The sequence below is a fragment of the Myodes glareolus genome, chromosome 6 (assembly GCF_982192425.1).
Source record: "Myodes glareolus chromosome 6, mMyoGla1.1, whole genome shotgun sequence".
Lineage (NCBI taxonomy): Eukaryota > Metazoa > Chordata > Mammalia > Rodentia > Cricetidae > Myodes > Myodes glareolus.
The window spans coordinates 67,273,999-67,346,087 of NC_142031.1; positions in this window are offsets into that span (position 1 = coordinate 67,273,999).

Below are 72,089 nucleotides of genomic sequence, written 5' to 3' on the forward strand. Positions count from 1 at the left end.
CCCAAACCATAGAAAATTGTCACCCACTTTCAGAGGGGCTAGTTCAGACCTGTGCAGGTTCCCCAGCTGTCAGTTCAGAGTCAGTAAGCTCCTACTAACTTGCATCAGCTGTCTCTGTGGGTTGTGCCCTCATTGGTGTGGGAGAATTGTCTGTATTCTGTCAATTATGTTTTAAATAAATGCTGATTGGCCACGAAGGAAGTATAGGCGGGTCAATCAGACAGGAAACAGAGGTGGAGCCATGAGAACAGGAGAATTCTAGGAAGGAGGAAGCCCACTTCTCCCAAGTCCTGCCCAGATCACTGAAGAAGCAGGATGTGACCTGTCTTGCTGAAAAACGTACCTAGCCATGTGGCTGACATAAATATGAATGGGCTAATATAAGTTACAAGAATTAATAAGAAGCCTGAGCAAATGAGACAAACAGTTTATAATTAATCCAGACTCTCTGTATAATTATTTCGGGGCCAAGCTAGCCAGGTGGCTGGGGCAACAAGCAGCCCAGCCCTCGTGTTATACATCATGATCTTGATCCCTTTGCTCATATTATCCCTCTTCCTTTTCTGACTGGACTTTAGGAGCTTGGCCCAGTGCTTAGCTGTGGATCTTTGCATCTGCTCCATTAGTTACTGACTGAAAATTCTATGATGACAATTGGGGTGGTCATCAATCTGATTACTGGAGAAGGCCAGTTCAATCACCCTCTCTACTATTGCTTGGTATCTTAGCTGGGGTCATCCTTGTGTATTTCTGGAAATATTCCTAGCACCAGGTTTCTCCCTAATTCCATAGTAGCTGTCTCTATCAAGATATCTCTTTCTTTGCTCTCCCTATCTGTTCCTCCCCCAACTAAGCCATTCTATTTCCTCATGTTATGCTCCCCCTCCATTTCACCACTCCTTCCCCTTCCACCCCAATTTACTCAGGAGATTTTATTTATTTCCCCTTCCCAAAGGCATCCATGACTGTCTCTCTTAGGGCCCTCATTGTTACCTAGCTTCTCAAGGGTTGTTTCTCTAAGGCAAAAGACATGGTAATAAGACAAAATGGCAGCCTACAGAATAGGAAAAGATCGTCATAAGCCCCAAATATGACACAGGGCTGATCTCCAAAATATATAAAGAACTCGAGAAACTAGACATCAAACTACCAAATAATCCAATTAAAGATGGGATATAAATTTAAACAGAAAATTTTCAACAGAAGAATCTCAAATGGCTGAAGTATACTTGAAGAATTGTTCAGCATCCTTAATCATCAGGGAAATGCAAATGAAGGCAATACTGAGATACCATCTTATACCTGTCAGAATTGCTGAGATCAAAAACACTGATGACAACTTATGCTGGAGAGGGCATGGAGTAGGGGGGAACACTCCTCCATTGCTGGTAGGACTGAAAACTTGTCCAATTACTGTTTAAATTCCTATGGCAGTTTCTCAGAAAATTGTGAATCAATTTATCTCAGCACTCAGCAGATTCACACTCATATCACAAGGACATTTGCTCATCTATACTTATACCAGCATTGTTTGTGATATCAAGAACTTGGAGATAATCTAGATGCTCCTCAGCCAAAGAATGCTTAAAGAAAATGTGCTACATTTACACAATGGAGTACTACTCAGCACTAAAAATCAGTGACATCTTGAAATTTGCAGGCAAATGGATGGAACTAGGAAATAGCCAACCTGAGCTAGGTAACCCAGACCCAAAAGGCAAACATGGTATGTACTTACTCAAAAGTGGATATTAGACATAAAGAAAGGAATAAAAGGCTACAATCCGCATACTCTCCTTTTAAACCAGCTATGTCCATTTAGTACTGCCAGTGTACATAAAGGTATAATACCATCACTGGAATATTTGAAGAATATAAGAAATCAGTACTCTATCCTGTATGATATGAGTCTCTTTCCCTGGCACACAGAAACTGTTTAACATGTATTTTTTACTTAATATAATTTTATTTGTTGATATTTCCTTATAATATTTTGTTATCATATTCAGACCCTCTTCTCTCCCTATCTCCTCCCAGAGCCACCTCGTATGATCTCAGTCCTATACAGACTTGAGTCTTTTTGTTTTGATAATCTGCCAAGTCAAAATTTTCGTGCACATGTACGCATATGTTTGAGTACATTCATAGGCACATAGTTATCTACCAAAGGTTACACCCTTGAAGAAAACTAATTTTCTTTCCCAAGAGGGCATCAACTATTGTTAGCACCTCAGTTAGAAGTGGAGGAGTCATGATTCCCTTCCCTTTTCCATGCTGGGATCATGTCTGCCTTGATCTTGTCTTGAACATTCACTTAAAATTCAGTGCTCTTTAAAGTTCCTTCCCTCAAATAACCAAAATCACCCCCATTTTTTTCATTCCTTATGAGTATTCACTACTAAATTTGAAAGAGAAGACACTATTTTATGGTCCAGAAAAAAACACATTTCACAATTCACAAGACCAAAGATACCGAGGCAAAGATTGCTCAGTTGGATTATACTTGACACAAAAAAAAGCTTTTTCATCGCGATAAAGTGTAATTATACCTCTATTGCTTTACTGCGATTAATGTTAACTGTGAATGTTTCACATAAGCTCGAGAAGCACTCCCCCCCTCCTGTCTTCAAGTACCTAACAATTGTGATAACAAGTGTTTACTGAACAACTTCAATGCTTCTAACTCTTGGCTATTTATTTGTTCACTTAATATTCTTAGAAACTTGCCAATTACTTTCATTCTAAAGGTGGGAAAACTGCAAAGCAATGGGAATAGGTGATCTACCTAAGGACAAAGTTAATGAGTGAACAAAGATTCAGAGTTAGGTAGTGTAAAATTATTGCCAAGGTCGATTAAAATAAAGGTCAAGAGATGACTTAGACTCATGATACTTGGTTAACTTTTCAGTTTCATAGCCTTTATTATCTACTAAGTAGAGAATTCCAGTCCTCCAACACTCTTTTTAACATGTATTTTTTTATTTAATGTAATTTTAATTTTTTGAGATTTCCTTATAATATTTTATAATTTTTTCCTCTATGTTAGTAGAAGTATTACTAAACTCTATGATGCCATGGATAAGTGCCTACTTCTAGCTTATTTCCAGTCATCCAGAAAGATACCTTCTAATAAATGAAAAACTATGTCTAGTTTTTGTAACAGTATTTGTAGATATTGTTGAGGAGTAGACAAGACAATTGGTCCAAGGTCACCATCCAAGTGATTACACAAACAAGAACCTTCTGAACAGTTATTGTGTAACCAGACTAGACCCATATTCCAGGTCGTCATGATAACTCGCAAGAAAGATATTCAGTCTGTATTTAAATTTAAGCTCTGATTCTGTTGCATCTTTCAGTGCATTTCTGAGCAGCTAATCTAAGCCACTGATGATGTAAATAAAACATTCAGTTTCCTTGCAGAAATGCTACCCCCCATCCTTCATGTAATAATGCAACGCTTTGTAACAAGCTTTATAATGAGGCTATGAATTAAAGTGATGCATTGCTTTTCAGGGGTACTATATGCATCACAACAGCCTATATTAACAATTTAAAACCATATAATGTGCTTTATAAGCTAATAAAGTATTTGCATCTAAATGATTTATCAAATATGAATAATGCATCCAGAAATAACTTACAAGAACAAGGCCAGCCTCCTCTGCTCCTTCACTGGCTGTTTTCTCCTGGAGTTGAAACTGAACATGCGTGGACTCGGAGTTCTGAGCTCTAGACACCAGACTCTGCTCTGTGGCAGTATGCCAGGGTTTTCTCCAGGGTTTCTGCCTACTTTCCCATTCCCTATGTATCAACCACACTTTCTTCCCTTCTGCTTCTGTCTCTAGCCTATTATCTTCCTCTCTGGACTTCTCTTCCTTTTAAGATGTTTATCATTCAGTTATTATTTTTCTGAGACTTAATTCACAAACACAGTGTTAATAGAATTCCCCTCCCTCTCCTCTCTTCCGTTCCTCATATCCCCATCTCCTCCAAAATTCATGTCCTCTTCTTGTTTAATTATTACTGTTATAAACACGCACACACACAATGTTGTGATTATTTCTTGTTATTTGCATGCACATGTGTTTAGAGCTGACAACCTGGGATTAGATCACCTATCAGAGGCTCCTGATTGTAGAAAGATTCTCCTTCTCTCAGCAGTCATTAAGTCCACCTAGGGATGGGGCCCCATGAGATTTCCCCTACCATGTTTGCATGTGAATTGATATTGGTATTTCTCAGGTTTTGTTTAGATACCCATGCTGTTGTGATCTCATGAGTACCATTTTCCTGACATATATTATTTATATATATTATTGCATTATATAGAATTATTATAATTGTTCTTTGCATCTTGAATGATTGTAAATTTCTGTAATGGTCTCTATCTGCTGTATAAAGAAGCATCTTTGGTAAAAGGTGACATCTATACCAGGAAACTCAATAGAGACTGTGATGGGGTCCTCTAGAGAGGAGACTAGAAAAGCACAGGTGCTGCTGGAGGGATATGAGAAAACGAGGGAGAGTTTAACAGGGCATGGGAGAGAGGGTGATACAGAAGAGAAATAAACAGGAGGGAGGAGAAATAAATACCACTAAGGGTGCTTGAAAAAGCCATACAGACTATCATTTTATGCTAACTTAAAATTACTACACACACACATTGTGCCACTTGAGGTGATAATGCTCCCACTACAAAAGCACACAGAGTAACAAATACCTATGATATTCATGGGAAACCTCCTCTCGAATTGTTGGCTAAAAGAATCTAAGATTATCCCAAAACATTATGTCTATTGTCATGCTCTTGGTGCCTCCAAGAACTTAAATGTTAAGACCCTATTGCTGAAGACACCACACACTTCAGTTCTAGAACTTGGAAGAAATAAAGTGGATCTGAAATGGGAGCCTACTCCTTAACAAGTAGTTCTGAAAACAAGAAGGAGCTATGGCAAGCTTCCAAAGGGAAATAGTAATAAATTATATGACCCAACTGCAACACCTACAAACCACAACATTGTCTAGAATGGCAAGATATCCTGAAAAGTGAGGTAGTGGCAGCCTGTGGACTGCCAACAGACCATCTAACTCGAGTTAAGACCCACTTAATACAGGAGAAATCATCCTGATTGTTTAATTTAGTCTACTACCAAAGGCTGAGAATGTATTACTGTCATTTCCCCAAACCGGTATAGTTTCCAGTTGCATTCTAAATGTTTATCCTTATGTCCATAGACAAGTGCAGCTCTCATGTAACATATGTTATAGACATCATGGGGGAATTATAGACTATTTCCATGTAAGAGGAGATAAAAGGAGATATATGTAGTTGATAAAACAGTCAGAAAATACATGTGACAGATGTGAGGACTCAGAAAGAGAGCAGATCTAATGCTTTGCAGACTTTCAGACATATTCACATTTGAGGATAAACTTTGGTCTCATCTGTAATACAAACAAACTTTCATACTAAGATTTTAGTCTGAAGAATTGTCTTTGTGAATTCTAACATGAATTTCTGGAACTTCGAAGCAAGGTATTCCTTAGCCTGGGTTTCATGACAAAACTTGTCTTAGAAGGGACATATGACTGATAGACTCTAGACCAACAGTTCAGAAGCCTCCATGGGACTCAACTAGTCCCTCTGCATGTGGGCCACAGTTATATAGCCTAGTCTGTTTGTGAGACCCCCAGCAGTGGGACCAGGATCTATCCCTGGTACACAGGCTGACTTTTAAGAGCCCATTCCCTGTGGTGGGATTCCTTGCTCAGGCTTGATGTAGGGACACGGGGGCTTGGTCCAGCCTCAACTGAGTATGCCAGACTTTGTTGACTCCCCAGGGGAGGCCTTACCCTTTCTGAGGAGTGGCTGGGAGAGGGTGGATTGAGGGGAGATATTGGGGGGAGCTTGAGGTGGGGAGGAAGGGGGAACTGTAGCTGGTATGTAAAATAAATAAAAAAATATTTAAAGCATAAAAAAAGAAATGACCATATATGTGTAATAAATAGAAGCTCAGTGGAAAAATTTGCAAGAGTTCATGTCTCTGTTTAAGAGGAAACCAGCTAACTCATTAGAACACCATCAAACAGTCCAAACTAACTGAATCTCCAAAGACTAGGGGCTCCTGTGAGAAGATAAAGGACTACCAGAAAATAACTACAAGAATACACTCATTGGAGGCCAAAGCTTTTAAGAACAAACTCTCTATGGGTGTGTAGAATATGTGCGGGAGCCGAAAAGGGATCAGAATCTGGGAGAAGCCCAAGCTACAGTCTGATGCTGCAACATAAAATCTAACTCTCGTATAGGAGACTAAATAGGATAAAGACCCCTAGAACATTAGCAACTGTACGAATGAGAAGCAAAGCATAAAAATTTCTCAACAGATTCTCCAAAACTCCATCTATAAATTAAGACACCAGCATTCCAAAAAATAGCAATTCACTTCTGAGGCATAAATGATCTCCTAATTATCTCTATGGTTTAATTTTCAAGATTCAAAGGTAAAGTTCAAATATGGCTGCCAAGAATTGAAAGTGGAGTTCAACTAAATCAATTAAACTCAGGAGAACTTCCCAACCAATTTATCTGAAAGACTAAATTCAGTCAAACTCATTCTCCCAAAGTTTTCCTAAGAAAAAAGTCAATGGAATCCAGAAACAATTCCATGGAATAAAACAGGTAAATCATTATTCAGAATATCCCCAATCAAATAGACATGGTAACACATACATGCACACATGCACACACACATATGTGTACATGCGCACACACTTGTGTGTGCTCAAGTACATGCACAAACACATACACGCATGTTTACAAGCACACAATAAGCGCACATACACACACAGGCAAATACAAACACATACTCCTAATATGCAACTTGAGAATGGGGACTTTACTATCAATGCAAAAGTTGAAGAAATATTATGAACAATTATGCAAAAGTAAATTAGACAACATAAAAGAAAGTAGCAAATTATAGGAAACAGAGATTATCAGGCATGAATCAAAAAAGAAAACAAATTCTAATGAGTTTGTGTCTGTAATCACTAATATCTAACACAAAATTTTACATGATTCCTTCCAAAAATCTTCTAAATAGTAGAAATAGGAGAACCTTTCAGAAATCATATAACAGGACAGGCATCAGATTGTACAAAGCCAGAGAAAGCTTCGAGGAAACAATTTGACAGTCAGTATACCACTAACCATGATGAACAAAGTGCCAACAAATCAAATTCATTAACATACTTAATATTTTACATACTATGACAAAGTGAGATTCATCCAAAGAGTGCTGGTATGACTGTTGTTTGGTAAGGAATCAATCACTGTGATACATCCATCAGCTGTTTACAATATGGTAATCTTATTTGATGGAAACGTGTATCAGGTAAACCAAAAACCTTTCCAACATAATGCTGAGTAAATGGGAGAGAAGGAAAAGAAGAAAAATCCTTAAACTTGAGATGGGGGATTTATAAAGAAGTCACGATAAGTCATTGGGCAGTGCAAGTGTGATGTCTTTCCCTACAGAAATCAACTCCATTCCCAATCTCACCAGAAAGAATAAACATAAACAAGGAGGTGGAAGAATTTTAAAAGGAAATTACAAAACATCGGTGAAGATATATAAAAGAAAAAAAAAAGAAGCATTCCAAAACCATCCTACTGTCCATTACTGTTAAAATGTCAATGCTATCCAAGGTCATTGGCAGATTCAATGAAAATTCCCAGTATCAAAAAACCCAGTTTTTTTTGTTTGTTTGTTTTGTTTTGTTTTGTTTTTGAGAAATGGAAAAGATAATTTTCAAAAGGACTTGAATGGTCAAATTATACAAGTAAGAACAGTACTGAAGGGCTCCTACTTCTCAGTTCTGATACATACTCAACAATTGCTGGGATGGAAATATGCTGGTTCTAGCACAAGGATGCACAGGGAGATCAGAGACCAGCAGAGGGGAGCTATGAAATCACTGATAAGTCTCTATGTCTGATCTCCAGTTTTCTTTGATGTGGGATTCCCCTCTGTATGCTGTAAAGACCATTGGTTAATAAAGAAACTGTCTTAGGCCTGTGATAGAGTAAAGTAGAGTTAGGTGGGGCAAACTAAACTGGGAGAAAGGAAGCAGAGTCAGGGAAGCCATGAAGTCACCACCAGAGAGACACACTGAAACCTTGCTGGTAGGCCACGAGCCTTGTGGTAAAATATAAAATAATGGAGATGGGTTAATTCTACATGTAAGAGCTAGCTAGCAATATGCTTAAGTAATTGGCCAAACAGTGATTTAATTAATACAGTTTCTGTATGATTATTTCGGGTGTCTGGGCAGCTGAGAAACAAACATGTGGCCTTGTTACTACATTTCTCTTGTTGTTGTTATTCTTACCAGCATGTAGAATAAAATCTTCATCATTATTATTAATTTTAGCTATTTGTGTGAACTCAACTTTGTCTACTTTTTGGGAGGGGGTATGCTATACATAATGATTCGTCAATTTTATTCTAAAGAGTCATAATTTAATCTTTGGGATTCTTATCTTCTCTCAGGAAAATATTGGAAAAAGGAGTTTGACTGAGCTTGTTTGTTATAAAGCTGAATAGGGGATTCTTGTAAGTTGAATTTTTTTGTGGGGGGAGATTATTCAATGGAGGAAGGAAGAGTCTTAGCAGGTATTGAGGCCATAGTGTATTTACATACAAGAGAACAGAGTTACACTCTCAACCCCAAGAAATATGCGTAAATTAACTATAAACAAACTAATGACTGAAATAAGGAGGTTTAAATAATGAAACTGATGGAAGAAAACTAATGGAAGAAATCCTCATGGCCTTAGATTTATCAACAGATTCCTAAGTATGGAACACATTGCAAGGCAACATAAAAGCAAATAGAAATTAATAAACATAAAAATGCTTGTACTTTAAAAGGCATTGTTAAAGAAGTGAAAGGAAGCATGTTTAATAGAGATTTTATAGTATCTACATATAAAAGAATTCTGAAAATAAATTACAGATGCTAAACCATTTACTTTTAAAAGTTCTTATGAATTTAGGGAGACATTTTGTTTTTCCAAAAGTTCTATTGAAAGACTCATGAAATACATGAGAATATACAACGTTATTAAGGAAAGCAGAAATTAAAATTACTATATTATACCACCCCATGCATACAGGGAAGGGCTATTGTGAAAAGTGGGCAATAACAAGTTTTGGCTAGGAAATAGCAAAATCAGACTCTTCATATTATGGGTGAAATTGCAATATGGTCTGCGAAATATGTAGAAAAATTAGTGGTTTTTAAAAAATAGAATAGAATTGTCATATAAATATAAATTTAGCCATTTATTTAAAGTAGTTAAATAATAAATGCTCATATAAATATGTGTGCATTTACAGCAGTGTATCCACAGAAGTAAATAAACACACACACAAGCAATCCAAAGACATGATCTCTGTGTGTGTCTGTCTGTCTCTATCTCTTTGTCTCTTTCTCCTCTCTCCGCTCTCTGTATGCAACATTCTCTATCTCCCATTAAAAACATAGAAGGCAGCCAAACACAGACCCATAGTACATCATGGAATATATGTCTGCAAAATATGCTTATCAAGAAAAAATAAAACATATTATATATGACATTTCTCTTTCTTTGAAATCATAAGAAAATTGCAACATTTCCCACTTTCCTCCCTCCAAACCTCCATATGTTCCTCCCTACTCTCCTTCAAATACATAGCGTCTCTTTTTTTTTACCTTGTTGTTGCACACATGCATGTATATGTGTATGCATGTACTGAAATAGAATCTGTTCAGTAGGTACAGCCTTTCTTGAACGCATGTTTTCAGGGTTGTTCATTTGGAAATGCACCTCAAACTGTGGATTAAAGCAAAACAAAAAGTGTTCTCAAATTTGATGTATGTTATCTATAAGAGATATACTTGGCATCATATTTACTGTTACTAAATATTTGGATGTGTTTCCACTAAGTTTGAGAAAATTTCTCTTATTCATTTCTACTAAGAATCGTACTCTGTGTGCTGTGAATTTTAATAAAAGCAAGAAGAACAGGTGGTACAAAAGAGCTAAAGAAGAAATAACCATTATTTTTCAATGATGGTTTACTTTATATGCACAAAATACAAAATATACAGAAATATTCTAGATTGAATAATTGAATTTAACAAAGTAGGATACATGGTCAGTGCACAAGAAATTAATTATAGTTCTTTGAATAAACAATCCCTGACTTATTAATTTTATAACATGGCAGTGATGTCAAAACTATAAGCAATAAAAAATGCACTCAGTAAAAAAGGGAAGTTGTTTTCTAGCCTAGCAATGTGCTAGAAGATGCTCTCCGAATACTGCCCATTCATTGTAAGTCATGGACTACCAGTTAGCTCACAGTATGTGTGTGTGTGTGTGTCTGTGTGTATAAACCATCCATTCTCTCTGATGTTCTGTTGCTAAGTTGAAATGCTTGGTAAATAAAGTGCATTTTAAATGTATGACATTTTCTGCAAACCTGGGACTGATTGGGATATTAATGCATCCCAAGTCTCAAACATCTGTAAAACCACCAACTATTTATTAGTTGTATTGAGGTTTGTATATTAATACTTCCTAAAACACTTACAAGCCCAATAATTAATTAAATGAGAGATATGTAAGACCTCAGAATTGAAAACTACCTAATATTGACAGGGAAACCTAAAAATCTCAAAAGGGAGAAAGATATGTCATGTATATAGATTAGAAGATTGAGAATTGTTAAGATGTCAATTCTCAAGCAATTTTCTATAAATAAATCCCAATTGCAGTTAAGCTCCACTAGGCTTTTGTTGTTGTTCCTGAAGAAACCGTTAAGCTGATTATAAGCTTTATAGGGAAAAGCATATTATCTGAAGTACTCAAGAATAATTTGGGAAAAAAAAGGTTTAAATTGGAGGGCTTATATTACCTGATTTCAAACATTAATATCTAGTGACAATGACAGTGTAGTATTAAGGTAAGAATAATGGGAATTTTCAATCATCTATAAAAACTCACTTGAATTAATTTTTGCAAGTTTCAAACAGTTCAGCAGGGAAAGAAAAAAATTTAAAATTTTTGGTGCATGATGGAGCCTCCAGAATTGTTTGTAATAACTGACCACATATTCTCACTTGTAAATATCTTAACATAAACATTATAACGGTAGTTTCTTGAAAGAAATGGTCTAGGGGATGTGTTCATGACATTAGAATATTTAAAAAAAAACACTTAACCAAAATACATCAGAAAGCCAAAAAGCATTAAAAAAGAGAATAATGTCTTAAGTTTAAAATTCTCCTTTTCAAAAGGCAAATTTGAAAGTGGAAAATAATCCAAAGACTGAAATAAGTATTACTTATTATGTCATATATACATTTTTATAGGATAAATATTTAATATAAATGTTTAAAGAACTACAAAGCTGTAGGTGAAGGAAAGAAAAAGTTGATTTTCTTTTTCCAAAGGGAGAAGAAGAAGGAAGAAGGGGACAAAACAATCAATAGAAATGAAATAATAGGAATAAAAATGTTCAAGGTATAGGATATTATACTAGTAAGAACACGAAACTGCAGCAAATGTTTGTATAGATCAGTGGTTCTCAATCTGTGGATCGCAACCCCTTTGAGACTGAACTCTACTTTCACAGGGGTCGCATAAGACCATCAGAAAACATGGAAACTTACATGATGGTCCATAACTGTAGCAGAACTACAGTTTTGCTGTAGCAACAAAAGTAATTTTATGGTTGGGGCTCACCGAAACACAAGGACCTGCATCAGGAGGGTTGAGATCACTAGTATAGAGAATTAATTTTCAGGAAATGAAATTACAGCCATGGTGCTGGCAGTGTAGCTCAGCTGACAGAGCCCTTGCCTCAACTGCAGAAAATCCTGAGATTGACTTGAGGCTCACAGGGGATAGCCTGTGAGGATTCCAGGACCCAGAAAGTAGAAACAAGGAGATCAAGAATTCAAGGTCATTTTCAGCTACATAATGAGTCCCTGGTGAGTTGGGACTACATGAGATACTGTGTCAAACAAATTAAAAAAGATAATCACAACCACAGAGAAATACTCTTCACCATGTGTAGCTGAAGTACGAGAAACATGATGAACAAAATCAATTACTGACAAGCCCATAAAAACAAGTACCATCGCCTTGTTGATGAGAGGATGAAAATGGTACAGGCATGTTGAAGGACCATTAGCAGTTACTTGTAAATTCTCTTAGCTAGCTATCCTACTTCTATGCCTTTGTCCACAAGCACACATGCACACTTCTCACAAAATACTTTTTAGCATACTTATCGAAAATGTCACCAAGCTAAATAGAACCAAACTATTCTCAACAAGAGAATGCCTGAGCATGTGTAATGCATTAATATCGAGTGCTAAGGGTATATAAGGGTGAATTACGGGTAATAGCAACATATGAATGAATTAAAAAGCACCCATTGAGCTGAAGAAATCAGATACAAAAGGGTAAATACACTATAATGCCATATATATGAAACTCAAGAACAGTAAGGACAACTGTGTGGTTCCTGAAATATTAAATACTACCTCAGGGTTATCACACACAAAAGAAAAGGGCAGGGCAATAATGGACATGAGAAATGTTTAAATCCTGTTTACTGCAGTGGTAATATGCATCAATTAAGTTGTAAGAAGGGATGAACCTTGGGGTTGGAGAAATGGCTCAGGAGAAAGTACTCACTGCTCTTCCATGGATTCAGAGTTCAATTTGTAACACTCTCATCAGCTGGCTCAGGGAAGCCTGCAACTCTCCTTCTAGGTCATCCAATGCCCTCTTCTGCCTCTGCAGGCACCTGCACATGCATGGCATATACACCTATGGACACATAAACAAAAAAATCTTAAAAATGAACTGATGATCTTAACTTCCTAAGACCTATACATTTTATTAGATATGAATTATACTCAAGTAGATTCCTACCCAATGAAAATATAAAGTCACCATGACAATAAGTATAAATTAATTTGTCATTACCTAGCTTTACCTTTATGGTGAAATTGCCCCATAAGGAAGGGAAGTGGATATCAGGTGTAGTGTGTTTTGTTTTTTTTTTTCCCCAGCATCAATGACAGTTAACGTTTCAAAGAATTATTTTTTGGCAAGTAAGTGCTCATAATAAATGCATTACTACATTTAACATTTACTAAGGGCTTATTCCTTTGCAAGCAAGAAAAGAAACAGGACCTTAACCCCCCTGCCCAACGTCACAGTAAATAGGGATACAGGAATTAATCTGTGTGCCTCCTGGATCTCTTCCTTTTGCCCCTGATCTTATCTCCCTTCACAAAACAGCTGTTCCTAGAAATGGAGATGGGGAAGGGAGGTGCTTGAAATTCAAAAGGAAAATAGAAAAATCAACCCTGAGAGATGGCATTAAATTTCCCCAATGAATCATTCAAACCATTTAGAAATCAGGAAAAAAATGCAATATAAGCAACAATGTAATAGCAGGAAGCTCTCTTTAGCATAGCAAAAAAAATTGGAACGACACTGTAATGGCACATGCTGGGAAGATGTGCTCAGATAAGAACTCTACCACATCGATTATATCAAGGTCCTCAGACACTGTGGAAATTACACTCGTGGTCCTTCATGAAATTAAGTGGGCATATGCTTTATAATTATAATTAATCACTCCCATTCCTGAGCACATATTGCAGAGAATTTCAATAAGGGACCTGTTCAAAGTAGTTGAATGCAATGATGTGTGTGTGTGTGTGTGTGTGTGTATGTGTGTGCGTGTGTTTGTGTGTGTGTATGTACACGTGCATGTATTGTAAGTAAGGATAAATAGTAGAATGGATAAGTATGAATAAGTAATGTCTCCAATATTCAATATAAATATAAATATAAAGGTGTGGACTTTAATTTTATGCAAGTAAAACTATACATTCCAAACAAAAAATTGCAATGTAAGTATGTGTATATATCCTAATGGACATATATACTTTACGCTGGCATCCCTGGTTGGGAAAATTAATTAAAACAGTTAAGAAAAAGAAGGAACATTACAAGAAAGCAAGCAATGCTTTCTCAGATTAATAATAAAATTTCTGGACACAAAAACCTGCAGCTAAGATGTGTTATTGAGTCCACTCCAGAAACAAGTTTCAGTCCCATCTAAATAGTTGAACATGCTTCTAGAGAAAAAAAATTACACTCCAAACATGGAGTTTCAAAGTTTGTTTCTGTATTTGAAGTGCATGTGCTTTCTGGAAGAAGTTCTGTCGGGGGCTAAACAAAAAGAAAATTGAAATCTTTGCTTCCAACTTCGGGCTAGAATTACAACTCCATCCCACTTTTGTTAAATCTTTATAGAGTACCCAGTCTTTGCAGACTTAGATCATTTTTGAGGTCCATCTAGACATGCTATCTGAGAACACCTGTTTAGGGAAGGGGCCTGGAGGTGAGTCACACTTCTTTTATTTCCCAATTTGTGAAATAATTTGGGAAATACAGCTTCTGTAGGGACTGGCCTAAATGATGGGGGGAGATGTGTCTTGCCTACCCTCTGATTCTTCTCCATGTGGCGTCTCGGGCTGATGGATGCCCTTCAAACAACATTTCTCCAGCTTTAGACAACCAAGTGCACTAAATGGTCACAAGTATTGGACTCACCTTACATCATTCATTTCTGCCGTTGCACTTCTTCAGATTGGCTTTCGTTTAGATTGCTGTTGAGATCTGTGCCTCCCAATAAATAGTGCTGCTTTTGACACCACTGTTCCGTGAAGGGCAAACAAATGACAGTGTCGAATGGTTGAATGAACACCGTGTTTCATACTCAACTTGTTGGTAGGCATAAGATACAGTGAATTTTTTTTCTCTTGAAAGTCACTAGAAACAATAGAAACCAGAAAATGCAAATCCAAAGATATACAATGAGTGACCTACGAACTGGTGGAGAGAATGCAGTTCCTTTAGCAAGCTCTTAAAGAAGACAGTAGGAAATCACTGCTCCGACACCCCAGCTGGAGACAGTGGCTGGTTCCCATCAATAAGCGCCACCCCTTTTAAGCAGCATTAGAAATGGCCCCTCATATGCTATCCCTGTAGTTCATATTGATTCATTCTCTGTAGTTGAATTATCTTTAAAAAATTTATGGTGCATTTTTATGGCAATAGCCAAGCATGCATATCATTAGTGTGCAGAGCAAAGCGTGCAAGACAAGAGGAGACCGATGGCTTTTCAATTATTGATGCAAATGAATTGCCGGGTGTAGCTAGTTTAAGAATTGTGATAAAGAGCAAAAGTCAAAGCACTGGCTTTGTGAGTTGTGTGTGTGTGTGTGTGTGTGTGTGTGTGTGTGTGTGTGTGAGTATATGCCCCTCCCCCTACTAAACTAACTCGTATTTCACTTTGGCAGTAAGTGAGTATGGCAATTAAGTTACTTAAAATTTCAGACGCTTCTAGAATTTTATATTACGAGGTGAAACTTAGAAACCAATTAGCATTTTAAAAAGGGAGAATATTCGGAATTTCAAATTTAGAAGGTGCTTTAGAGATTCTTTAATCCACCCCTACCCTCAGCAGGAGTCCCTTGGTGACTCTCCATTGATGTCGCCAGCCCCTGATTAGCTGCTGCCGCTCACTAGAGAAGGATGACCAGTGCTGCTCACAAGAGGAAAGTCACTGCAGGAAAGCAACCTTGGATTAACAAACCTAGGCATTGTTTGAACAGGACAATGCAGTTTCATTATTTGTTGTATTGACTTTACCTCCCATATTCCGGGTTATACTATCAAATTAATTCTCTCTAACTAATATTCACTTTATCTCTAGATTGGCCAATATGTCTATATTACTTGGCAGTGCCGGAGTAGGGGCTAAAGCAATCACACCTATTACAAGATATTTGGCTCAGGGTCTAGCTCCTTTGCCATTCTTTTCTCAGACTAAGCAACAACTCCTTGTCAACCAAATGCCCTGGCCACAAAAATGGACCATGTTAACTGTTTGTCATCAGCAAGTGCCACAATTTGATCCTACATTCAACATTCAGTTAGACCCGGTATACCATTTTTAGAAACTACATAATTTAATTTTTGTAACTGAGACTAAAATACCTGAAAGAAACTGCTCATGGAAGGAAGGGTGTACTTGTTCTAGTGGATTAAATCCATGACTGATTGGCCCCATACACTTAGACTGAACACAATGCTGGTGGGAGCCCATGGCAGAAGGGAGCTGTTCATTTCCCACCTGAAAGTCACCATAGGTACATCCAAGGAGGAACTAAGGTGTGATTCTAATAACCTTTCCACACTGTTCTATTTCCTCTACCTAGGACCCATCTCCTAAAATATTCTCAACTTCACAAACACTGTTTGGAACTAAGAATAAAACACATGGAATTATGGGAGATAATTCAGGTGCAAACTTCAACAGTCACACCTGACTTTTCTTTAATCTACTCACCTTGCCTTTAAGCACTATTCTCAAACTCATTTCTGCTCTGAAGTTACACTCCAATCCCACTCATTTGCCATATTGTGGATGCTACCAATGTCTACATTATGAGGGACTTAGGAAGTCATATATGCCACCCTCTCACATACCCAGTCATAGTAAATATATACATGTTCTTCACATCCTTGCCTTTTTCTTTTTGCAGTCATGGGGAGTATTTGTTGATGGGCAACCAATGGTCATACATGTTTTTAGGAGATTATCTCACAGACACCAAACTAAAACTATAGTCAATTCTCCATTCTGTTTCCCAGTTTCATATACCAAAGTATATACTGAGCATCTCAACTTGGATGCTACACTGATCCTTGAGATCCTGTCCTGCAGATCTCAAATAGAACCCTAATATCCATCTGTCCTAAGTTTATTTCTGTTGCTGTTACAAGACACCCCAAGGAAAAGCAGCAAAGGGGAAAGTATGGTTTATCTGACTTACAACTGCAAGCCATACTCCCCCATTTAAGGGCTATCAAGGCAGAGGTTCAAGCAGCCAGTTACTCATATTACATTGACAGCCAGGAGCAAAGCAAAAATTGCAATGCCCTCCCTAGTTTGCTTGCATTCATTTAGTTACCTCCTGTCATATAATTCAGGAACCCTTGCCTAGAAAATAGTCCTACCCTAGGGTTGTGTCTTGCTATATCAATTAACAATCAGGACAATTGTTCACAAACATCCCCAGAGGTCAGCCTGATTTAGGCAATCCCTCAGTTAAAACTCTTTTCCAAGATTATTCTAGGTTAAGACTAGTTAACAGCAGAAACTAACCAGTGCACCATGCTCCACTAAAACTCTAGTAATCTCTTCGTGGATCTACTTAATTACTCAATCCCCATATAACTACATAATTTTGAGGTATTACTTTGCATATAACATGCATCCAATTGAAAATTCATGTCAGTTTTACCTTTTAAATTATTTCTTGAATCCATTTACTTATCTCTAACCTTATATCTAATTAGCCTAATTCAGTCTGCCTCTGTCATGAGACCTACTTCAATAGCATCATGATTGGTCTTCTAGACTCCTGTCTTGCTTTTCTAAAATCTAATTTCTAATGCCACCCTGAGAGTCATATTTCTGAAGTACTAATCTGACAACATTCAAAGGGTAAGCCTTTTAGAATTTGCCTCTGCTTACCCCGTAAGCCACATTTCTCGGCATTATCCTCCCACCCATTATCCCGCTGTCAGGCTGAGTCTCATGAACTTCCATTCTGTTGCCTTTAGGGATTTGGATCCATTTGTCTTCTGATCTTCTCTGCTAGCTCCGGTGACTCATCCTTGATTTATCAGCCTCGTGGAATCTTCCTGACACTTCACACTGCATTGGATATCTCTTTCCTAATTTGCATGTCATCAAGTATAATTTTATCTCCTTTTTTTAACCTTTCATACTGATTTAAGAATGTTCATCAGGAGTACGATACTCTTATAAGTAAGTGGAGACAAAGTCATGTCTAGACTGTTCTAGAAAGAGTAGGCCTGGAAACATATGATTAGATAATGTATTGTTGAAGCAGAAATCTGGATGCAGTCACCCAATGTAGAGTCCAAGGAAAAAAATGGCATACACAAAGAGCCCTGAGGAAGATGATCTGCTACCTAGATGCCTTTTAAGAAAAGCAAGAGCAAGAGAAAGCAGAAAAAAGAAAAAACAAGGACACAGAAAATAACCTTTAAGAGAAGAGAAAAGGGGTTTCTATAAAAGTTTTATCTATATTTTTGAAGTTATAGTTAATCACAAAGGGAATAGTCTGTCTACTGCTAGTAAGGATATCAACATTTGAGAAGGGAAATCATAGACAACACAGTTATTATGATATTTAAACCTCACTGACATAGAACTAGCCTATTAAAATGGATTTGCTTGTTTAAGGATATGACTGTAAGAAATAAAACAAAACCGTCCTTCAAGGCTTAGGAGGTCACCTGTAAGACAGGAAGCGATTTTAATAATATGACTCACAGGATCCACTTAGGCCAAATGCGGCATTTTTACAAATCCTTTGTATCAAATAAATTGCACTGAGAACTCGCAGTGCATATTGTAAGTGCTAAAGGACCTTTTGTCCTGTATGCCACCTCATGTCAAAGCCTGGAGATTCCTTGATTCATAAATAGCACAGGGTTTATTTTCATTCAGACTAAGTCACCTGTTGGTTGAATTCCATTCTGGGTCATTACACTTGCTGTCCTTTCCAAAAACAACACATGGGTCAGTGACTATGATTAAGTTGTCTATATTAATAAGTGGTTATCTCAAGGATAATTATGGTTTCTGGAAAATGATTTGCAGAAAACGGAAATGTCTTTAAATAGTTTCAGAGTTATTTCTGTTCTCACCTTTGACATGCCTGGTGTACGCAAACTTCTCTGTCTGGTAATGAGACATTCTACTCCCAAACCTAAAGCAATGCCCTTACGCACTACTTTATTCCAATATTGGTACAAGGTACCATGCCACTTAAGGTCAAATTCAGTAGATTAACTGGATTATAATCTCACTAGCCTTTCTTAAACAGGGATCTGATACCAATTGTGTACCTTATATTTTTGATATATATGATTTTGATCATTCTAGTTATTTTATATCAAGCAATATTGCTTGCTGTTTGTTGGGCAACTTAAATTTTCTTAACAAATATCAGGAATAGAGTCAGGTAGTAGGGAAGCAAGTGAAACAAAAACAAGAAGATACACATAAGAAAGACAAGGGGCAAGTAATATGTATCCTATATAATACAAGACTATAATGCCCAGTGCTTACTTTATCCAAAGTCATTTAAGACATGGACTTGCAACCATAATATTCTTTATTTTCTATTCTTATTTTCTTTGCTGAGGTAAACTGCCTGGTTTTCTTTGGCAGTTTCAGAGGTAAACTGAAGTCTTCAGAAGACTTTGACCATTAAGAATCTACTGATATGGATAAGTACTATTTAGTGGTTACCTTTCAGAAATATGGTGCCTGTTTACAATTTACAGAGGTGCCTGTGTGACTGCAAACCACAAGAAGCTTTGTAGGTGGTAAGAATACAAAAAAGATAAAATGGTAGATGTCTTTGCTGTCAATTTCCCCCATGTTAACTGAGAAAAGTTGTAAGAGCTAGTCACAGAGCCAATGTGTATAAACAGAGACCATGCAGACCTGAATAATCACGTAGAAACTATGTTAATAACAACACTGGTCAATGGCTCAGGCGTATTTCTAGCTAGCTCTTACATCTTAAATTAACCCATTTCTATTAGTCAATGTATTGCCACATGACTGTGGCATTATCTCACTCTCTACATGTCATGTTTCCTGGACGGCTGGCTGGCATCTCTCTGTCTCTGCCTACTCAATCTACATAGCTCTGCTTGGATTTCCTGCCTGGCTTTACTCTGCTAAGCCATTGGCTGAAACAGCTTTATTCATCAACGAATAAAAGTAACACATATACAGAAGGACACTCCACATCAAGTGTGGGTATGGGTATGACTCTGAAAACGGAAAAGCAATGGGTTAGAAGGGAGAGTAAAAGCCAGGAGGGAATGTTCTGTGTAGTGTTGGCAAGAGGAAAGAGAAACATACTATAGTGAACTTTGCCAATAGCACAGCACATATAATAGACATTTGAAATGAGCACTACTTTTTCTAGACAGAGGACAGACAATATTATTCTAGAAATGACCACTTAGATTCATCAAAAACCACCAGACATCTGAAGAGCAAACAGAATGGAGGCCTGGAGCACTGTGGAGCCCAGGATGAGAGTACCCAGCACATAAACGTGAACAATGAGAGTGGAGATGGCTAAAAGGGATTTGCTGGAAATTTCCCCATGTGTTAAGAATCAAGACAACCCAGTAACCAACTAAACGGCAAAATGTTCTATAATAAAAAGACTAGGGTAGAGTCATGACTGCTGGCATAATGACTGAATGATATCTGTTCAGATAAAGTTAACAGGCTTGCATGGAGAACTGTTGTCTTTGTTTGGACAATAGCTTACAGGAAGAGACTTTGGGACAAGCAGTGGGCAGATGTCCATGGACTGCGGTACAAAGATTTTGAAAATTTTGGCTGCTGGGCTCAAGTTAAATTCAAAACATGGAATGGAAATGGTACATGACACTGAACTGAAATTAAGGGCAAGAATCAAGCCTTCCCAAATCAAAAACTAGCAAAAATGAAAAAAAAAAAACATACTGAACTACAGGTAAAGAAAGTAGAAAAGGATTGGTGACCAGAGAAACAAGGAGGACTGGTGACCCCAATATGAGAGAGCCATTTAAAGATTCCCTGGACCTTGTTAAGGTATCACATTTCTGCATATGCCAAGGAAGATGAGATTCATAGAGAAGCAGGAGTGGATCCTTGAGGTGGAGGGCTGTGCTCAAAAAATAGCTGAGAACACCTGCTTTATAACAGTGCTCTTGGAATAAATGATACATTCTGGTACAGATAACATAATTCTATTCATTAGAGTAGAGAACTCATGACTTCATCAACTCTGAAAGGCTAATTTTCTCAAGGTTGCCACATCAGGGATTACATTTCCATTTCAAATTTGTGGATTCTGAAGGACAGTCACACCATACCAACATATGCAGTAGACGTTAAAGGATACAGTGAAAGTTTTGATTTGGCATTCAGTTAATGTAAAAACAGAATAATGCTTAAGAGTGGAATGGTAGAAACTGAACTGGCAATCAGGGAGCCAGCATGGGCCTGACCTAAGCACTCTGCACATATGTAATGATTGTGTAGGTTGGTCTTCTTGTGGGAGTTCTAACAGTGGGAGTGGGGCTATTCCTGACTCTTCCGTCTGCTTTTGGGACCGGACTCCTCACACTGCATTGCTTCTTCCAGCCTTAATGTCAGGGGATGTGTCTAGTCTTTTTGCAACTCGATACAGCACATTTGGTTGATAGCTCTGGGAGGCTTGCCCTCTTATGAAGGGAAACGGAAGAGGAGTGGATGGGGGATATGGAGTGGGGGAACTGGAAGGAGAAGAAGAGGGAGAAATTTGTTGGGATGTAATACATGAGAATTATTAAGAATAAATAAGAAAAGAAAATAAAAGAGTGAACTGATGAATTCACACACATCATACGTATGCAGGTGTGCCTCAAATTGTAAATGTGCAACCTAAGCCTAACTCACTATGAAATAGTGCACTGTTACACAAGCTTAGCTTAACCTTACCAAAATATCATTGTTTTCATACAGACTACCCTCTTGCAGACTTAAAGAACATATCTTTCATGTAATCTCTTGCATATGTTATAATGTTGAAAGTAGTGTAAAGGAAATCAGTCAAGACTCAAACTTCTCAGATTTACCCCGATGTATAAATCTGGATTCAATCTTCCTTGAGAACATAAATTCCCTAAGTGTCATTTTCCTGCAACTCTGCGATTGACACCATCTTGTTCTCCACTGCCCACAAGTCCTAAGCAAAGGCTTTTGCTTCATTTACTTCCTACACAGACTCCTACATAATGAGGATTGCTCTCTGTGTTCAGATTCTGAAGTTTGCTGCTTTCTGGAAACAAAGAACAGAAAACAAGCAATGTTAACTGCTGACAAGTCCTTGGAGGCATACCGTTCTCTTGTTCCTTAACAGCTCTCAGTAGCTTTTGTGGAGTTACCAAGGTTCATTCAAGACACAAATAAAAGGCTTAGTTCTGTAGTGACTATTTTTTTTCACATTTAAAGAAAAAAAATAAAGAAAACAGAAATAACTTTAAAATTCTAAATGTTTGGTTCCCAGCAATACTTTATTTTATATCACCCTCTAATCAATCTAAAAAAATATACTTTAACTTTTAAAACATAAAACAATCACATATCAAAGAAGCCCTTAATAAAATGTAGATCATAGCAAATGAATCCATGATCTTAAACTGTTTAGATTTTCTTATAAAGAAAGAAAAAATGTTAATGTCAGTGAAAATACCTGAGCAGATTTCTCAGACAAACCTCTTTGGTGCTGTACAAACTGCTGTTTTAGAAAATGCTCTCATTTCATATAGTAAAAGGACAGGAATTGTTTTGATATAATTTAGTCACAAATGTGTCCCTAACCCCCACATAGATAATCTGTTTGCACACTACCCCATGCTCTGAAGTGCTTCCCTGGAGATTCAGAAATGATTTTCATCCTTTATTCTCATCCTTGTAAGACAAACTGAGCCCTCATCCTGTGAAGTCCATACAAAGCAGTCTTCAATATTACGGATCCCAACAATTGCGGTTGTACCCTCCTATCATTCTCTCCAGTCCTTACTACTCACAAGACTGAGTAACACATTTACCTCACAGCCCTTAACTATGTATTCTCCCGGGAGATCTTTATGATCCACCTCCCCAGCAAGAACAAAACCATGATTATATAAACTCATTTATAATATGCATTTGATTTAAAGCAGTGGTTCTCACCCTGTGGATCGCAACCCCTTGGGGGTTACATATCGTATATTCTGCATATTACATGTTTATATTACAATTTATAACAGAAGAAAATTACAGTTATGAAGAGGCAAAAAAATAATTTTATGATGGTGCGTCACCACAACATAATGAGCTGTATCAAAGGGTCACACATTAGGAAGCCTATGAACCACTGATTTAAAGCATGTGTGGAAGGGAAAGGACAATCCATAAATATCAATTCTGTCCTTCTGTTCTTCCACCACGTGTGTCCTGGAGAACAAACTGAAGTTGCAGATGGATGTATGTCTTCATGTGGGTGTTACAGATCAAACCAAGGTCCTTTAGAAGACGAACCGGTACTCTTAACTGCTGAGCCATCAATCCATCTCTGACCTGGACCATTTTTAAGATCAGGTAATAATTTAGAATGTCTTCAATGTAAGAGCCATATGATGTTGTTACATTCATGATTAAACCATCATTTGGAATTTTTGGAGAAAGACCACAATAGCAAATTGACCTTTTCATCAATTTATACCAAGAAGATATACCATCAATTTGGTGTAGTAGATCCTTCTGTATTTCTGTTGCTTTCATTGGTTGAATAAAGAAACTGCCTTGGTCTTTTGATAGGGCAGACTTAGGTAGGTGGAGTAGAAAAAACTGGATGCTGGGAAGAAGAACAGTGTCAGGCAGACACAATGAATCTTTGGCCTGAGACAGACATAGGTCAGGCATGCTTAATATTTCTCAGTAAGACACAACTGCATGGTGAAATACCGATTATTAGAAATGGGTTAAATCAAGATGTGAGATTTATCCAATAAGAGGCTAGATATAATGGGCCAGGAAGTAATTTAATTAATACAATTCCTATGTAATTATTTCGGGGATTAAGCTAACTGGGCAGTGGGACGCAGCTCGCTCCTCCTACTACATCAATTCAACCATATGAAGAGTAAGAAATATTAAACTTCATCTCCTGTTGTGGTGGCAACTGATTGACAACCTACCAAGATCTGGAATTTCCTTGGTGCTATGTCTCTAAACATGTCTGCAAATAATTCTTCTCTGGAATAGAAAAAGGATTCTCTGGAATAGTCTAATTGAGGTGAAAAGCCCCACTTTAGATGTAGGTAGCACCCTTCCATAAACTGGAGTCCAGAAGTACATAAGAAAGGTCAAAACTAGCTACACTCGAGCATTCATATCTGTGCTTCTTGGCTGCAGGTGTGTTGCCAACAGAACTATTCTTTCACACACACCATGATGGACTTCTACAAGGGGAAACCACAATAAACCCCCATTGCTCTTAAGTTGCCTTTGTTCATGTATTTTATCCAAGCCACAAGAAAGTAAACTCACAGATACACTTGAGGTTTACACATAAGGATTCTCACACTTTCTACTCTGCACTCTCTGGAAGGATCCAATATCCAACATGTGGTAGGATAGAGAGCAATGCTCTACCTCCCTAAGGAGAGTATTTCAACAAATGCTTTTATAGTGGAGTCATTTCACCAGCCCCTCTCATCTTTTATTTCAATTGCCCTTTCTTACAAATTTTAAAGCCATTTGTTTAATATGAAATGGCTTGGTGGAGTATCATATTTTAAACATAGAAATTCAAAAGATGATTTCTTAGATATCATCAATCAAATGGTAAAGTAAAACTAACAAAAGGCAGAGGTGGAGGTGGAGACACACACGTCCACTGCGAGAGAGGTGACAGAAGAGAGGGAGGGACGCAGAGCGAGAGGGCAAATTTATAGAAATCAGAAATAAAGGTGGATATTATATTGCTAAGTTATATACACTAATCTGGAATTAGAGAATACTTTAAAAATATACACTCACACATTTGATAACCTTGAAATGGACCAATTCCCTGTAAGTTACATAATGACTCAATTCTCATAAGAAATACTTTCTAAATATATATGAATTAAATTGAATAGTACCAAATTCTTCTCCATAAAGCCATTAGGCACAAATGGTTTTGTTGGTAAATTCTGTCAAATATTTAAGAAGAATGATATAATGTCTCTATGGTATTTTTCAGCCCACTAAAGCAGAGAGAACAAGAGAACTCACTTGGAAAGAGCAGTTTTCTTTTAATATCAGAGGAAGTTAAAAACTTTGAAAGGTAACCTATACAGAAACATCTTTCATGAGGAGACATGCAAATATTATTAGTAAAATATGAGTGAATTATGTTAATACAAATATATAAGAAGAATTACCTGCTAAGATCTTGTGCACATTAATCCAGGTATGCATACTGCTTCAATATATTAGAAGAAGATATCTATCACATAATGTAGTTTTCATTGTAAAATCCTTGTCCTTTGTTCCTCCCTGGATACAATAGAAGCATTTCATTTAACACAAAAGTTAATGAATTTACAAAGACATAAACCAAGTCAGCTATTTGCAACATTCTCAAGGATATTACAGTAAGTGATATACAACTTTCATACAGAATCTAAGAATAAGTTATTGAAGGTGTCATGTTCATGGTATCTATGGGGTTTCACCCTGATGTCTGTTTTTAGTAAAATATAAAAGAAGTCTTGCTATTTCATAAGGCTCCATTCCACTCTGGTACTTCAGATTCAGTTCCCTTGAATAATTTGGAATAATCTATGATCTCTCTTGAGATAATGCTGTTCTACCCTAGATGCAGACTGAAATAACACACTTCCTACTTGAACAGTTTGGGCTTCTTTTCCAGAAATCTCTATGTCCCTACGTCAATGAAGAATTGACAGGGCCAGTGTTGCCGATTACAAAGTTAGTGTAATTTCTAAAGCGTCACTGATGTTTTAAATGAGAGTATTGAAAAAGTAAATATAGTACTTGTGTCTACAATAGAGCTTCATAGAGCACTGGGATAAAACTCTGCAATCTGTTGGTATTTTGCAGTAAAATCAAGTATTGACTATATTGGTCACCATAATCAACACAGTATAAAGCTACTCTCATAAAGATTTTGATTACAGTTGACAATCTAATTACCATAAATATGTTTAGCCTTACCAATAAGAAATGTAATAAGAATTTTCTTGATTTTTTTTTCTGCACATGGTTTTAACAAAAAAATAAAGTTTGAGCATGCTGATTATTATTATGTTTATACTAGTTTTGTATATTCTAGGGCTACATACAAAATATATCTGGATTTTTTTCAAGCACTATTCTAGATTTTACATATATATATGTATATATACATATATATATATGCATACTACTATTGTCTGACTAATTTCCTTCCCTCGGTTTTTAATGATATTGAGAAAGTTTTACTAGCAGCTTAAAAATATTAAATTGGATTCTTATGGGCTCTGCTCCAATTATCTTGCCCAAGTCTTGCTTCTAGGGATTCTGAGACCATAGCAAATTCTTGGGTTACTTCTTGAGTTACATAAATGTAAGTCTACTGACTTCCAGTTCGGCTCTAATTTGATCATATGCTGGAGAGTTTTCTGGGACTTCCAAAAATAGTTCTGTAGTACATTTTATCCAGCAGTTCCATTTGCAAAGTAGTTCTTTACCTATTAAATTTTCAAGTCTTTTTTTTTATCAAAAAGATGGACTGTTCTGCTACTCTATCCCCAATGTAAGTCTCCAGTTGAGACATGGGAAAGTACTTAGGATAGTTACAACTCTTCCTGTTTAAGTGGAATTAGAATCAAGGGGAGAAGATATTCTGTAGTGATGAATTGCTAGTAGACAGTGTGGACCTTCACAGAATAGCAGGAAGTTTTATTGGTGGGACATTGTCAAATTCTCTATCTTGACTTTAATGAGCATTTTCTCTTGTACTTTGAAATAGACAAGAGAAATAATCAATAGTGGACCAAATTAAAAATTTTATGAAATTAAAAAACAGACAAAGTTTATTAGATTGCATAGTATTAACCATTAAACTTAATAACTCACTGCTAAAACAATAGACCAAGTTATATTTTTTTCATGTCTTCAGATGTCTTAGGATATAAAAATAAATTCATGTTAATACATGTATATAGAGGGATAATATATAAAATATGTATTTAATTTATATATGTTATGTTATAGAAAATTGGAAGTTTTCAGAGAAATTGATTTAGTAGTTTGAACAATCTAAAGAATACAAAATTAAGTAAATAATTTGTTTAAAAGAAACATTAAAGTAAAAGTATTAAAGATCAATAATACAGGAAGAAAACGTGTGTTGAAAAATGAAAAATATTACGGAAAGGAATTATAGTAGGTCCCAATAAATGGAAAGAAGTTCCAAATTATTAATATATGAATAAATATCAAGAAAGAAGAATTATTAACTAATTTATATATTGCATGAAAGTTTTATCCAATTTTAGCAGGATATTTGGCAGTAAATAATATAGTAATCATATAGCATGCAAAGAAATGTGGAAAAGCCAAAAGTAGCAAATTATGCTATCAGACTCTAGATATTGAAAGATTTGAAACATGAAAAGACTTGTATAAAACCACTACCCATCATTGCGATGCTATGGTACATTGGCAGGAGGGTGGCAGGAGGAGTCAACAACTCACCTGTGAACTGTATAAAGAGACAATTTTTAGCAAGGGAATTATTGTGATCCAGTTATAAATAAACACTATTTCTGTAAATGAAATTGATAACACATGCAAAGCAAATAAACTTATACAACTAAACTTAACTTTACATAATTATGAATATAAAGTAGATCAAGTATGATAACTGAATCAATGAACTTTAAGTAAAACAGAGAGAGAGAGAGACAGAGACAGACAGAGAGAGAGAGAGAGAAAATGGAGAACCAAATTATTTTGGTGTTTAATTAGGCTGAGATTTAAAATATAACAATGAAAACACCGGTCATACATTACAAAATGGTAAATTGGAACACCTTGAAATACAAACAATATTGGAATCAAAATGGGTGCAAATTGATATGTTTCATTATAAAATAAATATAAACCTTATGGGATGAGACTATTTTTAATTCACTTATCTGATAAGAGGCTGGAACTCCAAATACCTGAAGACTACTTACAATAAAATAAGATAAATCTAAAGATAACCAATATTTTTAAGATATTTCTTAAAAATTAGGTATAAAGAGGCTGATATGTATATGAAAATGTGAATTTGTCATCAACCCTTAGATTACTGTAAAATCATAATAGTAAGTACTCATTGACTATGATTTTCAAGAAGATAGACAACACTAAGTATATATAAGACTTGGATAAAGAATGAGCACCATTATTTAACACATATAAAAGCTAGAAATGTCATTTCTAAGAGTCTAACAAAGAACCTAACAAATAAAAAGTATGTTTATGTGAAAACTAAAATGCAAAGGTTCCTGGAAATATTTATTATAGACAAAACTGAAAATAAAACCAAATATCCATTATCTAGAATTCTATAAAATATTCACATTTATGCAATGAAATTATATTTAGGAATGAAAAGAATTAAGTAATATTAACACAATTTACAGCGTTAAAAACACAGAAATCTTATATTAACTTGAATAAACATAGTGTATAAAAATATTATGAAAATATAAAACAACTACATTTTTATAATTCCATTTATGTAAACATATAGTAAAGCAATATGGACAACCTATCAAAAGTTAACCCTCTTGTAGAAAACATTTTAGTGTTTTACTATGACAAAGGTGTAAAACATTCCATGCTATTTCCAAATCCTGTATTGACTATTAATCATTTACAGTGTTTATTCTCTCCCTCCAAGATCTAATCAAACACTAATATATATGCCTATATATATATATATATCACATAGTTTAATAGATAATATCATGTATTATAAAGTAATTTTTGATGAACTTTGTTTTTGATTGTTTTAAGATTAATGTAAATTATAATAGTGACCAGCGATTTCTTACATTTTAGTAGTTATATTCCATTGTATGAATTACAGAACATTTTAAATATATGAACAATTTATAATCACTTGGCCATTATATGCAATCCTATCAGATATGTTCATGTACTGTTTTTGAGTCAATTTATGTGTTATTTAACTTGAATATGTTTAAAAGTGATATTTATATATGTTTTAAAGTGATATTACTGTATGACATGATAATCACACATTTGACTCTTGGGTTTCTGAAACACTGTTTTCAAAAATGTATATGTCAATTCACATTTCCACTAGCAAGACTTGGTGGTTTCTATCTGTCAGTGCCTTTATAAAGCACTATCAGTGTGTCTTCTACATTGTGGTCATCTTTGTGAACATCGGGTAGCATGTTAGCCTGACTCTACTTTGTACTTCAATATCAATTATTGGCATTACATTTTTGTATGATCAGTAGCAATATGGAATATCTCTTGGGAGAATTGTCTCTGAGAATATTACCCACTCCCAATTCTCCCTTTTGTCATTGAGCACAAATTCTTCATATGTTCTATAGTCCATTCTCTTATGAGATATTTGGCTTCGATCTATCTTTTCAGATTTTATTCACTATCATTCCACTTTGTTATGTTCTTCAGGGGCAAACAATTCCTCATTTTATATAGTTCAGTCTATCACCCTTTGTCTTATCATCTTTGTGTTTTTAATGTCATATCTATAAAAAAACTTCATCTAAGTCAACATCATGAAAATTACACCACTTTTGTTCCCATGATTTTATTGTTTCATGTCTTATATCCATAAACTTATTATTTTAAGGTATCTTTATAGGATAACCTTTAGAAATGCAAAATTGATACTTTTCTTATAAATACATAGTTACCTTATCTCCTAGTGTTTAAAACATAATTAATTGCCCCGCTTGTCATCTCTCAGCGTTGTAGAAATGTCAGTTGACAATAACTAGATGGACTTACCTAAACACCTGTAAATTCTATAGTAATATTGAGGTATGTATCTAAATTTATTATGTTTGAGTTTTATAAATTTGTTTTTTTTACTTCTTCCCAAATGAACTTGTTGACTTTTTATAGATCTTTATTATAGTGGTAAGGTAATTCTTTACAAAATATTCATTGTGTTTTAAATGCACTTAATGGTATTTACTTCTACTTTTCACATGCACACAGCCTGAATAAGTTAAGGAAATTTTGTAAACAAAGGTAAACAGAAATCTCACAAATTTTATTTGAGTTTCTGAATCCTGTGAAATATTCAGATCTGTTATATTATGTTTCTATTTGTTTATATAGGGTTTTAATTTTGTTATGACTCATTGCTTTTATTTAATTCTGGTACCAGAAATACTTTGTATAAATCTTAATTGGTTGCTTGAAAACAATGACCCTAAGGGTCCTTTTCTGATTGCTGCTATGACAGCTTTCTGAGAAACACTTAGTGAAATGCATAGGAAATATTCCTTATATTTAGAAAATCTCTCATGTCTCAGAAAAGATGCCCTCAATGTAGCCTCACTGTGTTTTCCATGAGCATATATCTGATTCTTCCTAAGACTAGGATACACATCTCCTCTACAGATTCCCAGAAGGGCAGAGAGATCCAGGAAGCTGGCGTCCTACTGACTATGGTTCCTGTGTTCACAGTCATTTGTCTGGTATTACAAACCAGCCTTGTGCTGCTATGAGAATTTTTAGCTTGAGGCAGCTTCAACATCCACCAATCAGTAAGTACTTCCTGTTCTTCTATTTCTTTCATTGAAGGCAGAAATGTATTTTAAATGCTTCTTTGTATGCATTTTACATAGCATTATTATTCATTTAGAATAAGAGGGGGAGATTTAGGTCATGTGCAAATTGCCCTTCTAACACACAAGTCTGGTGGATTGGTTTTGAAATGTATTTTGTAGATTATTCTCCCAGGACTTTTTGTAATTTTTGCAAGGAAATCACTTTATAGACTTGTATTTGTTTCCAAATTTGACAAATTCCTTTCTCCCACCCCTAGGGAGAGAACATAACACCAAACTTGTTTTATAAATCTTTGGTATGATAATTAAAACCAGTAAAAGTATGCCCTGTAGATGTGCATTGGACATGCTCAGTGGTATTTGAGATATTTTCCAGGTTGCCATGAAGAGCATAATCAATACTCTGTATCATCACATTGGCTAATTATTTCTTGTTATGTAACTTGAGCATAACAGGACTCATATTATTGTAGCTACATTACACTGTGCCCACTTGGATTGACAAAAATTCTCATTAATAGTGGATCACCTTTCAGATAATAGAAAAACCAATGTAAGTAAATTAGAAATAGGTACCCTCTTTCTATAGACAGAGAGGAAAATGCATAGATTTAATATAGTGTCTTATAAAAAATGCCATAGCCATTCCTACTTAATGGACATAAAGGATGTGCAAATTGTGAATTGATACACAGACTATTTGATTTAAAGTTGGCCATGTTCTTCATTCCAATCTTACTGGCAATAGTGTTAACAAGGAATTGACAATTCCTGGTCTTCATTGTGTGAGCAATCATGATCACTAACTGTGAAATCACTAGGTGTGGGATTTGTATAGTCTTTAAATCAATGATTCTACAATGACTAGATATTAGATCTTTCTACAGGCCTGGGTTTAAAATATTTTGCTTACTAGTCACCTGCTGGTTTTAGTTTATTAAAGTATTCTCCAGCACAGACTGATCAACTTCCTGAACACAGACAAGGCATTGTTGTGTTTCTCTGAGCACAGTAATGTTATATAAACTTATAACAAACATGGCCAACCAGATATTGTATCATATAACAGAGGCTTGAGATGGACTCAGGCATAGGTGTTGCTTTTCTTCATTTTCTGCTATTGTTGTGACTACAATATGGAGTAGAGGGCCAATTAAGTTCAGCTAAGTTAAACTTAAATATATGATGGAAGCGTGTTTCTAAAGAATCTAATGTTCAGAGTTAATGAATGGTGTTAGATTCAATTAAAGTCATTAAAATTCAAAACAGTTTTAAGAACATATTTTTTATCCTAAGCTTTATGCAGCATTTTTTTCTTTTTTAGAACAATTACTTATTTTTTAAAATTTCATTTTACATTCCAACCACCATTCTTCCGCTCAACCCCCCTCACATTCCTCCCCCTGTCCACCTTCCATCCACTCATCCCAATGGGTAAAGGCTCCAATGAAAAGTCAAGGAAGCCTGGCACATTAAGTTGGGGCAGGACAAAGCCCTCTCCTCGTTGACACAGAGTTTAAAAAAGATAGGCCATAAAAAAAGATGGAAATCTTTCCAGTCACCTAAAGAATATATTATCCATTGTCTCTAGTTGTAGCTATATACAACTACTGCAAATGAAGATTACTCCAAAATAGCAGAATAAAAGATTATGCAGAAAATTTACCAAGAAATAAGACAGAAAACCCACCTCCCCCGAAGCAGAAATGGGGCATTACCAAAGAAATTGCATGTGACATTTAATAATTTAATAATTTCTAGGAACTAGCAACCAATACAGGGCTCTCCTACCTTTCCTCTATGAAAAACATGTTACCATGTTGAGCCATGTTGGTGCTCAAGTACAGTTTTCTATACATATTATAGGTCTCTAGGCATTTTTGCTATTTCCTTAACTTTTTGAAATTGTAATATAATTATATCACTTTGCCTTTCTCTTCCTGCTTACCTTCCTATTTTCACAGTTTCTTCTTAATTTTTAATTATTGCATGCCATGACGGCCATTCTTGGCTGTCACATTGAGTACATCTGGAATTATCTAAAACTCAAAAATTGAGGGAACACCAAGAGGGATATTTGCTTAATTTGAATAGGAAGCGATATTTTGCTTAATTTGAAATAGGAAGACCTACTTCTAATATGGATCTATGGTGTGGGAAGATACATTTTTAATCCAGATCTTGGAGCTGGGAAAACCTACCTCTAATCTGGGTTATGTCTTCTGCTGGTAGCTTATACAAGAACATGGAAGAAAGAAGCTTTTGCTCATTTCCTGCTTGCTCTGGCCTTACTAGTAAGTCCTTTTCTTTCCTGGCATTAGAGCTTACTTATTTGGTTTCTAACATACACTGAAGACCGGCTAAGAAATCCAGCCTCATGCACTAAGCAACTACTGGGTTCTTGAACTTTCTGTGCAAAGCTATCCACTGTGGAATTAGTTGTACCACAGCCTGCAAGTCATTCTGAAAATTTCTCTTTTAATATATACAGAGCGATTCATCCTACAAGTTTTGTTACTCTAGAAAATCCTATTTTCAGGGATAGGACTTTGTTATTAGATAGCCTTTGGTGTGCTCTTCCATGGGGAAGATTCTCTTTCTTTCACTGTCTCTCTCTGTCTTATAAATCTTTAGTTGAGGTGAGGCTGAGGCCTTGTCCACTTAATCCTAATTACTTTACCAAGATAAAGTTGTGCCCAGATATGATACCTATGAAATGCAACAATGTCTTTGATGACAGCATAACCCTATAAGTATAGTATTGGTGCTCCTACATGGCTGTAACAACAACTCTCTAATTGGATTTAAGATATCAAAAAGAAGAAAGTCATGCCTGGTACTGGAAACCTGGCCAACCACCCAGGGCTAGTGAGGTCATGGAACTTGGAGGATAGACTAGAAACACCGTTTTAACAAACCAACATAGTCCCTAGACATGTTTAAATAAACAGAACGCTTCCCCCAACTTCTTTCTTGGCTTTTTTGTCTTTGTATATAAGAAGTCCAATGATTTGATTTTTGTGTGTTACTTTTGTATCATGTTACTTTCTTGAATGTGTTTACCAAGTTTTCAGGTAGAATTGTTTTATGGAATAATTTCATTGAAAAGTAAGAATTCTTTGACTTTTTGTTTTTCTAGTTGTATCTCTTATATCTTCTTCATTCGTTTTGTTTTTCTAGTTAGAAGTCCTAGTATAACTTTTGTTCAGTAATTTGCACAGTGATCGACCAATAAATGCATTTCTGATCCCTGGCCAGCTCTCTTAGTGAGGAATTCAGCTTTAACTTTGTTTCTTGGAACTGAATGACTTATGGAAAGTAGGAAACATCTCAAAGCTATCAAACCTGCCTACATAATTCTTTTTTTCTGGGATTTTTTTTTTCTCAAAGTTTCTTAAAATACAAAAGTCTCCATTTCCGCCCCTCCTCCCAACCCCCTCCCACTCCTCCCACTCCCTCTCCTCCTCCCTCTCCATCCCTAAGAGCAGTCAGGGTCTCCAACCCTGTGGGTAGTTCAAGCTCCTCCCCCTTCCTTCCAGGTCCAGGAAGGTGAGCATCCAAACAGACTGGATCCCAGAAATCCAGTATATGCAGAGGAAACAAGTCCCAGTGTCATTGTCAACGCTTTTCAGAAAGACTCCAGGCCAGCCACATTCAGAGAATCCTGCCTCATTCAGAGAATCTGGCTGGATCACGTGCTCGCTCAGTCCCAGTCACTGGCCTTGGTGAACTCTCATTAGATCAGTCCCCTTGTATCAGTGGGTGATCGCACCCCTCACGGTCTTGATTTCCTTTTTCATGTTCTTCCTCCTTCTGTTCCTCATTTGGACATTGGGGGACTCCGTCCAGTGCTCCAATGTGGGTCTCCGTCTGTATCGCCATATATCGTCGGATGAAGGTTCCCTCTGATCTTGCCTTCCTTGCTCACATTCTCTTTCCTTCTGCTTCTCGTTTGGATCTAGGGAGTTAAGTCCAGTGTTCCAATGTGGGTCTCCGTCTCCATCTCCATCCATCGCCAGATGAAGGTTCTATGGTGATAAGCAAAATATTCATCAGTATGGTTATGGGCCAAGGCCAGTTCAGGCACCCTCTCCTCTGTCCAGAGAACAATCTGGGGATCTCTCCTTGGACCTGGGATCCCATTTATAATCAAGTCTCTAGTAAATCCTAAACTGACTCCCTTAGTTGAGATATATTCTTCCCTGATCCCATAACTATCCTTCCTCCCTCCCACCCTCCAAGTCCCCCGGAGCATTCCCCATTACTCCCCTGCTCCCTTCTCTCTAACCCTCTCCCCTTCCAACAACCCTCCTACCCCCCCCCCATGCACCCGAGGTTACCTGGGACTCTTGTCTATTTCCAATCTCCAGGAGGAAAAACTACTGAATTTTCTTCAGGTTCACCCTCCTATCCAGCTTCTCTAGGATCACGAATAATAGGCTCAAAGACCTTTAATTATGGCTAGAATCCATTTATGAGTGAATACATACCATATTCCTCTTTTTGGGTCTGGCTAACCTGACTCAGTAAAGCATTTTCTTTTCTTTTCTTTTTTTATTATTTTTTTGATTATTATTTTTATTTTTTATTTATTTTTATTTTTTTATTTAATTTTTACTGGGAACCCCTCCAGAATCAAGTCACATGCAAACCCTAAAATATCTCCCTTAGCTGAGATATAAACCTCCCTGCTCCCCCAACCATCCTTCTTCCCTCCCCCCTCCCATTCCCCCAAGCCTTCCCCAATCCTCCCCCTCTCCCCTCTCCCTGACCATCTTCCCTTACTTCCACTCCCCCACCCCCCATGCACCCAAGTTTGCCTGGCAATCTTGCCTAGTTCCACTATCCAGGAGGATAATTATATGATTTTCTTCAGGTTCACCTTCTTATTTAGCTTCTCTAGGATCACAAATTATAGACTCAAAGACCTTTAACTATGGCTAGAATCCATTTATGAGTGAGTACATACCATATTCCTCTTTTTGGGTCTGGCTTACCTCACTCAGTAAAACGTTTTCTATTTCCATCCATTTGCATGCAAAATTCAAGTTTCATTGTTTTTTACTGCTGAGTAAAACTCTAATGTATATATGTTCCACACCTTCTTTAACCATTCTTCTATTGAGGGGCACCTAGGTTGTTTCCAGGGTCTGGCTATTACAAATAGTGCAGCTATGAACATAGTTGAACAAATACTTTTGTAGTATGATAGGGCATCTCTTGGGTATATTCCCAAGAGTGGAATTGCTGGGTCCTGAGGGAGGTTGACTCCCAGTTTCCTGAGAAACCGACATACTGGTTTCCACAGTGGCTGCACAAGTTTGCATTCCCACCAACAATGGATGAGTGTTCCCCTCACTCCACATCCTCTCCAGCATAGGCTATCATTGGTGTTTTTGACTTTAGCTATTCTGACAGGTGTAAGATGGTATCTCAAAGTGGTTTTGATTTGCATTTCCCTGATCGCTAAGGAGGTTGAGCATGACCTTAAGTGCCTTTTGGCCATTCGAAGTTCATCTGTTGTGAATTCTCTGTTCAGTTCAGTACCCCATTTTTTAATTGGGTTAATTAGAGTTTTAGTGTCTAGTTTCTTGAGTTCTTTGTATATTTTGGAGATCAGACCTTTGTCTGATGAGGGGTTGGTGAAGATCTTCTCCCAGTCAGAAGGCAGCCTTTTTGTGTTACTGACAGTGTCCTTTGCTTTACAGAAGCTTCTCAGTTTCAGCAGGTCCCATTTATTCATTGTTTCTCTTGTTGTCTGTGCTACTGGGGTCCTACTTAGCAAGTGGCCTCCTGTACCTATATCTTGTAGACTACTTCCCACTTTCTCTTCTATCAGGTTCAAAGTGGACAGATTAATGTTGATGTCTTTAATCCATTTGGACTTGATTTTTGTGCATGGTGATAGATATGGATCTACTTTCATTCTTCTACAGGTTGACATCCAGTTATGCCAGCACCATTTGTTGAAGAAGCTTTCGTTCTTCCATTGTATACCTTTAGCTCCCTTGTCGAAAATTAGGTGTTCATAGGTTTGTGGGTTAATATCCGGGTCTTCTATTCGATTTCATAGGTCGAATTCTCTGTTCTTATGCCAATACCAAACTGTTTTCAATACTGTAGCTCTGTAATAGAGTTTGAAGTCAGGGATGGTAATGCCTCCAGAGGTTCCTTTATTGTATAAGATTGTTTTGGCTATCCTGGGTTTTTTGTTTTGCCATATAAACTTGATTATTGTTCTCTCAAGGTCTGTGAAGAAGTTTGATGGGATTTTGATGGGGATTGCATTGAATCTATAGATTGCTTTTGGTAGAATTGCCATTTTTACTATGTTGATTTTCCCAATCCAAGAGCAGGGGAGGTCTTTCCATTTTCTGGTATCCTCCTCAATTTCTTTCTTCAAAGACTTAAAGTTCTTGTCAAATGGGTCTTTCACTTCCTTGGTTAGAGTAACCCCAAGGTATTTTATGCTATTTGTGGCTATCGTGAAAGGTGATGTTTCTCTGATATCTCTCTCTGCTTCTTTATCCTTTGTGTATAGGAGGGCAACTGATAAATTTTGGAGTTGATCTTGTATCCTGCCACATTATTAAAGGTGTTTATCAACAGTAGGAGTTCTTTGGTAGAGTTTTTGGGGTCGCTTATGTTCACTATCATATCATCAGCAAATAACAAAAGTTTAATTCCATCCTTTCCAATTCGAATCCTCTTGATCTCCTTATGTTGTCTTATTGCTATTGCTAGAACTTCAAGCACTATATTGAAGAGGTATGGAGAGAGTGGACAGCCTTGTCGTGTTCCTGATTTTAGTGGAAAGGCTTTGAGTTTCTCTCCATTCAATTTGATATTAGCTGTCGGCTTTCTGTATATTGCTTTTATTATATTTATGTATGATCCTTGTATCCCCAGTCTCTCCAACATCTTTACCATAAATGGGTGTTGAATTTTGTCAAATGCTTTTTCAGCATCCAATGAAATGATCATATGGTTTTTTTCTTTCAGTTTATTTATATGATGGATTACATTGATAGATTTGCGTATGTTGAACCAGCCCTGCATCTCTGGGATGAAGCTTACTTGATCATCATGGACAATTTTTCTAATGTGTTCTTGGATTCGATTTGCCAGTATTTTATTGAGTATTTTGGCGTCGATGTTCATGAGTGAGATTGGCCTGTAATTCTCTTTCTTGGTTGTGTCTTTGTGTGGTTTTTGTATCATGGTAACTGTAGCTTCATGAGAGGAGTTTAGCAATGATTCTTCTGTTTCTATATTGTGGAATACATTAAGGAGTATAGGTATTAGCTCTTCCTGGAAGTTCTGGTAAAATTCTGCATTGAAACCATCTGGTCCTGGGCTTTTTTTGGTAGGGAGATTCTTGATAACAGCTTCTAGTTCTTCACGACTAACAGATCTATTTAGATTGTTCAACTGTTCTTGGTTCAACTTTGGTATATGGTACTTATCTAAAAAAATGTCCATTTCTTTTACATTTTCCAACTTTGTGGCATATAAGCTTTCGTAGTAAGATCTGATGATTCTCTGAATTTCCTCTGAGTCTGTTGTTATGTCCCCCTTTTCATTTCTGATCTTATTAATTTGCATGTTCTCTATCTGCCGTTTGATTAGTTTGGATAGGGGTTTGTCGATCTTGTTGATTTTCTCCAAGAACCAACTTTTTGTTTCATTGATTTTTTGGATTGTTTTCTGTATTTCTACTTTGTCGATTTCAGCCCTCAGTTTGATTATTTCCAGTCGTCTACTCCTCCTTGGTGAATCAGCTTCTTTTTTTCTAGAGCTTTCAGGTGTGCTGTTAAGTCTCCAATGTGTGCTTTCTCCGTTTTCTTTAATTGGGCACTCAGTGCAATGAACTTTCCTCTTAACACTGCTTTCAGTGTCCCACAGGTTTGAGTATGTTGTGTCTTTATTTTCATTAAATTCAAGGAAAACTTTAATTTCTTTATTTATTTCTTCCTTGAACAGGGGTGATTTAATAGTTGACAGTTCAACTTCCATGAGTTTGTTGGCTTCCTGGGTGTAGCATTGTTGTTGAATTCTAACTTTAATCCATGGTGATCTGACAAGACACAGGTGGTTACTAATATTTTTTTGTATCTGTGTAAGTTTGATTTGTTACCAAGAATGTGGTCAATTTTTGATAAGTTTCCAATGCAGCAGAGAAGAAGGTATATTCTTTCCTATTTGGGTGGAATGTTCTATAGATATCTGTTAAGTCCATTTGATTCAATACCTCCAATAATTCTCTCATTTCTCTGTTGGGTTTCTGTCTGATTGATCTGTCCATTGATGAGAGAGGTGTGTTGAAGTCTCCTACTATTAGTGTGTTTGGTTTGATGACTGCCTTGAGTTCTAGAAGTGTTTTTTTTTTTTACATAAGTGGGTGCCTTTATATTAGGGGCATAGATATTCAGGATTGAGACTTCCTCTTGATGAATTTTTCCTGTTATAAGTATGAAATGTCCATCTCTATCTCTTCTAATAGATTTTAGTTTGAAGTCAATTTTGTTAGATATTAGAATGGTCACACCTGCTTGTTTCTTAGGTCCGTTTGCTTGGAAAACATTTTCCCAGCCCTTTACTCTGAGTAGATGTCTGTCTTTGTGGTTGAGGTGTGTTTCTTGTAAACAACAGAATGTTGGATCCTGTTTACGTATCCAGTCTCTAAGTCTGTGCCTTTTTATAGGTGATTTGAGTCCATTGATATTAAATGATATTAATGACCAGTGGTTGTTGACTCCGGTTATTTATTTTTTTTGGGGGGGGGGGTAGTGGAATGTATGTTTTTCCCTTCTTTGAGTTCTGCTTGTGAAGGGTCACTAGATGCCTGAGTTATTGTAGGCAGTGTTAGGAATGTTGGATTCCTTGGGTTGTGATTTGCCTTCTAATACTTTCTGTAAGGCTGGATTTGTAGCGACGTATTGTTTAAATTAGTTTTTTTCCTGGAATATTTTGTTTTCTTCGTTGATAGTGAACAATAGCTTGGCTGGGTAAAGTAGTCTGGGCTTGCATCCATGATCTCTTAGCTTCTGCAGTACCTCTATCCAAGACCCTCTGGCTTTCATGGTTTCCATAGAGAAGTCTGGTGTAAGTCTGATAGGTTTACCTTTATAAGTTACTTGATCTTTTTCCTTTGCAGCTCTTAATATTCTCTCTTTAATCTGAATGTTTTGTGTTTTGACTATTATATGGCGAGGGGATGTTTTTTCTTGATCCAGCCTATTCAGTGTTCTGTATGCTTCTTGAACCTTCATATGGATATCGTTCTTTAGGTTGGGGAAATTTTCTTCTATAATTTTGTTGAATATATTTTCTGGACCTTTGATCTGCAATTCTTCTCCTTCTTCTACCCCTATTATTCTTAGATTTGGTTTTTTTATTGTGTCCCACAGTTCCTGAATGTTTTGTGATGAGAATTTGTTGGATTTGCTGTTTTCTTTGGTCAGAGCTTTTAATTTCTCTATGGTGTCCTCAGAGTCTGAGATTCTTTCTTCTATCTCTTGTATTTTGTTGGTTATGCTTGATTCTGAAGTCTCTGTTCGTTTACCTAGATTTTCCATAGCGAGCCAGCCCTCGGCTTGTGATTTCTTCATTGACTCCATTTCAGTTTTCGAATCTTGAACTGTTTCCATTAACTGTTTGTTTTTTTTCTTTGTTTCCCAGAATTTCATGTACGGATTTACTCATTTCTTAAAACCTTTTGTTATATTTCTCTTCCATTTCTTTACTCATTTCCTTAATCTTTTTGTTATACTTATCTTCCATTTCTTTGTGGCTGATTTTTACCTCCTGTTTAAGTTCCTCTATTATTTTCATAAAGATCCTCTTAGAGTCGATTTCTTCTATTTCTTCTGGAGTAGGGTGTTCAATTCTTCTAGTTTTGTGATCCCTGGATTCTGGAGATGTCATGTTGCCTTTCAGGTTGTTGGAGGAATTCTTGCATTGGTGCCTGCCCATCTCCTCCTCTCTGGATGAAACTCTTCAGCACTCTCTGGATAGATCTCCTCAGCACTCTCTGGATAGAACTCCTCAGCACTGCAGCAGGGATAGCTGGTATTTCCAGGACCCAGAAGAAAAAAGGGCAGCAGCAGTGGGAGCAGGGAGGGGTCCCATTGAACACCAAAGACCCTGCCGCAGAAGCAGAGTGGGGAGGGGTTGTGCTCTCTTCTGGGACAGAGAGCCCAGGCAAGCACCCACTCACCTCTCTGGAAAGAACTTCTCAGCACTGCAGCAGGGCTAGCTGGTGTTTATCTGGGATTTTTTTTATGAGAAAGTAATTTTATTAAATTATAAAAGTTTCCATTTCTGCCCCTCCTCCCAACACCCTCCCACTCCCCCCACTCCCTCTCCTCCTCCCTCTCCATCCCTAAGAACAGTCAGGGTTTCCTGCCCTGTGGGAAGTTCAAGTTCCTCCCCCCTCCCTCCAGGTCCTGGAAGGTGAGTGTCCAGACAGACTGGATCCCCAAAATCCAGTATATGCAGAGGAAACAAGTCCCAGTGCCATTGTCAATGGTTTTTCAGAAAGACTCCGGGCCAGCCACATTCAGAGAATCCGGCCTCATTCAGAGAATCTGGTTGGATTGCGTCCTCGTTCAGTCCCAGTCCAACTGGCCTTGGTAAACTCTCATTAGATCCATCCCCTTGTATCAGTGGGTGATCGCATCCCTCACAGTCCTGATTTGTTTTTTCATTTTCTTCCTCCTTCTGCTCCTCATTTGGACCTTGGGGGGCTCAGTCCAGTGCTCCAATGTGGGTCTCCATCTGTATCGCCATCCATCATCGAATGAAGGTTCCCTCTGGTCTTGCCTTCTTTGCTCACGTTCTCTTTCCTTCTGCCTCTCGTTTGAACCTAGGGAGTTAAGTCCAGTGTTCCAATGTGGGTCTCTGTCTCTATCTCCATCCATCGCCAGATGAAGGTTCTATGGTGATAATCAAAAAATTCATCAGTATGGTTATGGGCCAAGGCCATTTCAGGCACCCTCTCCTCTGTCCAGAGAACAGTCTGGGGATCTCTCCTTGGACCTGTGATCCCATTTATAATCAAGTCTCCTGTAAACCCTAAAATGACTCCCTTAGTTGAAATATATTCTTCCCTGATCCCATATCCATCCTTCCTCCCTCCCCCACATCCCAGTCCATTGAGCTTTCCCCATTCCTCTCCTACTCCCTTCTCTCTAACCCTCTCCCCTACCAACAACTGTCCCACCCCCCCCCATGCACCCGAGGTTACCTGGGACTCTTGTCTATTTCCCATCTCCAGGAGGATAGCTACATGATTTTCATCAGGTTCACCGTCTTATTTAGCTTCTCCAGGATTACGAATAATAGGCTCAAAGATCTTTAATTATGGTTAGAATCCACTTATGAGTGAATACATACCATATTCCTCTTTTTGGGTCTGGCTTACCTCACTCAGTAAAGCGTTTTCTATTTCCATCCATTTGCATGCAAAATTCAAGATGTCATTGTTTTATACCGCTGAGTAAAACTCTAATGTGTTTATGTTCCACACCTTTTTTAACCATTCTTCTATTGAGGGACACCTAGGTTTTTTCCAGGTTCTGGCTATTACAAATAGTGCTGCTATGAACATATCTGAACAAATGCTTTTGTAGTATGTTAGGGCATCTCTTGGTTATAGTCCCAAGAGTGGAATTGCTGGGTCCTGAGGGAGGTTGACTCCCAGTTTCCTAAGAAACTGACACACTGATTTCCATAGTGGCTGCACATGTTTGCATTCCCACCAACAATGGATGAGTGTTCCCCTCATTTCACATCCTCTCCAGCATAGGCTATCATTGGTGTTTTTGAGTTTGACTATTCTGACAGGTGTAAGATGATATCTCAAAGTTGTTTTGATTTGCATTTCCCTGATCACTAAGGAGGTTGAGCATGACCTTAAGTGCCTTTTGGCCGTTCATTTTCTGGGATTTTAATAGTTATCTTCATCTTATTTCAGTAAGCAAAATTTCTTATGGAAAAATCTTATCTTCACTTACTGTGATTACTTTAACATTATAGGAATATTTAACTCTTACCTAATCAGTTATCTCCTTGAAATACAAATTTCAAGATTGCATGTTTATTCTTATCTGTGAGTCACAGATCCCCAGTCCCCTATGTACCTACAATTACAGATGTACATATCTATCGAAAGTAGAAGTAAAACTGTCTAGAAGACAAAAGGCACATTATATAATTGAAGAAAATGTTCTCACAGAACCCAATGATATGTACAGGGGAAAAGGAATAGAAGATATGTGTAAGTAAGTAAATAATTCTGGTGGGTTCCCATACTGTGTGATCACTATAGATAGTCATAATGTTCTGTGCACTTGAAAATCATGAAATATAAATGAATCAGTTGTAGCTGTAAATATTCTCAATTCTGCTGGTCCCGCTGTACAGGTTTCTCTCCACTCACCTGGTCCTGCTAACTAGCTCCTAAAGCTACTATTGAAATAACCACTCTGAGGCTTAATAATAATTACATACTCTTTGACCTATTAGCTCAGGCTTCTTATTAAATAACCCTTTCATCTTAAAATAACCTATAATTTTTCTCTATTTTTAGACATATGGTTTACTTGGTACCTTTTCTCAGTTCAGCACTTTCATCTTGCTTCCTTTTTGCCTGGGTGGCAACTGCAGACTGAGCCTTTCCTATTCCCAGAATTCTCAAGTCCTGACTGGCATATTCTTTGAGGCTGGATAAACTCAGCCAGCCATCTTGAGGCTCTTCTAGATGTAGAACTGAGAAGAAACATTGGCTTATCTGGGTCATATGCTTCTACCAGAGAATTTTCATGGGTCTTCCTTGATCAAACCAGATTTTCCTTAACCCAGAATGAATCTATAGCCTCTCATTTCCTGTGGAAACAAAAGCAAACCTCTTCTCCAAAGTAACATATCTTTTGACTTAAATTTAGAAGTCAAGTCATTTTCAAAATATATTCGTTGGATTAATCCATCAGCATTTATAAATCAAATGTCTTAAAGCAGCGCCTACTCCTGCCTCAGCAGACAAATAAGTCAAAGACAACACAGTAGCACACACTATCCAGATTTTCTGTGTATTTTTCAACTTTATGTGGCTTTACATCTTTTTTACTCTATTTCTTTTATTTTTTCTTTTTAATTTTTGCTTTTCTGCAGGCAGGGTTTCTCTGTGTTTCTATGTCTGTGCTGGAACTTATCCTAAAGTCCAGGCTGCCCTTGAACTTACAGTGATCTGCCTGGCTCTGCTCCCAATGCTGGGATTAAAGGCCTGTGCTGCTATATCCAACTACTCTTTTTCTTTTTATTTCTTTTTTAAAGAACTTTCCCTATCCTTTTTCTTTTCTCTCCCAAGTTTATATATATATTTAAACACACTATAAACCATTTAGAAGTTTTTTCATCTGAATCTGTCTTTACTATATATTTCTCTTTTTCTGATCATATGAGTCTTTAATTTGCTAAGCTATGGTTAATATTAAAGCAGCAGCTTTGGTGGCTGGATTGGCCCCACTCCTTGAATTTCTGAGAGCCTAGCTTCATGGAAGATGTATTGATGGGAGCTGTGTTTTTTTCATAACAACTCTATGGAGTTTCTAGGTACATGTCACCACCAAGAAGCATGCCACCAGACTCCACATAAACAACATTTAAGTGTTTGGTGGCAGGACCTCTTAAAAGAACTGCATGGTTTTTGCTTCTAAATGTGAGTCAGGAAGCCTCTCTCAAAGGAGCTGCTCTCTGCTTGCTTCTAGGAGTCAGAGCCTACCCAAGACGTACCAAGAAGCTGTGCTTGTCTATGTTTCCTTTTCTTTTCTTCTTTCTTTCTTTCTTTCTTTCTTTCTTTCTTTCTTTCTTTCTTTCTTTTTTCTTTCTTTCTTTTCTATTTTTTTTTGGTTCTTTTTGGGGGGTTTTCAAGACAGGCTTTCTCTGTGGCTTTGGAGCTTGTCCTGCAACTAGCTCTTGTAGACCAGGCTAGCCTCGGACTCACAGAGATACACACCTGCTTCTGCCTCCCAAGTGCTGGAATTAAAGGTGTGTGCCACCACTGCCCGGCTAGAATCCTTTTCTTAAAAAGCTTTCTCAGGCTTTATGTAGAAATTCTTGCCCCATGTTGGGTACCAAATGAAGCACGATTAATAAAATCACAGAGAGATAAATTGGGATTCAACCTGAAAGTCAGAAAAGCAAAACAACCAACCACTGGCTCTTACCTCTGTACTCAGTCCAAAATGGCGATACTGCCTCCAGGAATCTCAGGATGAGACTGTGTCTGATTTTATAATCCCCTTCTAGGGCTGGGAGTAAAAGTGTGAGCGTTCACTATCTGGTTTCTATGGCAACTACTGTGCCTACTGGGATTAAAGGGTGTGTTACCATTGCCTGGCTGTAAGTCTGACCAGCCTGGCTGTTTTACTTTTCCTATCCTCAAGAAAACTTTATTTATTAAAAGGAAGTGAAAGCTTGATTGTGTTATGTCCTACACCCCAAATGTACAATGTCTTCAACAACAGTATTACTAAAGTGTAGTTTTTGTGGACAAGCAAGCACAATAGCCACAGTTTATATCATTGGAGGGGCTTTGTTCACAGGTCCCGCTCCCATTTCCAAACAACTCCTGAAGAGGCATTCTACTCCTGGCGTTGGGATTTTGTGGAATGAGCTGTATCTTCTGATATCTGTATTATTGACCCACAAGAGGCATTTCTCTTGAAATAAATTTTACATAAATGTTGAATTCGCACACCATGTTGAAATGTCAATGTAACCCAACATGGTCTATACATATTATTGCTATCACAGTGATAAATTTCCCAATGGGTTGTTTTGCAAAAATAGAAAATGGTACTCTTATAAAACTACTAACGAGAGAAAAGCTTAACACAGGACCAGGGTGTAAAGAGTATTACAGAACTACAATGTCATACCAAAGGTTTTCTGGAGGAATGAAAGTAAGAGAATACGTGAATACTGTAATGATTGGCTTGAGTGATAATGACTGGAGAGTCAGACCATGGCCATATGTTCCCTGGAAAGAATGAGAATCTGGAAGTTGTGCAGTCGACAAGGTTGAATACCTTAGCAGCTTTGTTCAGAATAAAAGATATCTGTAAGCCACATATCCAAAAAGTGGTTAATCTTTAAAATGTATAAGGGTTTCCAACAGTAAAAATAAATTACAAGGTTGATTTAAAATCAGCAAGGACTCAAACAGACATTTCTTCATAAATGTACAAGTGGCCAACAGTTACATGACAAAATGCTCAATAGCCATACTCATATGGAAATGCAAATCCAAACTGCTATGAGATATCACCTCTCATATGTAAGTGAATTTATCATCAAATTAAACTATAAAAACACACTGTAAATGGTGTACATTTAGAAATTGAAACGTCTGTGCATGTTCCATAAAAATATAAAATGTCATAACTATGAAAAATTTAAAGAGATTCCTCAAAAATGTATGAAAACACTATTATATAGGATCTTGCATTCTCACCTTTGGTCACATAAACATATAAGTATAAAAGATAATGAAAATGTAGTATATACACACAATGGAATAAAATTCAGTTTTTAAAAAATGTGGCATCATGGATTATCTTAAAGAACATTTATTAAATAAGCCTACCAGAAAAGAATAGAGTCTATATAACTATTTTTGCACTATATCTGAAATGATTCAAGTAATATGAACAAATAATTGAAGAGCAATTGTCAAAGTCATGGATATGTGGAAATGGTTCTCCAAAGTTGTAAAATCCCGGTATTCTGTATGAGCAAATACTGGACATATGGTCTCTAGCATAGTATATATTCTTTGCAACTGCATGGTTTGTATGAGATAAATCTCATGTTTAATACTAATACTGTACACATATACACACAAAAGCGTGACTTAAATTTTATATAGGAACACAAGGAAAGTTCAGAAGCAATTTATTAGTGTTCTTTTATATTTCTAGGTCTCTAAACTCATAATATTGTATGTCTCAAACATATGTGTCTGTTCAATGCCAAATACTCTTTAATTAAGTTATTTAATATATCCAGTCTTATAAAAACATAGCACACGTAGGGAAATTACAATGGCATGTGAGATGAGACATGTCAGGATTATCATCACATGTGAGTGTGCCTTAAGCACCTTCTGAGAGAACACAACCAGATGGTCTCACTTAAAGGGCAGTGTAGCACTTGCCTGTAATCCTCGAACTTGGGAGACAAGGGTGGGTAGCTTGTAAAGATTGTAACTGCCTTGAGCTGAACAGTGAAACCCGTATCTGGGAGGAAAATATATATATAGAAAAACTCACATCATGATTGAGAATGTGGAAAAGACATGGATGAGCCCAGGTAAGGCAAACTGAAACGTAATAGTAATAATAATAATAATAGTAATAATAATAATAATAATAATAATAATAATATTAATAATAATAATAGAGAAATACAAAAAAGCATCATTTAAATCTATAGGGCACACTAGTAATGGGCTTATAATTTTTGGGAGTATTTCACCTCAAATAACACAAAGATTGCTGAAGATAGGAAGCCCAGAAATATCACAATGGTAAATATTAACACTCCACATTGAGTCTCAGTCAATTCTTAGACAATGGCTGAAAAAATAAGAATGTAGTCAAAGAATACTCTGTAGTAACACTTCCACATATTGAAATAATTTAATGATGGATGATATACCATGTATGAATCATAAAAAAGGCAATGTATGTTAATCTGCAGAAATTTCTTTAGTTTTTTTTTGTAATTTTATTAAATTATAAAAGTTTCCATTTCTGCCCCTCCTCCCAACACCCTCCCACTCCCCCCACTTCCTCTCTTCCTCCCTCTCCATCCCTAAGAGCAGTCAGGGTTTCCTGCCCAGTGGGAAGTTCAAGTTCCTCCCCCTTCCCTCCAGATCCAGGAAGGTGAGTGTCCAGACAGACTGGATCCCCAAAATCCAGTATATGCAGAGGAAACAAGTCCCAGTGCCATTGTCAATGGCTTTTCAGAAAGACTCCGGCCAGCCACATTCAGAGAATCCGGCCACATTCAGAGAATCTGGTTGGATTGCATCCTCGTTCAGTCCCAGTCCAACTGGCCTTGGTAAACTCTCATTAGATCCATCCCCTTGTATCAGTGGGTGATCGCATCCCTCGCAGTCCTGATTTCTTTTTTCATTTTCTTCCTCCTTCTGCTCCTCATTTAGACCTTGGGGGGCTCAGTCCAGTGCTCCAATGTGGGTCTCCATCTGTATCGCCATCCATCGTGGGATGAAGGTTCTCTCTGATCTTGCCATCTTTGTTCACGTTCTCTTTCCTTCTGCTTTCCGTTTGGACCTAAGGAGTTAAGTTCAGTGTTACGATGTGGATCTCTGTCTCTATCTCCATGCATCGCCAGATGAAGGTTCTATGGTGATAATCAAAATATTCATCAGTATGGTTATGGGCCTAGGCCATTTCAGTCACCCTCTCTTATGTTCAGAGAACAATCTGGGGATCTCCTTGGACCTGTCATCCCATTTATAATCAAGTCTCCTGTAAACCCTAAGATGACTCCCTTAGTTGAAATATATTCTTCCCTGATCTCATATCCATCCTTCCTCCCTCCCCCCATCTCAGTCCACCTAGCTTTCCCCCATTCCTCCCCTACTCCCTTCTCTCTAACCCTCTCCCCTTCCAACAACCATTCCACCCACCCATGCACCCGAGGATACCTGGGACTCTTGTCTATTTCCAATCTCCAGGCAGATAGCTACATGATTTTCATCAGATTCACCTTCTTATTTAGCTTCTCCAGGGTTACGAATAATAGGGTCAAAGACCTTTAATTATGGTTAGAATCCACTTATGAGTGAATACATACCATATTCCTCTTTTTGGGTCTGGCTTACCTCACTCAGTAAAGCATTTTCTATTTCCATCCATTTGCATGCAAAATTCAAGATGTCATTGTTTTTTACCGCTGAGTAGAACTCTAATGTGTATATGTTCCACACCTTTATTAACCATTCTTCTATTGAGGGACACCTAGGTTGTTTCCAGGTTCTGGCTATTACAAATAGTGCTGCTAGGAACATAGTTGAACAAATGCTTTTGTGGTATGATAGGGCATCTCTTGGTTATAGTCCCAAGAGTGGAATTGCTGGGTCCTGAGGGAGGTTGACTCCCAGTTTCCTGAGAAACCTCCACACTGATTTCCACAGTGGCTGCACAAGTTTGCATTCCCACCAACAATGGATGAGTGTTCCCCTCATTCCACATTCTCTCCAGCATAGGCTATCATTGGTGATTTTGAGTTTGGCTATTCTGACAGGTGTAAGATGATATCTCAAAGTGGTTTTGATTTGCATTTCCCTGATCGCTAAGGAGGTTGAGCATGACTTTAAGTCATGCTTTTGGCCATTCGGAGTTCATCTGTTGTGAATTCTCTTTTCAGTTCAGTACCCCATTTTTAATTGGGTTAATTAGAGTTTTAGTGTCTAGTTTCTTGAGTTCTTTGTATATTTTGGAGATCAGACCTTTGTCTGATGAGGGATTTGTGAAGATCTTCTCCCAGTCGGAAGGTAGCCTTTTGGTCTTACTGACAGTGTCCTTTGCTTTACAGAAGCTTCTCAGTTTCAGGAGGTCCCATTTATTCATTGCTTCTCTTATGGTTTGAGCTCCTGGGGTTCTGCTTAGGAACTGGTCTCCTGTGCCTATATCTTGTAGACTACTTCCCACTTTCTCTTCTATCAGGTTCAAAGTGGACAGATTAATGTTGATGTCTTTAATCCATTTGGACCTGAGTTTTGTTCATGGTGATAGATATGGATCTATTTTCATTCTTCTACAGGTTGACATCCAGTTATGCCAGCACCATTTGTTAAAGATGCTTTCCTTCTTCCATTGTATGCCTTTAGCTCCCTTGTCAAATATCAGGTGTTCATATGTTTGTGGGTTACTACCCGGGTCTTCTATTCGATTCCATAGGTCGACTTCTCTGTTGTTATGCCAATACCAAGCTGTTTTCAATACTGTAGCTCTGTAATAGAGTTTGAAGTCAGGGATGGTAATGCCTCCAGAAGTTCCTTTATTGAATAAGATTGTTTTGGCTATCCTGGGTTTTTTGTTTTGCAATATAAACTTGATTATTGTTCTCTCAAGGTCTGTGAAGAAGTTTGATGGAATATTGATGGGAATTGCGTTGAATCTATAGATTGCTTTTGGTAGAATTGCCATTTTTACTATGTTGTTCCTCCTAATCCAAGAGCAGGGGAGGTCTTTCCATTTTCTGGTATCCTCCTCAATTTCTTTCTTCAAGGACTTAAAGTTCTTGTCAAATAGGTCTTTCACTTCCTTGGTTAGAGTTACCCCAAGATATTTTATGCTATTTGTGGCTATCATGAAAGGTGAAGTTTCTCTGATTTCCCTCTCTGCTTCTTTATCCTTTGTGTATAGGAGGGCAACCGATTTTTTGGAGTTGATCTTGTATCCTGCCACATTACTAAAGGTGTTTATCAATTGTAGAAGTTCTTTGGTAGAGTTTTTGGGGTCGCTTTTGTACTGTACACTATCATATCATCTGCAAATAACAAAAGTTTAACTTCATCCTTTCCAATTCGAATCCCCTTGATCCCCTTATGTTGTCTTATTGCTATTGCTAGAACTTCAAGCACTATATTGAAGAGGTATGGAGAGAGTGGACAGCCTTGTCGTGTTCCTGATTTTAGTGGAAAGGCTTGAGTTTCTCTCCGTTCAATTTGATGTTAGCTGTCGGCTTACCATATATTGCTTTTATTATATTTAGGTATGATCCTCGTATACCCAGTCTCTCCAACACCTTTATCATAAAGGGGTGTTGAATTTTGTCAAATGCTTTTTCAGCATCCAATGAAATGATCATATGGTTTTTTTCTTTCAGTTTATTTATATGATGGATTACATTGATAGATTTGCGTATGTTGAACCAGCCCAGCATCTATGGGATGAAGCCCACTTCAACATAATGAATAATTTTTGTAATGTATTCTTGTATTCGGTTTGCCAGTATTTTATTGAGTATTTTGGCGTCGATGTTCATGAGTGAGATTGGTCTGTAATTCTCTTTCTTGGTTGTGCCTTTGTGTGGTTTTGGTATCAGGGTAACTGTAGCTTCATAAAAAGAGTTTGGCAATGGTTCTTTTGTTTCTATATTGTGAAATACATTTAGGAGTATAGGTATTAGCTCTTCCTGGAAGTTCTGGTAGAATTCTGCATTGAAACCATCTGGTCCTGGGCTTTTTTTGGTGGGGAGGTTTTTGATAACAGCTTCTAATTCTTCGCAACTAACAAGTCTATTTAGATTGTTCACTTGCTCTTGATTTAACTTTGGTAAATGGTATTTATCTAAAAACCAATCCATTTCTTGTACATTTTCCAACTTTGTGGCATATAAACTCTCATAGTAAGATCTAATGATTTTCTGAATTTCCACTGTGTCTGTTGTTATGTCCCCCTTTTCATTTCTGATTTTATTAATTTGAGTGTTCTCTCTCTGCCATTTGATTAGTTTTGCTAGGGGTTTGTCAATCTTGTTGATTTTCTCCAAGAACCAACTTTTTGTTTCGTTGATTTTTTTGGATTGTTTGCTGTGTTTCTATTTTGTTGATTTCAGCCCTCAGTTTGATTATTTCCAATCTTCTACTCCTCCTGGGAGAGTCTGCTTCTTTTTTTTCCAGAGCTTTTAGGTGTACTGTTAAGTCTTCAATATATGCTTTCTCCGTTTTCTTTAATTGGGCACTTATCACTATGAACTTTCCTCTTAGAACTGCCTTCATTGTGTCCCATAGGTTTGAGTATGTTGTGTCTTTATTTTCATTAAATTCAAGGAAGACTTTAATTTCTTTCTTTATTTCTTCCTTGACCCAAGGATGATTCAGTAGTTGACTGTTCAACTTCCACACATTTGTAGGCTTTCTGGAATTCGAATTGTTATTGAATTCTAACTTTATTCCCTGGTGATCCGACAAGACACAGGTTATTACTAATATTTTTTTGTATCTGTGTAAGTTTGATTTGTTACCGAGTATGTGGTCAATTTTCGAGAAGGTTCCATGAGCTGCAGAGAAGAAGGTATATTCTTTTCTTCTTGGGTAGAATGTTCTATAGATATCTGTTAAGTCCATTTGATTCATTACCTCTAGCAATTCTCTTATTTCTCTGTTGAGTTTCTGTTTGATTGATCTGTCCATTGGTGAGAGAGGTGTGTTGAAGTCTCCTACTATTAGTGTGTGTGGTTTGATGACTGCCTTGAGTTCTAAAAGTTTTTCTTTTACATAAGTGGGTGCATTTATATTAGGGGCATAGATATTCAAGATTGAGACTTTCTCCTGATTAATTGTTCCTGTTATGAGTATGAAATGTCCATCTCCATCTCTTCTGATTGATTTTAGTTTGAAGTCAATTTTGTTAGATATTAGAATGGCCACACCAGCTTGTTTCTTAGGTCCGTTTGCTTGGAAAACCTTTTCCCAACCCTTTACTCTGAGTAGATGTCTATCTCTGTGGTTGAGGTGTGTTTCTTGTAAACAGCAGAATGTTGGATCCTGTTTTCTTATCTAGTCTCTAAGTCTGTGCCTTTTTATAGGTGAGTTGAGTCCATTAATATTAAGTGATATTAATGATCAGTGGTTGTTGATTCCGTTTATTATTTGTGTGTGTGTGTGTGTGTATGTAGTAGAGTTTGTGTGTTTCTCTTCTTTGAGTTGTGGTTGTGAAGGGTCGCTAGATGTCTGGGTTATTGTAGGCAGTGATGGCAATGTTGGATTCCTTGGGTTGCGATTTTCCTTCTATTACTTTCTGTAGGGCTGGATTTGAAGCTACGAATTGTTTAAATTTATTTTTATCATGGAATATTTTGTTTTCTCCGTTGATAGTGAACGATAACTTGGCTGGATATAGTAGTCTGGGTTTTCATCCATGGTCTCTTAGTTTCTGCAGTACCTCTATCCAGGATCTTCTGACTTTCATGGTTTCCATAGAGAAGTCTGGTGTAAGCCTGATAGGTTTACCTATATAAGTCACTTGACCTTTTTTCTTTGCAGCTCTTAATATTCTTTCTTTAATCTGAATGTTTTGTGTTTTGATTATTGTATGGTGAGGGAACTTGCTTTTTTGATCCAGTCTATTCGGTGTTCTGTATGCTTCTTGAACCTTCATAGGAATATCGTTCTTTAGATTGGGAAAGTTTTCTTCTATAATTTTGTTAAATATATTTTCTGGGCCTTTGATCTGCAGTCCTTCTCCTTCGTCAATCCCTATTATTCTTAGATTTGGTTTTTTTATTGTGTCCCAGATTTCCTGAATGTTTTGTGAAGAGAATTTGTTGGATTTGCCCTTTTCATTGACTAGAGCATTTATTTTCTCTATGGTATCTTCAGGATCTGAGATTTGTTCTTCTATCTCTTGTATTCTATTGGTTATGCTTGATTCTGTAGTCTCCGTTCGTTTACCTAGGTTTTCCATATCCAGCCGGTTCTCGTTTTGTGTTTTCTTCATTGCCTCCATTTCAGTTTTCAATTCTTGGACTGTTTCCTTTACTTGTTTGATTGTTTTTTCTTGGTTTCTCAGGGTATCATTCACGGATTTACTTATTTCTTCAAACTTTTTGTTATATTTCTCATCCATTTCTATACTCATTTCTTCAAACTTTTTGTTATGCTTCTCGACCAAGTCTTTAAGGGACTTATTCATATCCTGTTTAAGGGACTCTATTGCTTTCATAATGGCACTTTTTTCCACTTCATCTGGGTTAGAGTGTTCAATTCCTTCTGTTGTAGGGTCGTTGGGATCTGGTGTTTTCATGTTGTTTTTCAGATTGTTGGAGGAGGTCTTGTCTTGGCGTCTGCCCATCTCTTCATTCAAATGCTCTCTATTGGAACTTCTGGTAGCGGGTCAGGTTCCCTTGTTGGGCAGGGAGTTCACTGATAGAATGCCTACCTTTCCTCAGGCAGGCTATTGAAGCACAGGCACTCCCTCTTTCCGGGATGTGCCTACAGAGCAGGCCCAGTGTGCAAGGCAGCTGAGCTGGGGAAATTTAATGGCCCCAGTGGGAGGGGAGAAATATAGAAATTTGTACCTGGCTGGAGGCTGGGATGGCTGGCGGGGGCGCTAGCAGGGTGGAGCCAGCAGAGCAGTGTGACCTGGGAGTCTATGGGGTCGGGGAAAGTCCGAGCTCCTCCTCACAGGGCCCCTGCCGCAGGCCCGAAGCAAATTCACCCCTCTGATGGCCCTCTGGATGGAAGCTGGGATGGCTGGCAGGGGGCGCTAGCAGGGTGGAGCCAGCAGAGCAGGGTGACCTGGGAGTCTATGGGGTCGGGGAAAGTCCTAGCTCCTCCTCGCCGGGCCCCTACCGCGGGCCTGAAGCAAACTCACCCCTTCGATGGCCCTCTGGATGGAAGCTCAATCTGCAGAAATTTCATTGATAAGTTCCACAAAGCAAAGTGATTAATTCAAGTATGTGAGCTCAATGCAGTGAAACTAGAAACCAATCGCCGATCTGTGCAATTTAATGTGATGGAATCATGACTTTTGTATATCCTTCATGAAGACTTGGGAAATTTCATAGACTTTTACAAAATATAATGATGTTGACAAAGTATTATGTGTTGTGATGCATTGAAAATGATAAATGGTGACTTTTCATCTGCATAGATAAATACATAAATGGAATAATTAAGTTTTCAAAATAGTTTTAAAGAACTATTTGGAAAGACCAAATCTTACACTCAAAAGACAAAATTTAGATAAAACTAATAAAATTAATAAGTTACTGATCTGATGGCTAAAAGTCACATATACATTTAAAGAGGCATGCCACTGATTGTACTGTGTTTAATTGTTGCTAAAAGTAGATGCAGGGATTACTGTGAAAATTGTATATCAAACATATAAGAATTAAGTGAGCAACAGGAAAAGTATAAACTCTAGAGTGAATTGAATTCTCCAAATAAGGCTGATGAGCACAAGGTATCCTATCTACCCCTCACTTCATCAAGAATTTTGATCAAATAGAAAAGTTATATAATGATTCAATGGGTATAAAAATTGCCAAAAACTTTGACCACTTAATATACTGTGAGTAGGATGCAAAGAGGTCAAGATGACTCAATGGAGATATTACTTATAACTTAGTCAACAAAGCCTGAATATCTGAATTCAATTCTCAGAGCCTACATAGTGTATGTGTGCATGTACACTGCATGGATACACTCACAAACATACACAGATAACATGCTCACACAAACACACACACACAAACACACATAGAGACACACACAAACACACATACAGATATACACACTAAATAATCTTTCATCAAACTAGGAATCAAATATTTTTTAATTTGATAAAATAAGAAAATACTAAGGTAGGCCATACATAAAATACTTGATGATATTTTAAGATCAAGTTCATTGCTAGAAATCCTGCTATTACAAAGAGGATTCAGCAATGAAGTGGTGGAATTAGGAAGAAAGCATAGATAATCAGAATCAATAACAAAACAGAAAATTTTCCACAGATACTGTAGTTATAGCCCTATAAATCCAGAAGTATCTGTATATCATTAACAAAAGTTTTGTGAAAGATCTCTGTGCTGAAATCAATATTAACACTAACTACATTTTTATATTCCATGACTGTGGCTACAAGAACACAAGCACATGATGTTCTAAGCACCCCCTTTTATAACAACCAAAGCCAAAGCCAATCTACTTACCAACAGGATGCTAGACAAATAAATTGAAGCAGAGCAACACGGTAGATTTAAGTAATAATGTAAAAGGGTAATAAAAACAAACACATTATTTGCAAAATTCTTACTTCCATTTATAAGGGAGGAACATAGATCACATTGGATCCCCTTCAGCAACCATTAAGAAAACTGTGAAAGCAGAGAAATCATTGTTCAGATAATGAACAAAAAGCAGCAGTAGACCTAGTCTTTGTGAATAGCTCTGGTTCCTGTATGGAAAGGGCACAGGGTTACCAGCCCATAAGTGTCTAGATGTGTCAACTGATAGCATAGAAATAAAGCCACCTAAGGCACTTCGACTGTGTTGTAGTGAAAAGTTCTGGAGAAGAAAAAACTGAAGAGGGAGGTCAGGCAGGGAGGGCTGAGCACACAGAGGTCCTTGAATTTGGCCTCAGTACACATATACAGTGATAATGGTGATGAAGATGATGATTTAGATGGGGTCTCACTGTGGAGGCTTGGCTTGCCAGAACTACTCTGCATTGACAGGCTGGCCTCTAACTCACAGAGAAATGCCTACCACAACATCCAGAATGCCAGGAGTAAAGAAAGACATGTGCCCCATGCCTGGCAAACCGGCAATTATTAAGAGAAAACTGAAAGCAGACATAACTTCTAAATAACTGTCACTCAAGCACATCCCAGTGATGACAAAGACCTGGGACTTGTCTTCAGAACAAAGTAGGAAGAACAATAACATAAAAGGCACTGTTTAGAGTTATAAAAATATTACCCTAATATTGGTGGTAATAAATTAGCTCTAGACCAGTGATGTCTCTGAGTTTGTCCTAATTCATTTGAAGAGAAGTCTCAAAAGGGTCAGTGTTACTCCGTGGCATGGTGTCACCAGTCAGAGTCAAATGCAACACTAATTATAGGAAGAGAATACAAAGATTCTGCTGATGTTGAAAAATTAACAATGCCTGGATGTGTTAGAAAATTAGCAGACCTGGAAAAATACAATTCACAATAAGAGGGGAAAGTAAATCATTGTATATAAGGAAAGTGAAGATATATAGATTGAAATTCTAACATAATTATTTTTAATATCTTTTGCATTCCAGACCTTGAAAAAATATAAAATAAGGAAAGAAGGGAATATTGGTAAAATAATGAAAATAAATTTCCTGTCAATGAAATAAACAGTGACTTATATAAAAACCAATTTTATCAAGTAAATAGTCAATTAAGACATTGAAGAAAAAAATAAGTATTTTGAAGATAAACAAATGTTCTAAAGTAATCTACATATAGACAGATCACTGCAAACAATGCCTGCCAGAACACTCCTTTATGGGAAAGTCACAGACTATGCTGTGGTATGCAGGTCAAAGGCTGAGCCTAAAAAAGGGTATTTGAAGAAATGGTGCCTAAAGTTCTTTTCAAAATTTGTTGGAAAACAGATTAATATGCTCCATAAATTCAATGAACTGCAAGAAAACAACTTTTTGAACACACCAAGACAAATATAACAAACTTTGTCTAAACAATGGTGAAGAGCTAATCTAAGGAGCATTCAGAGATAAGAAACATCTTCCAGAAGATGAGCCATGCAAATGACAGGAGCCTCACTGTCTAAATACGAAAGTAGTGCAGATATGGTGACATATTTAAAGTGCTAAAAATGTAATTAAATATCCTAAAACAGAAAAAAGCAGAATCTGTGAACTATCATTTTTAAAGGTTAGTTTCCAGAATATATAACAAATCTAAATCTTCCACCAACAAGATGATAAAAAAACAATCATTTTCAAATATATTGTTGCACCAGTTTCAAAAATGCATTAATTTGACAAAAATGCACATATGATCCTCAATGTGATTAGTGGCAAAGAGAATAGATAAAGCTGGGGAGGCTACCTAACCATTCAAGCGTTTTGCCAACAACTGTGAAGAACAAGATCTGGACTCCTAGAATTCACACAAAATCCTTTTGGCTGTTGTGGGTGAGCTGTATTCTAGGGTGATAGATGCAGAGATGGACAAGAAGCAGAGCAAGCTGACCAGCCAAGCTAGCCTAAACAGTCAGTTTAGGCTATAAACAGTCAGCTTAGTTTACAAAATGGAAACCTACTTGCAAATTTTAATAGATGTATGGGTGCTTATTTTTCCTTTCAAGTTTAAAAACAAAATATTTTCGTTTTGGGTGGAAATGCTAGATACTGCAGTATGGCAAGACAGAGAACTGGTCTGATATTTTGACCAATTTGTTTTTTCTTCACCTTATATTTCCTTTGGAAAAAAAATAAGATGGAATACAGGGAGATGCAGGAATAATGGCAGAAAGAGTTAGGAAGGATGGAAGGAAGTAGGGGGAAGAGGAAGAAGGAAAGAAGAAGGGAAACAGAAAGGAAAGGACAAAGAAAGATCTCCATATTGTCTTCTGTGACAGCATTTTATCTTCTCCCTGCAGTCTGTGCCAACCGGCAAAATTAAACCCCTTTGTGAAAGACGCAAAAAAAGTACTTTTAACGATACTTATTTTCCTCGAATTTGAAGAATTTGATTGCCATTTATAACACAACTTTTATTTTCACTGATAATAAAAATGTAGGTGGAGACCTATATTAATCTCTCTTTCATACAGGCACTATAGATGTTAGAGTCTCTTGGTGAAACATTCTGATAAGGTTTGGGTTGAATGTCATTTGTTACTGCGATGCAAAAAGATGGTTTGCCATTCAGTACACAGTTTGTTTCTTTTTTTTATTTTCATGCCAGCGATTGATCCCTTCTAGACTAACAGTTCTACACTTTGCAATGGTGTAACATGACCTTTTAATGAATGAAGGGTGTGACATTATTTTTATAAAACAAAGCATGGGGAAATATATTAGATACTAAAAATATCCTGTTCATAACTATTCCCTTAAAAGTTTAACTTGGATATCTGTTTACATATGTTAACATATTGGGAGTTTCTATTGTAATATTATATTTGTATTCAAATCAACAGAAATATTCAGAATGACTATCTTAATTATGTGCTAATTAGTCACATAAAAAAGAGTATAGGGATTCATTATACCTATACTAAGTACTTGCTTTTGCAATAAAATCAAGAATGTTTTTTGCCCTAACTATTAAATTGGTGTAGGAAGTCCTATATATGTGCTCTCTTATTGGTTAATGTATAAAGAAGCTCCTTTCAGCCAACGGCTTAGCAGAATAGAGCTAGGTGGGGAAAACTAAAATGAATGCTGGGAGAAATAAAGCAGAGTCAAGGAGAACCTTGGAGCCCCCATTGCAAACAGACATGCCAGAGACAGATTTTGCTGGGAGCTGCAGCCACATGGCAATACACAGATTAATAGAAATGGGTTAATTTCAGATGTAAGAGTAAGTCAGAAATATGCTCAAGCTATTGGCCCAACAGTATTGCAAAAAATATAGTTTCTGTATGGTTATTTCATGGTTTGGGCAGCCGGGAATGAACAAGCAGCCCTTCCCCAACATTAAATTATGTTTATTTTTGAAATTTGAAATGAAAGTGGCTTTCAACACTATCTGACCTAACTGTAAAAGAAACTTCTGTACTCTTAATTATCAGATATGTCGTGGACAGCCAATAAATTACAATTACTGCATAAAAATATAATGCGTTCTTTTTCAGGAAATATAAAATTAAATACTACATGTTTTATTCATATGTAGTATAGATTAGTTTGTTTACAGATCTGTTTATATACAAAATATAAAAAGTAGTGTGGTGGTAAAAACATGCAAACATATATATATATGTGTGTGTGTGTGTTTAAATATGTATATATACATATATGTACAAGATATTTGTCATTTCATATTTTTTCACTGTGTAATTCATTTTTTAATTATAACTAAGGTGTTACATAGGCATCACCGCTATTATCAAAATTACAAAACTACTCCAAATTCATACACTGAACTGTAGGCAATAATTCCCATTTTTCTGTATTTTTGTCTCTGATATTCTATACTTAAGTTCCATAAATTTGCCTTATCTGAATTTTTATTGAAGCAGAAATATACAATATTTGTTATTAAGTTCTAACTTATTGCATGTAGCATGACTTGAAGGTTTATCAATGCTATTGTATATGTGTATATAATTTCATTTTTTTGAGTAAATGATATGATATCCTGCATAACCTACCAGACTTGATATGCACAGTATGTTGATAGACACTGGGATAATTCTGAAATTTCACCATGATAAATGGTTCCATGAAAATAAAATTAGTGTTCAAGATTCTATTTGAAATGTTTTCCAATTCTTTAGGGATATAAGTTCACCAGTGCTGGGAGATGTCACATGCCATCTTAGCTCTTGGAAGGAATTAGTGTCATCGGGTCTGAATCAGTTCACGTTTGTGTGCTATTGCACAAGTGCTCCAGTTCTACTCTGCCCTTCTCACCCATCACAATCCTTATTCTTGCTTTTCTTTTGGAATATTAAGTAAAAAGCAGTGTCCCATGGTTTTCCTAATACCTGATGGTGATGAGTGATGATTTCTCCACTCATTAGTCATCTGCATATGCTATTTAGCTGACAGAAAATTATTCAAATATTTTGCCTATTATTATTTGTTTTTGCCTTTATGGCTTAGACAGTATTGAGTTTTAAACCTAGAATACCAATTAATACTAGGAAAGCACCCCACAATTGAGTCACAACCCTTCCAGGATGCTTTTTTAAATTGTTTGTGTTTAGGGATTTTATTTGGATTTATAGAAGGTTTTTTTATATGCAGAGCATTGAGTCTTGTCGAAATCTGATTCGCCAGGTTGTCAGATCATTCTGTCAGTTGTCCCTTTAGTCTTAGTAGTATTTCGCAGCAAAGAATGCAGTGTACATATGTAGTGTTATGTAGATATGTTTTTTAAAACTTTTTTAAATTTGGTGAATTCATACAATGTATTTTGAGCATAACATCCATTATTATCTCTTTCTAAATGCCCCAAGAGTGACCTACCCATCAATCTCCCAACTTCATGATTTCGTAATGTTACTAATCACATTTTGATTGCAATTGGTACTACCTGTATTTGGGAAGTTTAGCTTTCTACTTTTTTTCTTTTTTCTTGTGAAATTCAACCATGAATATTCCCTACATTTAATTTTGTTTATGTTTTATTTTGGGGAATGTATGAGAAGAGTTAGCTCTATGTTTAGTTTTAGATTTACTTTAACATCAATGTTCAGCTTCATTCTTTTACACATGAGTGTACATTTTCAGCACAGTTTGCTGAAGAACAACTTTTTGCTCTGTGAAACATTCTCAGAACTCTTGTTTTAAATAAAAGGAAAGCATAGCCCAAAACAAACGATTTTGTTATAGTATCTCCTATATTTGAATTATAGAAGTGAAGTTTGAAAGGAAACAAACGACCTCATATTTCATCTTCAGAGACATCTAAAGGTGGGAAATAGTTAAAGTAGCGACAAACAGTTTTTAGATAATAACACCCCACTCCCAAACAAATAACTACCTGAAAAGAAAACTTCAATTATAAGTGTGACTGCAGGTCTAAGAGATGGGGAAAAGTGAAATAATTGGAAAACGACAACAATTTAAACAAATCACCAAGTTCATAGAAAGAGTTTTCTTTTTCTCTTTTTTATGAATTTTTCTTTTAAAGACATTGGGAAACGTCATTGTATAAAATATTGGTTTGACAAATATATTAAGATATGAGTCAGGCTGATAAATTTTGCTGGAAATGGCATAACCACAAATTGTTACATCTCATACCAGTTATATTGAATCACTATTTATAGAAAATTATGTTTTAGCCACGTAGAACTTGATTCTTAATATTCCAATTTTACTTAACAGGATTTAACATTACAGTGGACACTTAGAGACCTCTACTTCTTTTCCCCTTCATCCTGCCACAGTTTTCTTTGACACCTTGGAAAGTAATTTAAACTCAATAAAATGAAGATAATTGCACTTACCTCACAGAGATGTCGAGAGCATTAATGAGATCATGTCTACAAAATGATTCAAAGTCTTTAGTTTGCAACATAAATAGCAAGCATAACTATATTTTTCCAGATGTCTAATAATGATAGCCATAAATACAATGAACTGAAAAGTTAAAAGGCTGCCAGTAAAAGTAAAATGTTTTCAATTTAATTGCGAGGCATTTTAATATTCCCTCTTGCATGTTTGTGTTGTAGGAAATGCACAGAAATGTTAATTATGAACTCTGCTTTATTGAGGACATGTCCCCCAAGTTTAGACTCAAGAGTGCTTAACTTATACCCAAATAGGGAGAAACTGAACTACCTCTTCTTGGCAATTATGCCTAATAAATCACTATAGAAGTTAATCAAATAAATCACAGCATAAATTTTAATGAAACTTATACATTATTTCTTCAAAATGTTTCCTAATATGAAATGGAAGCTCATGACTTGAGTTCCAAATCCAATTACTCAATTGTCATACCCTTGGTATGTCTTTATTCATGAACTGATAAAACCATGTACTGCCAGCCTCTCCTCCATTGCTGTCCTGTGAAATACTACTCATTCATAGATACTTATAACCAAGCCCAAACTACATTTAAGCTCAGAGCCTACGCTATAATCCTGTTGCTGTCAACCATTTGTGAATTAAGGCAGTTATCTTTGAAACTGAATTGCATTTTACATGATGAGCCAAAAAAAGCAATGTTGATTCTAATGGGAGCAGGCATGATAATCTACTGGCAAGGATGTGCTTCAAAGTTCTAATTGTTGGCAGCTTCGGTGGTTCACTGACTTCTGTACTTGGCCTTGGCTTAGACATTGCAAGCAGGGATTTTTAAATAAGACCAGACATTAGTTCTGGATTCAGTAATTACTAGAGGAAAGGAGGTCACTCTTCATAGCAAGCATCAGGGTGACTGTATCCTAAAGGACAGCCAACTTTCTTGTCGTGTCCCAGGAGGGTGATCTGGCTGGTTATTGTTGGATAACATCCAATGTGTTGTTAGGATTCTTTCCAGCACATTGTATACAGTCACACATGCATGCATTTACATACACACACACACACACACACACACACACACACACACACACACACACACACACACCAGAGAAAGATGTAGGAAATCTGGCTGGGTAGAAAAGCATGTGTGTGTGTGTAAGTGTATGTGTGTGTGTATATGTATATTTTACTCTATGATCCCAGAAGAATGCACTCCACTCTTTGAATCTGCAGTTACAGGGGTTGTACACTTCTGGATGTAGGTTCTGAACATCAAACTTAATTTCTCTGCAAGAACAGCAAAGTTATTAACAATTGAACCTTATGAAAAATAAATCAAGTTGTATCAAAGGCTTAATGTGAGCTCTTAAAACATTAAATATCTACTAAAAATATTTGAATCTCTATGTCATTTGTCGAGGCAATCAATAATTTATATTGAATTTACCCCAAAAAATATAGACTCTAAAGCTGCAAATAAATAAGATTGAATCAAATTAAAAATCTCCTTCATATTAAAGATAATTATCAACAAAGTAAATAAGAAAAGTATAAAATGAGAGAAAATATTTGCAAGCTATGAATCTGATAAGAGGCTAATGCATAAAATACAAAAGAAATTCAAATTTGTCCCAACCCATGAAAATTAGGAAATTAAAACTTGAAAAGGCTAAGAATAGACTCTTAGCTAGGCAATGGCGGCAACACCATTAATCTCAATACCTGGGAGGCAAAAGAAAGTTTATATCCAGCTTCGAGTCCAGCATGGACTACAGAGTGATTTGTAGGACAGCCAGGCCTACAAAGAGAAACCTTGTCTTAAATATATATATTTAATATAATATATATTACAAAAGATTGAAATAACCCCATGTATCTTATCAGAGTACCATGGTTTAAAATTAGAATTCAACAACACTAATTCCAGAAAACCCACAAATACATGGAAATTAAACAATACTTACCAGAATTATGAATGGGTCAAGGAAGAAATAAAGGAAGAACTTAAAGAATTTCTAAAATTAAATGAAAATGAGCACACAATATACCCAAATTCATGAGACACAACAAATCAATGTTGAGGAAAGTTCATAGCATTAAATGCCTACATAAAGAAGCTAGAAAAATCTCACACTAGTTAGTTAACAGAACATTTGAAAACTCTAGAACAAAAAGAAGCAAACTCAGCTAGAAGAACTAGATGGCAGGAAAAAATCAAATTGAGATCTGAAATCAACAAAATAGAAACAAATAAAACAATACAAAGAATCAATGAGAAGAATAGTTGGTTCTTCAAGGAAATCAATTAAAGAGACAAGTCTTTAGCCAAACTAATCAAAAGGCAGAGAAAGAATAACCAACTTAACAAAATCGGAAATGAAAAGGGGGACATAACAACAGACATGGAGGAAAACCAGAGAATCATAATGTCATATTTCAAAAACCTGGACTCTGCAAAATTGGAAAACTTAAAGGAAATTGACAATTTTTCTGGATAAATATCACTTACCAAAATTAAATCAAGACCAGATAAGCAAATTAAGTAGATCAAAAGCTGCTAAAGAAATAGAATCAGTCATCAAAAGTTTCCCAACCAAAAAGCCCAGGGCCATATGGTTTCAGAGCAGAAATCTACAGGATTTTCAAAGAAGAACTAATACCAGTACTACTAAAATTGTTCCACACAATAGAAACAGAAGGCTTTTATTTATGAGACTACAATATATGAGGCTACAATTACCCTGATACCCAAACCACAGAAAGACAATAATAAGAAAGAGAATTACAGATCAAGATCCCTGATGAATATTGATGCAAAAATACTCAAAAAAAACTTGCAAACTAAATCCAGGGAAACATCAGAAAAATAATCCATGATGATCAAGTTGGCTTCATCCCAGAGATGCAGGGATGGGTCAACATACAAAAATCTGTCAATATAATCCACCATATAAGCAAACAGAACCAAACCAAACCAAACCAAACCAAAACAAAACAAAACAAAACCACATGATCATCTTATTAGATGCTGAAAAAGCCTTCGACAAAATACAACAGCCCTTCATGATAAAGATCTTGGAGGGAACAGGGACTCAAGGAACATATCTAAACACAATAAAGGCAATATACAACAAATCAACAGTCAACATCAAACTAAGTGCAGAGGAAATCAAAGCATTCCCACTGAAATCACGAACAAGACAAGGTTGTCCACTTTCTCCGTATCTACTCAATATAGTTCTCGAGGTTCTAACTAGATAAATAAGATAACAAAAGGAGATCAAGGGGATACAAATTGGAAAAGAAGTCACTATCACTACTTGCTGATGATATGGTAGTTTACATAAGCAACTCCAAAAATACTACCAAGGAACTTCTACAACTCTTACACACCTTCAGTAATGTAGCAGGATACAAGATTAACTCGAAAACAATCAGTAGCTTCCTTTACACAGAGGAAACATCAGAGAAACATCACCCTCCATGTTAGCTACAAATAGTATAAAATATCTTGGAGTAACTCTAACCAAACAAGTGGAAGACCTGTATGACAAGAACTTTAAATCTTTGAAGAAAGAAATTGAAGAAGACATCAGAAAATTCAAAGATCTTCCATTCTTTTAGATAGGCATAATAACATAATAAAAATGGCATTCAGAATAAAAGCAATCTACAGATTCAATGCAATGCCCATCAAAATCCCAGCAAAATTCTTCACAGACCTTGAAAGAAAAATAATCAACAAATACGTAAAAGCAAAAAACCCACAATAGTCAAAACAACCCTGAACAATAAAGGAACTTATGGAGGCATCACTATCCCTGACTTCACCCTGTACTACAGAGCTACAGTATTGAAAACAGCCTGGTACTGGCATAAGAACAGACAGTGGGACCAATGAAACTGAATCAACGACACAGATATCAATTCACACATCCATGAACGCCTGATATTTACAAAGGAGAAAAGATTATAAAATGGAAGAAAGAAAGCATATTCAACAAATGGTGCTGGCATAACTAGATATCAATATGTAGAAGAATGAAAATCGGTCTATCACCATGCACAAAACTCATATCCAGATGGATCAAAGACCTCAGCATAAAGCCAACCACACTGAAACTCATAGAAGAGAAAGTGGGAAGTACACTTGAACACATTGGCACAGGAGATCACTTCATAAATATATCTCCAGTAGAATAGACACTGAGAGAAACAATTAATGAATGGGACCTCCTGAAATTGAGAAGCTTCTTTAAAACAAAGGATATGATCAACAAGTCAAAACAGCAGCATAGGGAATGGGAAAACATCATCACCAACGACATTGGACAAGGGCTGATCTTCAAAATATACAAAGAACTCAAGAAATTGGTCATCAAAAGAACAAATAATCCAATAAAAAATGGGATATAGACTTAAACAGGGAACTCTCAACAGAGGATTCTAAAATGGCTGAAAGACACTTATGGAAATGCTCAACATACTTAGCCATCAGAGAAATGCAAATCAAAACAACTCTGACATTTCATCTTACACATTTAAGAATGGCCAGGATCAAAAACACTTATGACAACTTATGCTGGAGAGGTTGTGGGGTAAAGGGAGCACTCCTGCATTGCTGGTGGGAGTGCAAACTTGGTACAGCTCCTTTAGATATTAGTTTGGCAATTTCTCAGAAAATTAGGAAACAACCTTCCTCAAGACCTAACAATACCACATTGGGGTATATACACCCAAAAGATGCTCAATCATACTACAAGAATTTGTACTCCAAGTATATTCATAACAGCATTGTTTGCCATAGCCAGAACATGGAAACGAGCTAAATGTCCCTTGACAGAAGAATGAGTAAAGAAAATATGAAACATTGACACAATGGAGTACTGCAGAAAAAAATAATGACATTTTGAAATTTGTGGGCAAATGGATGGATCTTGAAAACATCATATTGAGTGAGGTAACCCAGACCCAGAAAGATAAATGTCATATGTACTCACTTATAAATGACTTTTAGACATAAAGCAATGAAAAATCAGCCTGCAATTCACAATCTAAGAGAGCCTAGACAACAATGAGGATCCTAAGAGAGACATACATGGTTCTAATCTACATGGGAAGTAGAAAAAGACAAGATCTCCTGAGAAAATTGGTAGCGTGGGGAACATGGGAGAGAGTAGAGAGGAGGTAAGAGGAGGAATGATCTAGATTTGATCATTTTTATTGAGGTGGGAAAATCTACCCAGTGTGTGTGGGATTATTGACTCCCTGGTTGGGCTCCTGAACCATACACTTGGAGAAAGAGAGCCCAGAAATAGCAGACATTTAGGCCTTTCTGATTCCAATCATGGAGGCGATATGAGTACTGGTTTTTTGATCATGCTGCCTTGGCTTCCCTACCGTAAAGGACTGTACCTTTGAAATGTGAACTGAAATATTCCCTCTTCTTGATTTGTTTGCCCCCCCCCCCGCCAGAGCACTTTATCACGGCAACAGGAGAAAACGCATCGCTGCCATTTACATGTATCAACTCCTTTCATTTTTCACAATGTTTTTGCGTTAAATATTTCTATTCTAAAAATGAGAAATTATTTATATTCAATCAAGAAAATGTATCTCAGAAGTATTTATTTCTTGGTTTGGAGAGCTAGGTACAACCTATAACTCATTTCTTGTCAAATCTGTGTATTCTAAACTCCTGAGAAGAGCCCAAGTACTATTACTAGTTAATCTGATAAAGCACTGTTGAGAATTTATTTACCACCTATTAGTTTTGCTGGCTTTGAAATTTTATGTAAGTGAAAGAAATTATACAGCCTGTTCTGTTTGTCTTTTTCACCCAGTGAAGGGCTTCTGAGATTTACTTTGTACTTTTGCATAAAACATTAGCTTATTCATATTATTGTGTAATAGAATTCTATTGTTGGGAATTGCAATTATTTATCAATTCACCTGTGATAGACACACTCTCTGGTATATCTGCGCTTTATTTTGTTGGAGTATGGTTTATAAATGGGCCTGATGGGTAGGAGGTTCTGCAAATTTTCCTGCGGGGTATATGCATGTTTCTGTAGCTCTGAACTCTTGGTAAAATGTGTAGCAATATTTTTTTAAATTGAATACAGAATGATATTTCCTTGTTTTTTTTACTTGTACATTTCTGATAACTCAAGATTTTGAGGGAAAATTTTGTGTATAAGTCATATTAAAAAGGTTTCCTTTGTAAAATGGTTGTTTAAGCCTTTTTCAGAATTTGTAGGTTGTCATTTTGCTGCTTGTTTGGTAATTATTTGTATATTTGGAACAAACCATTGTCAAGAGATGTGTGAATAATTTCTGTCACTTTCTCACTTTCTTATTTATGGGTTGACTTTAGTTATTTGTTGTTCTTTCAATGAATTCATTATACCATAATTTTATTTTCTGGCTAGTATGTTCCACTCCCTCCTATAAGAAAATTTTCCTCTTGCCAATGTCATGGATAGTGTTTCTTTTTTCTTCCATTCTTGAATTTGATTGCTGTAAACTTATTTTAGTATCTCTATGAATGTTCTTAAACTGACTCTGGTTAGTGGTTCGAGTCATGCTATGTATTTTATCTTCAATATAATTTCAAGACTGTTGGAATTTATGTTGTTTTGTTTGCTGTTGTTGTTGTTTTTTTTTCCTTTTTGTTTAGGATCACTCTCATTGGTTTCCACAATGGCTGCACCGATCTACAGACTCACCAACAGTGACAGAGACTGCCTTTTTCTTCACCCTTGTCAACATCTGTCATTGTTTATTGAGGATTTGTTGCCTTTCCATACATAATACTTAGTGACTTGAGCATTCTTTATATACCTTCTCACAATGTACACATCATCAGAAAAACATCAAGTTGGGCCTTTGAACATTTTCAATACACTTTTTGAAGTTATTGATACTACTGAATTTTTTGAATTTCAGACATTTCCTATATCAAACCCTTCTCAGATGTTTAGTTGGCAAATATTTTCTTTCCAATCTGTTGGCTGCCTCCTTGGGATGTTGATTTTTCCTTCCCGTGAAGATTTTTTTTTTTAGTTTAGTATAATCCCATCTGTCTGTTTTTGCTTTTGTCTACTTTATTTTTAGGGTCCTCTTTAAAAAAAAATTGCTTGTTTCAGTTTTTCGATGTTCCCAGTTTTTCTCTATTAGTTCATGCACCTGTGATTTTACTTATTTCTTAGATCCATTAGAGTTTTTTGAGTTGGCAAAAATAGGCGCCTGGTTCCTATGTTTGTCTCTATCAAATTTCTTCAGCACCTTTAACAGAAGGCTGTTTTTAACAACTGTGTTAAAACTCAGTGGAAAAATTTGCTGGCTATAAATCCACTGTTTGAATTTTAGGCTTTATGTTCTCTTTCATATGGATTTTAATGCCAGTATTATGCTGTTTGGACTATAAGAGTTTTATAGTATGATTTAACATAGGTAGCACAGTATCTTAAGCTTTTGTCTCCTATGCTATGTTTTATCCTTGACTTGAGTGTGCATGTATATGTGTGAGAGTGTGTGTGAACATGTGTGTGTTGTGTAGTTCTATGCAAATCTAAGGACATTTTGTTTCAGTTTTATGAAAAATATCCTTGGCTTTCCCTTGAATCTGCAGTTCACTTTGAGCAGTATGTGTGATGTATGACTGAGCAACATTGAATCAGTCTTCCCATCCATGATCATGTCATAACTTTGAATGCTTCAATTCCTTGTAGCTGTGTTACAGCTACAGAATGTCTAAAAATATCTCCTGTAATTTTTATGAAAATCATGTATGATTGCTACTATGTCCAATTTAATCTATTTCATAGTCTCTCTTAAAATACATCCTTTGATCTAGGAACCATTTAATAGTGTTTTCTTTAGTTTTACAATGTTTGAAAAATCTCAGGACTTTTCTTTAAGTTCATTCACTTACAGCAGAGAAGTTATAAAAACTGATTCTTAAATTTTCAAAGACATATTTTATGGCCTAGCATGAATTAATCTTAGCAATGTTCTCTATAAAGTGGAAATAATGTGTCAGCCATTTACATACACTGTTGTATGTGAAGTTGTGTTTTGCCAGGACTATTATAAGTCCATGCAGTTCAGATTTTTCTCACTTTTCAAACCAGTGAAAATGTTCAGACATGACTCTGTATTTGCTTAACTACTTCAGCTTTTGCTTTGTTCATATAGTCTTCACATATTGCATTCTGTATTCCTGAGAACTTGGCACTTCATTGTCCTCAGATAATAACACATTTATGGAAATCTTCCTTGTCATAAAGTTTGCTTTATCCAATATTATTGTACACAGCAGTTTCGTTTTTATGGCTACTGTTTCCAGAGTGTGTCTATTTTTCATTTTTTAACATTGAAGACATATGAATTTACATTAAAATGACTTAGAGCTGTGTTCCCATTCCTTACATATTTTGATAGTTTTTCTTTTTTTTGAACATTTTTATAATTGTAATTACTGTTGAAGGTAATTACTAGACCCACAGCTTTTGTTCCTTGTTCCATATTTTTCTTTATTTTATATTCGTCTTTTCCCCTTATTTGATCCTAGTTGTAGTATTTCATAATTTTTATTGGCTCATAAATCACCATCATCTTTTTTTAGTGCTTCCCCAATTGATAAATGAACTTGAGTGTATGATCTAGTATTGAATCAGCATGCTTCTCTTTTACCCTACTAATATCTTACACTTTACATCTAATATAAACTTCAAAGGACATGGATATTCCTTTCTCTTGTTTGATAAACTCTGATCTCTTAAAAAAGAATCAAATGAGAAAACGTTTTAGCTATATATATTGTAACAATTCTATTCTTCATGTATTAAGGAAACTTCTATAGTTTCACCACTGCATACTTTGCACAACCTTCACACACACACACACACACACACACGCACACACACAGATTTGTAACTAATTCTTTTTTTAATACTGGGTCAATCTATCTATTATGTAGCTCTGATTGTCCCAGAACTCACTATATGGACCAGGCTGACCTCAAATCAATGTAGTCCACTTGCATCTTTCCCGAGTGCTGGCACTAAAGGTCTGCACTACTATAAACTCTCGTCCATTATTTCCAGTCCTTGATTTGTTGAAAAGATCTTTATCTTAGGCCAGGCTTCTACTTACAACTTATTAGGCCTGTGTTGCTTTTAGAATAGGTTACCCTGTCTTTCTACATTTAATTTCCCCATGAATGTATAAATGAATGTTCAGTGTGCACCTGTGCATTTATGTTTGTAAGTGTGTGCACACAAACGTTCCCAGATTTTTGTTTCCTACTTGATTCTCAGTTCCAGCAAGCTAACCACATTAGCCATTACTGCATCTTCTTTCTACCTACACATATTAAACAAAACTCCTGTGTCTTATTTTTCTGCTTTGTTCTTTTTTAAGATTTATATTTTATAGAGAGCATTTATTATGATAGAAAATAAATGATAAAAATCAGAGAGTAATAAAACTGAGATAATGCAATGAAGTGTGATGTCAACCTTAAAGTGCAGAAAGAAAAACGGGCAGGTAGTTCAGTGGATAAAATGCTTCTTGTGTAAACATGAAGACCAGAGTTCAGATTCTCAGAAGTGAAGTAAGAAGCATGCAGGTATGGCAGTCTCCTGTTATTCCAGCACTCAGGAAGCCAAGATAAGGAACCAAGGCTATGTTGGCAAACTAGATGGTCTATGTTTCAATCAATAAAGTGGACAGCAATCAGTACTTCTGCTAGGGTCAGAAGAACAACACAAATGAGACAAAAAGTTTTCTGGAGCCCCAGCACAATGGTTAGGGTCCCTTGTCATCTCCACGGGATCTAGAGTCCCCTAGGAGACAGCTCTAGGTTTAGATCTTGGACTGTATAAGTAGTGGAAGTTGAGTCGAGCCCAAGCATGCCTTACTTTTTAAATGCCTGGCTATGGATGTCATGCTTACACCTCCTGCCGCTTTGCCTTCCTACCATGATCTGCTGTACCTTTGACCTTTGAACCAAAATCAACCTTTTCTTCCATGAATGGATTTTGTCAGCGGCCTCCATCATAGCATCAGGAGAAGAAACTGAGACACTCTATGTCAGATGTTTGCACTGCTCCCAACTGGAGACATTTTCCCCACCGATGTTTGGGGCTGATAACCTCACACCAGGACAGAGCAAACGTGCAATTTTGGATTAAGAGAAAGAATTCTATTCTGTGTTTGGCATCCATTTTCTAGTCACTTCCTCAAAGACGTCAGCAGAGCATCTGCTCTCTTGACAGCAGGAGCAGCTTGACATTTCTTTTGAGGAATGAATGATTAGAACTCTTGGAAGGCACAACAGACCCCAGCAGTGAGTACCACAGCCCAGTGCCACCTACATCAACTGCCTCTGAAACACAGTGGATGTATTTCATTTGTGTTTGTTTTTTTAAGAACTTACTGACAAAGACATAGCAAAACCTGGTTCTGATACAGAATCTCCAGTAGTTATAGTTCCAAGGATTCTACTACATTCATGGCACACAAAGGATGAATAAGATCTCCCTATACAACCACCACATTTGGTATAAGCCCCAAGGGTAGATACAGTCCCCTGAGTATTGGTCAGCTGTCATCATCACATTTTTCTTTTCATTTTAGGTTTAAATGCCTTTAGCAAAACTAAAAGTAATAAAATAAAGTCATGCTAGACTGTG